Below are 72,089 nucleotides of genomic sequence, written 5' to 3'. Positions count from 1 at the left end.
AGACGCCAATGTCTGAGAGCTTCCACCCCACCGTGCTGGGCGAGAGTGTCTACGGTGACTTCCTGGAGGCGTTGGGCCACCTGCACAACAGGACCATCGCCACGCGCAGCCCCGAGGAGATCCGGGGTGGCGGCCTGCTGAAATACTGCCACCTGCTGGTGAGGGGCTTCCGCGCGGCCTCCGAGGCGGAGATGAAGTCACTGCAGCGCTACATGTGCTCGCGCTTCTTCATCGACTTCCCTGACATCAGTGAACAGCGACACAAGCTGGAGGCCTACCTGCAGAGCCACTTTGCCGGTGTGGAGCACCAGCGCTATGCGTACCTGGGCACACTGAGGCGTGTGGTAGACGAGAGCACTGTCTGCCTGATGGGCCACGAGCGACGACAGACACTGCGCTTGATCTCAGCGCTGGCGCTGCGCATGCTGGCTGAGCAGCACGCCATCCCTGCCTGTGCCAATGTCACCTGCTACTACCAGCCTGCACCCTACGTGCATGACGTCAACTTTAGCAATTATTATGTTGCAGTGGTGCGGCCCCTAGTGGCCATGGGCAGGAACTGCTCTCGGATCTGGCTGCCTTGCAACTGAGCCTGTGTGGCTGAGGGTAGCATACAGTGTGACTCCATAAATAAAGGGGATTGACTGTTTCTCTTTTCTCAGATATTTTCCTTTCTCCTCTCAATGTAACCTTACAAAACTTCAACTCTCCTCTTTTGAGCTACTCACATTCACACGTAGATTTTCGCTGATAGTTTGACTTTTTGTATGTAGCAAGATGCCGAGGAAGGAGTTGAAGCACTTTTCTTTTTTTACAGTTTTTTTACAGTGGACCAAAGAAGTTTTGTCTAAAATTGTTTGAGATAAACAGAGCTATACAGTCATGTGACATTCCTGTAAAGTGGCCCTGTAACAGATCTGGGTAATTGTACATCTGCTTACAGGCATGGGGCTATTCATTCTTAAGTGATTCATTAAAAAAAAAAAAAAAAAAACATATTGGTGCTCTTGCTGGTCCCCGGTCCCTGCTCTGCCTGGAATCTGAACCCCTGCGAAGTGTGCTCATGTTTTGTATCCTTGTAGAACCTGTGAAGATCAAGTGCAAGTGGGCTTGGCCATGTGGCCTAGAGCCAGCGGAGACTGAGGCGGAGCAGACGGGCAGGGCTGCGTGGTGTAGAGCCAGCAGACATTGATGGTGGGCAAGCGGGCTAGGCTGTGTGGTGTAAGGCCACAAAAAGTGAGCATGGGCGGGCGGGTGCGTTTGGCTGCGTGATGTAGAGCCCGTGGAAACCAAGCGCGAGCAGGCTTTCCTGCGTGGCATAGAGTCTGTGGAGACGTAGCTTGGGCAGGCTTGGCCGTGTGGCGTAGAACCTACAGAAACCGAGTGTGGACTGGTTTGGCTGTGTGGCGTGAAACAGTAGAGATTGAGGATGGGCAAGCTGGTTTGGCCGTGTGGTGCAAGCCTGCAAAAACGGAGCGCAGGTGGGTGGGTAGGTGTTCTTGGCCGCATGGTGTAGAGCCTGTGGAGACCGAGCATGGGCAGGCTTGGCTGTGTGGTGTAGAGCCTGTGGAGACCGAGCATGGGCAGGCTTGGCCGCGTGGTGTAGCGCCTGTGGAGACCGAGCATGGGCAGGCTTGGCCGCGTGGTGTAGAGCCTGTGGAGACCGAGCATGGGCAGGCTTGGCCGCGTGGTGTAGAGCCTGTGGAGACCGAGCATGGGCAGGCTTGGCCGCGTGGTGTAGAGCCTGTGGACACCGAGCATGGGCAGGCTTGGCCGCGTGGTGTAGAGCCTGTGGAGACCGAGCATGGGCAGGCTTGGCCACCTGGTGTAGAGCCTGTGGAGACCGAGCATGGGCAGGCTTGGCCGCGTGGTGTAGAGCCTGTGGAGACCGAGCATGGGCAGGCTTGGCCGGGTCGTGTGGAGCCTGTGGACACCGAGCATGGGCAGGCTTGGCCGCGTGGTGTAGAGCCTGTGGAGATCGAGCATGGGCAGGCTTGGCTGCGTGGTGTAGAGCCTGTGGAGACCGAGCATGGGCAGGCTTGGCCGCGTGGTGTAGAGCCTGTGGAGATCGAGCATGGGCAGGCTTGGCCGCGTGGTGTAGAGCCTGTGGAGACCGAGCATGGGCAGGCTTGGCCGGGTCGTGTAGAGCCTGTGGAGACCGAGCATGGGCAGGCTTGGCCGCGTGGTGTAGAGCCTGTGGAGATCGAGCATGGGCAGGCTTGGCTGCGTGGTGTAGAGCACACAGAGGCAGATGGCAGGTGAGCGTAGTTACATGCCGTAGAGCACACGGAGACCGAGGGTGTGTGGGCATGGTTGCGTGTCGTAGAACCCACGGAGAATGAGTCTAGGCAGGCAGGCTTGGTCGCCTGGCATAGAGCAAGCAGAGACTGAAGGCAGGCGGGCTTGGCCGTTTTGTACAGAGCCTGCGAAGACTGAGAGTAGGCGGGGGGGCTTGGCCACGTGGCGTAGAGCAAGCAGAGACTGAAGGTGGGTGGGCTTGGCCGCATGTGGGAACGTGACTGGCCCTGGTGCGTCACCTGGTGGCCACTGGAGCCAAAGAAAACTGTTGTTTTTATGAGAGCCTAGCAGAACAGAGGTATCAGGTAACTGATGGGGAACAGGAGCACTGTTTTCGCTGCTGTGTGGTGTATTCAGCATTAAGGCCGGTCGACCTCATGCCTGCTCAGTCTGTGAAATAAACCTGAAAGAGCACAAAACAAAGGTCCTTTCAGCAGCTCTCTGGCTTCATTCTGCCGGCCTGCAGCAACACACAGCCACATGATTTGCTAGACAACGCCTGCCACATGAGCCCGGCCCGCTGTCTCACAGCTCCCCTTTTCTTCCCGGGTGAGACAAGGTGAGCGGTTTATTCCATAGAGCCAGGCTTTCCTCACTCTGCACGGTTTGTCACGGTTTTGTTCCATAGCTGTAGGACCCCGGCGTGAATGCTGGCCGTCGTTTCGGTGTTGGCCCGGCAGCCTCACGGATGTAAGTTCTGGAACGGTCTGCTGTCTTTTAGAGTTTGTCCTTCCATGATGTGGGGAAGAAAATCTTGTTTTCACTGTGTGGGGACAGCGGAGAAGCCTGGGAACTGAGCCTGGGACAGCACACGCCCGTTCTCTGGCCCTGGGCAGTGGTTTGGGTCTCCCTTCAAGAGGGAGGCAGTGACAGAGGAGCGGCAGTGGCCATAATGCGAGAAAGGCGTTGCTGTGTCTGTTTATGGGAACCATGCAGGGAACTCAATCACCTTTTCTTCTCTAGGGAGGATACATGCTCTCAAATCGTCCCAAAATACATGGGTATTTTCTTTCTTAAGGATTTCATTTCTTGCTTTTGTTTGATGTCGCAAGTGTGCCAGACCACCTGGTCTTCTGGATCAGAACCAGGCCATAAGCTGAGACAGTCTGAAAGTTCTCCGGACCTTTAGATAAATGTTCTGGTTTTTTTGGTTTTTTTTTTTAATAAAGTGGCAGCTTTTACCAAAGAACAAAGAAGTGCTTTTGATGTCCCTCTATAGTCCAGACCAAGCCGCGGTCATGACTATGGTGCTCTTTCCATAGCCAATAAGGTCTTTCTAGTGATAGACTACATTCCTTGGCATAATGATGTCACCCATTATGCCATACAGATGTGTCAAGCTATGGACTCCCCCTCGCCCATACCTGCCCTGTGCGCCCAGATGTCTTCAAAACCACTCTGACTATCCTTGACAATCTTCTGTAGCCTCAGAGGCTGAACCAGATGGTTGCATTTCCTTTATGGGTAATTCCGTGTCAAATTAACACACTTTTGGACCTCATCGTCACAGATTTTAAGGAAACCTGGCATGTTGACTTGATCATATGAATAACACATGGAAATTGCACGTGTCAATATTAAGGGAGATATAAGATGACAAAGTTTGAACTTATTGGGGGAGCGCTTTGTTTTGAAGGCTGTATCCCCCTTAATATGAGTTGCACAGGAATAGCTCTCATATAATTTTAAAGCTCTATTCCAGCTCTATATTTTGCATAAATACTATAGCGAAACTTTAAAATAGGTTTTTTTTTTTTTACTCAAGCTAGCTTATAATGTCATGAACATCTCCAGAAAATCCCATCTAGTTCCTGTGTAATCCCATCTAGAACATCTCCCATCTAGTTTCAGTTTAGTTTTTTTGTGCATTTACAGCCTTTCTCTGTGCAGTTCAGTTTTCTTGTGGGTTGAGTTTGGCCCCTGAAACCATGTGATGGATAAGCAACTGCAGCAAGGATTATATTGTGAAAAGTGTTACAGTAACATAACAGGAAATAAGTCGAGTCAGGTTTCTGTTAACATTCCGGAAAGAAATCAAATCTGGGTTCATTTGCTCAAATTCCTGTAAGAGCTGCTTCTTTCTGACGTCACTGTGTTCTGCACAGGATAATAGGCACATAACAGCCTTCTCCTCCAGCAAGCTACATTGTCCCTTCTTCCTGCACTCACTCGCACACTGACAGAGAAAGCAGGCCACCCTCTCTGATAGCCTTCTCCTCCAGCAAGCTGCATTGTCCCTTCTTCCTGCACTCACTTGCACACTGACAGAGAAAGCAGGCCACCCTCTCTGACAGTGAAAGCAAGCCGTCCTCTCTGACAGTGAAAGCAGGCCGTCCTCTCTGAGAGAGAAAGCAGGCCACCCACTCTCTTACAGTGAAAGCAGGCCACCCTCTCTGATAGCCTTCTCCTCCAGCAAGTTGTATTGTCCCTCCTTCCTGCACTCACTCTCACACTGACAGAGAAAGCAGGCCGCCCTCTCCCTGACAGTGAAAGCTGGCCGCCCTCTCTCTGACAGTGAAAGCTGGCCGCCCTCTCTCTGACAGTGAAAGCTGGCTGCCCACTCTCAGACAGTGAAAGCAGGGTGCCCTCTCTCTGACAGTGAAAGCTGGCCGCCCTCTCTCTGACAGTGAAAGCAGGCCGCCCTCTCCCTGACAGGGAAAGCAGGCCGCCCTCTCTGACAGTGAAAGTAGGGTGCCCTCTCTCTGACTGTGAAAGCAGGCCACCCTCTCTCTGACAGTGAAAGCTGGCCGCCCTCTCTCTGACAGTGAAAGCAGGGTGCCCTCTCTCTGACTGTGAAAGCAGGCCGCCCTCTCTCTGACAGTGAAAGCTGGCCACCCACTCCCAGGCAGTGAAAGCAGGGTGCCCTCTCTCTGACTGTGAAAGCAGGCTGCCCTCTCTCTGACAGTGAAAGCTGGCCACCCACTCTCAGGCAGTGAAAGCAGGGTGCCCTCTCTCTTACAGTGAAAGCTGGCCGCCCTCTCTCTGACGGTCAAAGCTGGCCACCCTCTCTAACAGTGAAAGGGCGGCCAGCTTTCACTGTCAGAGAGGGCGGCCAGCCTGATGGAAAACACTGCACTGAAGGTGCTGCACCATTAGCTTGCAGATGCATTTCATCCATCCATCCATTTGCTGCTTATGTAGTACAGAGTCACCCTGAGCCATTCATCCCTAGAAAAACTGGGCAGCAAGCACTCTTGGTGTGGGCAGTGGTGGCTTAATGGTTAGGGAAGCACACTTGTAATTGAAAGACTGCTAGTTTGAATCCCTGAACATCAAGGCACCACTGAGGTACCCTAAGCAAGGTACCGCCCCCAAGCACTGCTCCCCGGGCGCTGAATTAACTGTCCCCTGCTATGTCACATATGGGTTAAATGCAGAGGACACATTTCTTTGTGGTGTGTCAACAATGACCACTGATCACCTAATTCTATTCTGCAACACCAATCAATCACATGCTACATAGGCAATTTAGGGATTCCAGTTTATTTTTTGAATTGTGGGAGGTAACTGGAGTACCTGAAGGACTCCTAAGGTTTCTTACTTTTGGGGAGTCTTTCCTTGCTACCGTCGCCTCTGGCTTGCTCACTGAGGACTTTGGGCAGGGATAATGTAAAATGCTTTGAGACAATGTATTGCTGTGAAAATATGCTATATAAAATTAAACCTTTGGCGCCCATGAGCCCATTGTCAGATTACCGGTTGACCTTTCCTGGACCACTTTTGGTAGGTAGTGACCACTGAATTGACTGTTCATTTGCCTAATATATAACGGACAGGTGCCTTTGTAATGGGGAAGTCGATATTACTCACTTCACCTGTCAGCAGTTTTAATGTTATGCCTGAATGGTGTATATACTCTGAGATGTCACGGTGTATATATGGTGTATATATGGTGTATATACTCTGAGATGTCACGGTGTATATATGGTGTATATATGGTGTATATACTCTGAAATGTCACGGTGTATATATGGCGTATATTTGGTGTATATACTCTGAGATGTCACGGTGTATATATGGCGTATATATGGTGTATATACTCTGAGATGTCACTGTGTATATATGGCGTATATACAGTATGGTGTATATTCTCTGAGACGTCACATCTAGGTGTTCTCTTTGGTGTTCACTTTTGTGTGAGGAAGAGGTTGTGAATCTGAAGGTTGTGAATTGCAGTGAGCTCTCAGTTTATTTTTTCATCCCTGCAGTCTATGCTGATTTTGGATCTTATTGCCATCTGAAGTGCCCAGTCCAGGCTGTCTGTCTCCCAGATGTGAGATGGATCAGTCATGGCTAGAATCAACAGGCAAACAGATCAGCCAGTGTCTGCTTTTGGGAGGATAAACAGCTGAGAGGGCTGGGCTGAGCTCACTGCGGAATGCTGGAGAGGTATTGCGGAAGCTAGGCGTCATTGCATAACATTCTAGACCTGAAATGCCTCCCAGAGACACCACAAACCCCAGGTAACACTCTGATTTTTTTTTTTGTTTGACCTTTCTGATTCTTTGCAAACTTAGAAATGAAGTAGTATGATTTCATTTATAGGACCATGTGATCAACAACTAGACAATGTGTGTGCCATCTGACTGACCCTGCCCATTACCATGCATGAACACAGATTAAAGTGGCAGTTTCAGATATGCTGTAGTGCTATTTATCTATCTAGATTGCTGTTGTAAGAGTTACTATTGTAATTATATTATATAATTATTATATAATTACAATTATATAAGGAGATATTGTCCATAAAAATGCCGGTCTAATTTCAGTTCATTATAATTGAACTGAATGGCTTTTTTTCAGTGGTATTTAAAGTGCCAAAAATACATTAGAAAAATTCAATCTTTTACCAGAAATCCTGACCCAGTTATTCAAAATAATCCACAGACTTTATAATGAACATACAGGAACTGTTTTTTTCCTACCACACTTTACACAATGTTGATCTTTTGAAGTTCTCCTCTTTTAAAGGGCATAACTCTTTTGCCTTGTCCATATATGCTGAGGGTGCTTTGTTTGAAGGTGTCAATGAAATGTATTCATTTTAAAACTACTGTTACTTAGTACCTTTCCACACAAAACCCATTTTGTAAGGCTTTTGTGAAACCATCTGAAATATATTCTTCTTTATATTTAAGGTTTGACATTTTGATGACTACTAAACACTAGCTATTCTGACTGAATGGCTGACCGACTGACTGACTGTATACACGTACTGAATTAAAATGACTAGAAACAGACCAGTCTGATTGGATATAAAGTATCCAATATGATGACATTTCAACATGACAGCGATATAGTGACCAATCGTCGACATGTAGCATTCGCAGTGTCCTCGGCAGAGGGTCGTTGATTGACAGGTGTGAGGAAAGACCCACGTGCTTCTACCACAAACGAGGTAGCCCTGGGCCAGAAAAATATGACTCCAGCACCACAGAAAAGCTGGGTTCAGAATGTGGCACCGTAACGTCAGGGAAAGTGGGACGTGCTATGGCATCCAAACCATTCAGTCCATAACCCGATATGGTTTAGTCTACTAACGCTGGTGTTGTAGGTGAAACAACTTGCCATATTATTAGCGCAATAAGGTTACATCGTTTTTTATTCTGAGAAAAACGAAAGATCGATGTGCTGGCTAGTTTTAATAATAAAGTATAAAAATGTCACCGGTTGAAAAAATAAAATATTGTGGCGACTGAGTGGCGAGGAGATCGTGAGGCTTAGAGCAAAGTTCAGTTTTTAGCATTATTGCACGATCCTTAGAAAGACAGCGGAAAATCAATGATTGAGAATAAAGAATAAACTCACTTACATACACAGACGGGGAGCCTATAAGGAGACAAAAGTGGATACAGGCAATAGAGACAGGGCGCAACGAGTGAAAACTCTGAAAACTTTTTTTTGGTTCATCAAAATAAATCCAAAAAACAAAATAGAGATTAACCTTTACTTTACTTTCACTTCCGCCTACGTAACATTTCTGTTCCGTCCTTTTTTGAAATCGGTGGAAACGCAGGCTGGTTCTCAAAAGGTACCAAGCCAGCACCGGCATCAGCTCCGTGTTGGCGGAAATGAGGTAATAGTGACTAAACAGAAATATGTGCTCCTGCAACAGGTTGCATAATAAACATAATAACATACTGATCACACAAAAACCTCAGTATTGTTTGTGGTTTACTTTGGTATTCATGGTAAACCATACTATCTACCGTACTATATACTCAATATACTTGCATACTCACACTCAGGTTGCTATCTACTTTGGAACCCTCCTCACCGGCTTCCTCCACTTCTGTCTCTTTCCTGCTCCTGCACGCATGGAAAGAGCTCGGATTGCTGTGTCATGCCCTCGCAGAAATTTTTCATAATATCAATACAGTCATCTATTTAATATATAACTTTGATAACATTAATATGTGATATGAATGCATATCACATATTAATGTAGAACACTACATTTGAGTAAGGTCTCCTTTACAGTCTTTTTATTATTAATGTACAGTGCCATGGCTTATATGGGTCTCCATTACAGTCTTTTTATCGTTACTGTACAGTACCATGGCTTATTTGGGTCTCCTTTACAGTCTTTTTATTATTAATGTACAGTGCCATGGCTTATATGGGTCTCCATTACAGTCTTTTTATCGTTACTGTACAGTACCATAGCTTATTTGGGTCTCCTTTTCAGTCTTTTTATCGTTACTGTACAGTGCCATGGCTTATTTGGGTCTCCTTTACAGTCTTTTTATCGTTACTGTACAGTACCATGGCTTATTTGGGTCTCCTTTTCAGTCTTTTTATCGTTACTGTACAGTGCCATGGCTTATTTGGGTCTCCTTTACAGTCTTTTTATCGTTACTGTACAGTACCATGGCTTATTTGGGTCTCCTTTACAGTCTTTTTATTATTAATGTACAGTGCCATGGCTTATATGGGTCTCCATTACAGTCTTTTTATCGTTACTGTACAGTACCATGGCTTATTTGGGTCTCCTTTTCAGTCTTTTTATCGTTACTGTACAGTGCCATGGCTTATTTGGGTCTCATTTGCAGTGTTTTTATCGTTACTGTACAGTGCCATGGCTTATTGGGGTCTCCTTTACAGTCTTTTTATCATTACTGTACAGTACCATGTCTTATTTGGGTCTCCTTTACAGTCTTTTTATCATTACTGTACAGTGCCATGGCTTATTTGGGTCTCCTTTACAGTCTTTATATCATTACTGTACAGTGCCATGGCTTATTTGGGTCTCCTTTACAGTCTTTATATCATTACTGTACAGTGCCATGGCTTATTTGGGTCTCCTTTACAGTCTTTATATCATTACTGTACAGTGCCATGGCTTATTTGGGTCTCCTTTACAGTCTTTATATCATTACTGTACAGTGCCATGGCTTATTTGGGTCTCCTTTACAGTCTTTATATCATTACTGTACAGTGCCATGGCTTATTTGGGTCTCCTTTACAGTCTTTATATCATTACTGTACAGTGCCATGGCTTATTTGGGTCTCCTTTACAGTCTTTATATCATTACTGTACAGTGCCATGGCTTATTTGGGTCTCCTTTACAGTCTTTATATCATTACTGTACAGTGCCATGGCTTATTTGGGTCTCCTTTACAGTCTTTTTATTATTAATGTACAGTGCCATGGCTTATTGGGGTCTCCTTTACAGTCTTTTTATCATTACTGTACAGTGCCATGGCTTATTGGGGTCTCCTTTACAGTCTTTTTATCATTACTGTACAGTGCCATGGCTTATTGGGGTCTCCGTTATAGCAGCTGTGGACATTCTCTCTGCCACTAATCTCAGTTGTTATTTTATCAGGTCCATCTAATTTTTTTTGTTGTCAGTTCTGTAAAACTGGTTGAAGATTTTTGTGTCTTGATACATTTCCTGTTGACTTTGGAACATGGCTGTTAATATAGATCTTCCAATTCTTCCCTCTTTCCATTAGTTTAGTATATATGGCAGAGAGACATGAAAACTGGTTATAGTTTATTTTTACTCTTAAGAAATGTATTTAGTTGTAAATTATTTGACCTTTTCCTGGTTGCCTTTTCATGGGAAGAGGAATTGGGGAGGTTCTGTTTACTAACAGACTCACACAGTTACAATTTTGATTTTATCGGAGGCAGGACAGTAAAGTCTTGGAGTGCAGAAGTCCGTGGGGAGTGGTCATTATCTCACACTGTCACAATGCAGGAAGAATAACTTTGGTTACACTGACACATATTGACAGGTAGCTGGGCAACTCCCTCCCTCTGTTACATAACTTACAGGGACAATTTCAAGTAATCAGTAACTGCTCACTAGTTTGTCACCTGTTTGTCCTTTTGTCACAGAATGGCCAAATGCGTATTTCCATCAAGACAAAGAATTGGACGGCGTAATTTTTCTCTTGATAGGTGCTAACTCTCTGCTGTGCTTGGCCCACGCTCACATAGCTGCAGTCCTGCTACAGAAGAAATTTTCCCCAATCCAAAGTCTCAGCTGGTATTTGTGTGGTAAGGGGTAGAAAATTCCAGCAGGCCATACAGGCGAGAATGTGCTCCTTTAGTGCTCCTTAATTTAGGTTCTGCAGAAATATCTGATTCACACATGGCTGTTTGATTTGGGGGTGACCCCGACTTAGCTGTAAATGGCTTTATTTAGCTGCATTTGCTATTGCTCTATATTCTACAATCTACACACTTATAATTACACAGCTCCCTGGGTGAGTCAGGGTTCACGATTTGGATTTGCTTCCCATAATTCTACAAAATTTCCTATGTGGCAGAATTTCCTCAAAAAGTCACTTTCATCCACAAATATTTTTTCCTACCTTTTCATCTTAAAAATAAGTATACAAATAAATAGACATATAAAACACAGTTAATGCATTTTTCTCAGACTGCTGTTCTGCCTGTGGTCTATTCCTAGCCTCGGCAGTCATTGTTTTGATAGAGGCTAAAGATAGCCTCTAACCAAAACTTTTAGAAAAGAAGGTTTTTTTGAGGCAATGGTAACTGCATGTATGTCAGCAGTGGGCAGGGTTCCGCTAATCCGCTAACTGCTAATTAGTGAAGCTAACTTTTTTGTTAGTGTTTGTGCTAACTTTGAAGACTGTTAGCTGGTCAGTTAGCTTCCGCTAAACTTAGTTCTCCTAACTGTAAATTTGCTAACATTTCAATAAAATTTAATGGCCAAAATATTTGTAAACCCTAAAATCATATTTTTTCCAGTCTGTTCTGAGCATGTCTGCAACAGTCTATCTGGCATACTGTTGGCCGACTATGTATAAACACAAGATATGATTGGTCAAGAACTTGTCAGATTTAAGGTAGTCTGAGCTAAATGTAAGTGAATGAAGATGAAGTCCATTTGAACTGGAGTACCCTGAACTAAGCAAAGAACAGGGGCCTGTATCATAAATCTGGATTTTTTTTCTCAGCCGAATAACATGTTGGATTTAAGGTACCATAGTTTAAATGGACGTTATCTTCATTCACTTACATTTCGCCCAGACTACCTTAAATCCGATAAGTTATCCAGCTAAACAAGAAATCCTGCTTTGTGATACAGACCCTGGTTGTATTTTCCAGGTTCTTATTGGCTGAGGTACAGACCGATAAAGAGCTGAGACCCTCGTTCCTAGTTCTGGGTAAAGAGTGCCATGTTTGTAGTCTCCACGTGGCTTCACTGAGTGCAAAATGTCAGCATAGGCCAGTTACGAAATAGGGCTTCTCTGACAAAAACACATGTCTTGCAAATGGAATATCATAGAAAGAAAATTTCAATGCAGTTTTATCCTGGAGACTCTACAGAACCCAATGATACACATCTGGGTAAGTCCTAAATATCCCCCAGTAATCACTCTAGTCCGACAGATGGGACTTCAGTGTTAAAGAGGTTAAAATATTAGCTCTACAGGTATGTTTTTAAGGGTTTCAGAGACAAAAACCAAACCAAAGCTAAATTCATATAATAAAAGTTAGTGGTTAGTGGTTATCATTAGCTTCCACTACATTTTTAAGTGGTTTACCAGTGTAATACGTTTGACCGCTGCACAAAATTAATAGGTAATAAAACATAACACATTCAGCAGGCCAAACAAAGGCTGGCATATTGTGGATAATCCATTATCTCTTCAAAATGAATTTCTGCACCTCACTGCAACTTCCCAAATACAAACAATTAAGAATACTAAAACATATATGACATACCCAGTTCTTGAATCAACATGGTTAACTATTTCAAAATATTTTTATTACATTATACACACAATCACAGCTGTTGTTTCAGCTATGTTACAGAATTGTATATATTAAAAATTCATCATGATTGGTATGTCAGATGAACAGGTATGGCGCCCAACACTATTCTGAAGGTTACAAAATGTATGTTTGCAAGGGAATATCACACAACTCTGAATACAAAACTACACAATGATCAGTAAACACACCAACTGGCAGAAGATTATGTCCCTGGAGCAGGATCCATGCCTGTTTTTGCAGCCAAAGGCTGCAGTGTGAAGGCATTGCTTCGACTTCCCCAATATGGCCATCAAATTGTTTCACTTGCAGTCACGTGATAGCAGGTCTAGTAAACGTATGTCAATGGTGGTCTTCTTAAGTGTTCTGAAGTTAACAGTCCTGTATTTCCTTTCTTTATCTTTCTATATTTTGCTTGAATAAAACAGTTGTACATATTATCATATGATACTTATTTTCATACAGAAGTCATTGTACGTGGTACTGTGTGTTTTTGTTTTTTGTGTAGCCGTTTACTTTGCAGTCTATAATTACAATTTCCTCTGACGTAATAACCAAAGGGTTCCATGTGAGGTTTGTCACAGTCAGCTCTGAAGTGTTGCTGGCCAGATCGAAAGCTTCACACACAGCAATTCACCATTCCTCACGGAGGCCTGAAGGCCTGCAGAAAGCTTTGGAAAATGTGTGAGGTCTCAGCCACGCAGCACAGGCACAGTAACGGTGCTCCTCAGGGTCACTGGCTCCTGACACTGGACCTGGCAGCGTGGTGCACTTCCAGTTGTCAGACAGTAACAGTGTGGCATTCTGACAGCCTGCCCAGAGCACAGTCTCCCAAGACGCCTTTGGATCTCCATCTGGATGCCAATCCCTGACTAGCTGCGTTTATAGGCAATGGAGGAGGTTCACAAAATGACACATTTCTGGGCTACATAGCTGTACACCCACATTCAGATGCCCCAAGAAAGTAGTGTTGGTGTGTCTATACCGCGTGACAGACTTGGCATTCATTTGCTTCACTGACTGTCCATTTTATAAAGCAAACCTTGCTTACCTTGCTGGAGTGACTGCTTTTCTTTGAATGAAGATCATTTCAGGATGTGCACAAAGGAATTTTATTTTATTTATTTTTTATATATTTTTTTAAACTTAAAGGAATTTGGTTTACTTTGGTTGGGGTCTGTGATCGTCTGTCTGCAAATTTTCTTTGGCCACTAATTGGATTTTCCAGAAAACCTGGATAAGGTGATGGAATGTGGGAGAACCCCCCCACCCAGCCGGTCCCTCTCTCCCTCCCTCCCTCGGGTGCTGCCTAGGAATTAGTCTTCCAACCGTTTATGTTGGACAGCATCATATAGGGCCCTACCAGGTAGCACACAAGGCAGGGGTCCACCGTGGATGGGATGTTTGTCCGTCACAGGACACAGATACACACACTGCACTGGAAACCGCAGTACCTGAAGGGAAGCCGCAGAACACAGGGAGAACGTGGACACTCCCCACAGAGGGCAAAGTGTAACATCCCAGCCCTGGAGGTGAACGGCAGCAAGGTCATTTATTATTCAGTTACAATTCAGCTATAGTATATTTCTCATTTATATTGTGTCATCTAAATATATGATTTGGAAGAATTATTTTGGGTTAAATGAAGGTCACAGACTTAGCTATCACTGCAATCCAGTTGATACCATTCTACAGTTTCTGAATTGGTCCTTCTGATAATATGCCTGAGGAAGCTGGTATATCTGTTGTGATATTTATCAGCAAATGTGTGAATCAGAGATTTTTCTTTCAAGTTCCTTTTTTGGAAAAACTAGTTACTGTATGTTTTTGAGCAAGGCGATATTGAAACTACATTATAAAAAAGATAAACTATAATGTTCTTTCAATAAACGTACTATATGATGTTCCAAAAGTTCCGAAGTGTTGACTTACGTGAGTTTGTTGGTAAATTGGGTGTTCAGTAATTCTGCCTGTGGAGATATTGTTATGGTGAAAACAGAGAAGCCTTTCTAGCTTGTGGAATCATTGTATCCCTATAGTTACCCAATAGCAACCCAGCCTAACAGTTTTTAATTTAACTGAAAACAATTCTTTTGTTGTCAATGTTCATTACTTCTCAAGTTTTCATGGTTCCTATCAACAAATCAATACATCTAAAATGGTATGCTGGTCGTGTGCATCACCTTTATCAGGTGAAGGTATAAAGAGAACACAGGTTTTACCTGTAGATCTTTGAAGGAGACTGTGATTCACTTCTGCCTTGATGTGACTCCATCTGGACTAGTAAACATTCAGTGAGTAGATGTAGACAAATACTCAGTCTACAAATACTTTGGTGTCCACATCTGTAACCCTCTCACACAATACACAGGCTCTATACAAGAAGGGCCAAAGTTGTCTCCACCTGCTGAGAAGATGGAGGTCCTTCGGTCTGTGCATGACACTGTTAAGGACATTTTATGACATAGTAGTAGCATCTGCAACATTCTGAGCACTGGTCTGCTCGGGATGTGGGAGCTCAGAGAGGGACAGGAAGAGACTGGTCAGCTGGTCAGGATTGCTGACTCTGTCCTGGGCTGCTCTTTGGACTCCACTGAGGAGGTGGGTGAGAGGAGGATGTTGACCAAACTTACGTCCCCCTCACCCATATGTATGGGTCCCCACAGCATCAGCAACATGCCATTCTAACTTGAAACTTAAGAAATATCAATGTGTGTGAATGATTCTCATTCATTTCTCTCTCAACTTGCATAACGTTTTTTTTTAAACTGTTGATCAACACAACATTCTCGTAGTGTGGCTTAAAATTTACTTCAGCCCCGCCCCCTCACTTAAGTTCCACCCACCTCATTTCAGTAACCACCTCCATCACTCAAAGCCCCACCCACCTCATTTCAGTAACCACCCCATCACTCAAAGCCCCACCCACCTCATTTCAGTAACCACCCCATCACTCAAAGCCTCACCCACCTCATTTCAGTAACCACCCCCCATCACTCAAAGCCCCACCCACCTCATTTCAGTAACCACCCCCCATCACTCAAAGCCCCATCATCTATGCAAATAACATGACACTTTCATGTGTGCATATTTATATATATACACACATTAGTAACAATGTGTGGATATTTATGGCTCCACGTACAAAATTAATGACTTAGAGGCTTTAATTTCTTCAGACAATTATGACATTATAGGAATAACTGAAACATGGATGATGCATGCGAAACATGCGTAGATGCATACATACCTGCATGTGCTTGCTTGTGTGTATAATGTGAGGTTTCATTTGTGGAAGTCAGGCAGCATATGTGGGACAGAAATATGAAATTCTGAAATGCTCTTATAGTAGCTCTTTTACCAACATAGAGGCTCCATCTGGATCTATATGCTAAAAGCTACATAGAAACTTGATTTGCTGCCCTCTTCTGTACTGTTTGAGGTAGTACAAGCAGTCCAGCAATTGCAGATTTTTAGCAATGTAGTGAATATATATATATAATACACCTGTATAATGCAAATGAAGAGTACATATGTATGGTACACATATATAGCACTGATACATAAACTACAAATATTTCTCATATTGCATGTACATATGTCATGCATATATGTGGTACAGGTAGTGCTACTCCTCATTGCTAGTGAATGTATATCACACACATATATTTTGCATATGTATGGTACACAAATATACAGCGCTGTGCAAAATTCTTAGGCAGTTTTAATGAAATGATTTAAACCCATTTAACTTTGCAGTAAGTGTATATTTGCTCAGAAAACAAAACACACACAATTTAACATAAGAACATTTTCAATTAACAGTAACACAATAAAAACTAAGAAGAATTTTGTTGTTCTCCGATAAGCTACCGATGTCTTTTTGGATAGCTCATTGAAAAAGGTCTCTGTGCACAGATCTCAGGGGTGCCTCTCCTATTCCATGTGTTTGTTAAATTTCACCACCCGCTCTTTGTTTGTTTGCAATCAGTGAAATAACTGACTGAGGTATTGATTATCCAAACAAAATGTACCACTGGCTGAGTCCAAAACTACTTTTGGCGAATCAGATGGTTACTGCAAATCCTTTGGTGATTTTGAGAGAGACAGAAATTGATAAAAACACTTTGACAAACATAATTGCACCAACATGAAGATCATTTAAACATCATTTTCTTGGACTGCCTAAGACTTTTGTACTATACTGTATATACTACACATGTTTTATTGTGCACACGTACAGTACTATGCAAAAGTCATAGATCATCAGAGAACATGGTTAAAGCTATTTCTCTGGATTGTAAGTGTGTATTTGCTCAGAAAAAAACACAATTTAACATTAATATATATGAAAAATTAAATGTAGTACATACATATAGTGCCTATACATTAATATGCTTGTGTGTGTATATACTGTATATAATGTATATAATGTGTATATAAACACATATGTTTGTGTGTCTGCACTATATAGTGTATACTACATTTTCATTTGCATAAATATTAAATGACATAGATTAGCTACGTCATTTTCCTTTAAATTGAGTTATACTGACCTACACTGTCCATTGTAATTATCGCACTGTTTCGACAGTATTTAGTTCAGTCAGCCATGTTGGTTCAGGAATGGGTAACAATATATCTTTGTGGCTCCATAATGGGACCTTTTCCACAGTGAAAGCAACAGGATATCACCCTTCATCACGTCACCAAGTGTGGAACCAGAACTGAGAACTGGACTCATCTCTGTCCAATAAACCAGTCAAGTTTGTACAGCCATGATATGAATCATTGGTTTCAAGGGAAACGTCAGGCTGTTCCGCCCCCCACCATTTACTCTGTAATCAGAGAGCTACTGAAGCTACCTCAGCTCAGATGGGCCTGTATTTATCCAAATGAGTCCCAGACTGTGCCCATAATTTGGAAAGAACTTTCCGTACTCATAAATGATGCCACAACCATCAGGGTTGCCTGCATAAAACCACAAAAACCAGCCGAGAACAGCCACTGCTGGCTGAGCCACTGGATTACAGTCTGCATTCCTCACTGACTGCAACAGACGTGGAAAATGTGTTTGACTGTTCAAGTCTGGGTCTTCCCTGAGGATTTTCTGGGCAAACTACTATAGTCTACGAAAAAGAGGAAAGGTTAACATTGGCTGGGGATCATTTTATAGAGAATTGTTCTGCACAGAGTCTTGCTGAAGTTGGAAGGTGAGACAGATTCAGAAAGAAGAGCTAGAAAAAAGAAGGGGAACCGGGAAGAGGGAAGAAGGGAGATATGTATCTCAGAATACTGGATCTTAATAATCTTCTCTGCATTTTGTATGGAGACACTTAGCAGCTAAACCTATGAGGAGGTGACATGTGAAAAAAGATCTTTTGAGTGACAGGTAATGTGATCAGGAGCTTGGGGGGACATATCTGCTGCTCTTGCCCATATGCTCATCGCCAACAGTACAGTCTGTCTTCATCTAACAGTCTGTTCAACCTTATATCTGTTAGGTTATAAAGTTCTACCTTTGGGTCAGCCTGCACTGCCTGCAGTCTGCACATGTCTAGCTTCAAGGTCACCCACTGTGACACACAATGTGTAGATATTTATGGCTCTTTGTAGATGCATGCACACCCGTATATGCTTACCTGAGTGTAGGATGTGGGGTTTAATTTGTGGACGTCAGACAGTGTGTCCTCCTCCAAGGGCAGAATCACTGTAACACACTTACAACACAGTGAGACAGTACAGTGAATAAATACGACAAAGGAAGAATGAAACCTATCGCAACTCTGATTCTCAACTGCATTCTGGGGAGATTTTCAGTTCAGCTGAGCACTTTATCGCTAGATATTATCGTAATTAATCAGCCATAGATTCACTGGCAGCTGTTGCTTATACCAAAAGGAATTCTCACTCCAGCCTAACCCTGTTTTGCTGTATGGCTGTGAGACATGGACCCTGTCCAGTGAGCATAGATGAAGACTGAACTCCTTTGGTACTGTGTCTCTTTGGAGAGTCTTTGGGTACCGCTGGACTGACTTTGTGTCAAATGACTGGTTGCTCAGGGAGTCCTGAAAAAGAAACAATTGTTATTGCTGATGACCCGATTGGCTAGACCTGGCCAAGGGGATACCCACGTAACACCTGGCTATGTCAGATAGATGGGCATGTCTGGAGGGTTGTACTGGACTGTATGCTGGCCTGGGGGTTTGCCAACCAGGATCCTGAGGGGTTTGGTTTTGTGATGGGGACACCGACACGCTGAACCACTGCATGATGCTCCCCAGCCAGACCTGACCTGACCTGATGAGGATAAACTTGCTGTTGGACTCTTGGTGGGTGGGGGCCTGGAGAAAGTCCAGCTATTAGATTGCATTTGGAGCTGGAATGTTAAATAGCTGGAGCTGAATTGTAGCTGCGATGAGTTGGTTAGAACTAGCAGTGCACTGAAAGACGACTGGATTGTCCAGGCATCCTGTTTCACACATCCAGAATTTACCGAGGATTCTTAGGGATCAGGTAAATCCAGGCCATCCACACGGCAGGCGTGATGTGGCTGTGGACTTTGGACATTCATTTCTGTCCATTAAAACTGTCTGCACTAATCCATGTGCTGCGGCTTTTGGTTCTGTGTCACTGTGCCTTTTCAAATGCCCTATTCACCTGGGGCAGGATGACATTAGGTCACTATCTGCCGTAACACCCAGCTGGAAGCTATTCAAGGCCTTATCATCTGGAGAGTGAAGCAGTGAATGTGGAGCCTATGTCTGCACTGCCAATAAATCAAACATGCACAGCAGCACAAGAGTAACAGAAACGCACAGCATCTGCTCATCCTGAAAACAACATGACAGAGCTGAGAAGAGTCATCCCTATATATAGCTGGATATTAATCTTGAAAAATGGGTTCCTTTCTTAAGTTTACAGAATTACCTCTCACTGAATGGCTGAAGAGGAGAAAAGAGCAGGCAGAGGTCAGCAAAAAGCAATGATATTTTTTTGCATCACCTGTACTGAAATAATCCAAAACTGTAGAAACCTTTTGTCTGTGTAATGTGCAGGGTGTTGGGTGACACAGCCTCCCAGTGCAGGACCCCACCTCCTCAGCATTGTACAAGGAGGAGAGAGAACAACACAGACGCTATGTAGACCCATAGGATCACGGTCCATAGTTCTTATATTCAAAGTGTCCCATGCCTGCCTTTGGCCATGTGTAATTTATAGTTGGTTTCAGCTAGGTAGCAATGAAATGGCATATAATTTACTTATGGACTCCAAGTGGTCACAGAAAATACCGAGGGACAAGGCAACTCAGTTCGGTGAATTTTGCTTGGGGGTATATATTATATTGCAGGATTACCTGACCTAATTCTTGACTCTAGTCTAGTGTATAAAGACATACTGCCCCCTGGTAAATAAGCATCGCCAACATCATGTCATAAATACATAGATAGTTATGCTCAGACTCTACATATTCACAAATCTATACAGGAAGAAGGAACAAAGCTAAACTAGAAACGAAAATTCCTGAAGAAATTTTGAGATGGGCCTATTCTGCTGACCGTGTAAGAGCTTGTGCTACTAATAAAGTGGCTGGTCTGTGCAGTGCTAGGTGATTGCTATGATGTTGCTAGTTTGGTGCTATGGTGCTGCTAGGCGGTTGCTGTAGTGCCGCTAGGCATTGCTAGGTGGTTGCAATGTTGTTATTAGGCATTGCAATGGTGTTGGAAACTGGTTGCTAGGCGTTGCTACATGGTTGCTATGGTGTTGCATGGTGGTTGCTAGGTGCTGCAATGTGTTTGCTATGGCATCAGAAGGCCTTGCTATGGTCTAAGTAGGTGGTTGCTAGACATAGTTAAATGGTTGCTATGGTGTTGCTATGCATTTTTTGGTGGTTGCTATGGTGTTGCTAGGTGGTTGCTAGGTGCTGCAAGGTGGTTGCTATGGCGTCAGAAGGCATTGCTATGGTCTCAGTAGCTGGTTGCTAGGCATAGCTAGATGGTTGCTATGGTGTTGCTATGCAATTCTAGGTGGTTGCTAAGGTGTTGCTAGGTGGTTGCTAGGTGCTGTAAGCTGGTTGCTATGATGTCAGAAGGCGTTGCTATGGTCTCAGTAGCTGGTTGCTAGGCATAGCTGGATGGTTGCTATGGTGTTGCTATGCAATTCTAGGTGGTTGCTAAGGTGTTGCTAGGTGGTTGCTATGTTGTCAGAAGGTGTTGCTATGGGCTCAGTCGCTGGTTGCTAGGCATAGCTAGATGGTTGCTAAGGTGTTGCTATGAAATTGTAGGTTGTTGCTAAGGTGTTGCTAGGTGGTTGCTAGGCAGTTGCTAGGTGTTTGGTGACGAGGCCTGAGGTTGAATACCAAGTCTTGTTGCTGTGGCATTAACACTGGCTAATTGGCAAAACTTTGATTGAAATGCATTGAAGTCAATGGGAGAGAACGAGGGATGAAAGACGAGTGCGGGTCAGGATGGTGGTCTTAAGGTGTTGTGTGATGATGCCTGTGGTTTAATACCGAGTCTTATTGCTGTGGTATGAACGCTGGCCGAGTGGGAGTACTTTGACTGAAATGTATTGAAGTCAATGGGAGAGAACGAGGGATGAAAGACGAGTGCGGGTCAAGATGTTGGACTTGCGGTGTTGAGTGATGAGGCCTACGGTATAATACCGAGTCTTGTTGCTGTGGTATGAACACTGGCCCAGTGGGAAAACTTTGACTGAAATGCATTGAAGTCAATGGGAGAGAACGAGGGATGAAAGACGAGTGCGGGTGAAGATGGTGGTCTTAAGGTGTTTGGTGATGAGGACTAAGGTTGAATTCCTAGTCTTGTTGCTGTGGTATGAACACTGGCCGAGTAGGAAATCTTTGACTAAAATGTATTGAAGTCAATGGGAGAGAACGAGGGATGAAAGACGAGTGCGGGTCAAGATGGTGGACTTGGGGTTTTGGGTGATGAGGCCTAAGGTTGAATACCGAGTCTTGTTGCTGTGGTATGAACGCTGGCCGAGTGGGACAACTTTGACTGAAATGCATTGAAGCCAATGGGCCATTCACTCCCATGAAAAAAGATGCGCCTTACTACTATTCACATGGCTAATGCTAGGTAAAAGTTAGCATTTAATGCATTCCTATGGGATTTTTAGTGTGTTTTAACGTGAATAACGTCGCCATGGTAACATATTCTGCGCAGAAAAGTAATAGCACACCTCACACAACCAAGGACTCACTTTTGATATATAGATTGCCTGGCTGCACGTTACGGTACGACCCGCATTAATTGCCGAAAATCTACGGAAGAATAATAATAATAACTAGAAACGAAAATTCCTGAAGAAATTTTGAGATGGGCCTATTCTGCTGACCGTGTAAGAGCCTGTGCTACTAATAAAGTGGCTGGTCTCTGCACTGCTAGGTGATTGCTATGATGTTGCTAGTTTGGTGCTATGGTGCTGCTAGGCGGTTGCTGTAGTGCCGCTAGGCATTGCTAGGTGGTTGCAATGTTGTTATTAGTCATTGCAACGGTGTTGGTAGCTGGTTGCTAGGCGTTGCTACGTGGTTGCTATGGTGTTGCATGGTGGTTGCTAGGTGCTGCAATGTGTTTGCTATGACATCAGAAGGCCTTGCTATGGTCTCAGTAGCTGGGAGCTAGGCATAGCTAAATGGTTGCTATGGTGTTGCTATGCATTTTTTGGTGGTTGCTATGGTGTTGCTAGGTGGTTGCTAGCTGTTGCAAGGTGTTTGCTGTGGTGCCAGAAGGCGTTGCTATGGTCTGAGTAGCTGGTTGCTAGGCATAGCAAAATGGTTGCTATGGTGTTGCTATGCATTTTTTGGTGGTTGCTATGGTGTTGCTAGGTGGTTGCTAGCTGCTGCAAGGTGGTTGTGATGATGTCAGAAGGCGTTGCTATGGTCTCAGTAGCTGGTTGCTAGGCATAGCTAGATGGTTGCTATGGTGTTGCTATGCATTTATTGGTGGTTGCTATGGTGTTGCTAGGTGGTTGCTAGCTGCTGCAAGGTGGTTGCTATGATGTCAGAAGGCGTCGCTATGGTCTTAGTAGCTAGTTGCTAGGCATAGCTAGATGGTTGCTATGGTGTTGCTATGCAGTTATCGGTGGTTGCTATGGTGTTGCTAGGTGGTTGCTATGGTGTTAGAAGGCGTTGCTATGGTCTCAGTAGCTGGTTGCTAGGTGGTTGCTAGGCATAGCTAGGTGGTTGCTATGGTGTTGCTATGTAATTGTAGATGGTTGCTAAGGTGTTGCTAGGTGGTTGCTATGGTGTCGGAAGGCGTTGCTATGGTCTCAGTAGCTGGTTGCTAGATGGTTGCTAGGCATAGCTAGGTGGTTGCTATGGTGTTGCTATGCAATTTTCTGTGGTTGCTATGGTGTTGCTAGGTGGTTGCTATGGTGTCGGAAGGCGTTGCTATGGTCTCAGTAGCTGGTTGCTAGGTGGTTGCTAGGCATAGCTATGTGGTTGCTATGGTGTTGCTATGCAATTTTCGGTGGTTGCTATGGTGTTGCTAGGCATCGCTAGGTGGTTGCTAAGGTGTTGCTAGTTGATGGGTGATGAGTCTTGAGGTTGAATATTAAGTCTTGTTGCTGAGGCATGAACGGTGGCCGAATAGCAAAACTTTGACTGAAATGCATTGAAGTCAATGGGAGAGAACGAGGGATGAAAGACGAGTGCGGGTCAAGATGTTGGACTTGGGGTGTGGGGTGATGAGGCCTAAGGTTAAATACCTAGTCTTGTTGCTGTGGTATGAACACTGGCCGAATAGGAAAACTTTGACTGAAATGCATTGAAGTCAATGGGAGAGAACGAGGGATGAAAGATGAGTGCGGGTCAAGATGGAGGACTTGGGGCGTTGGGTGATGAGGCCTAAGGTTGATTACCTAGTCTTGTTGCTGTGGTATGAACACTGGCCGAATAGGAAAACTTTGACTGAAATGCATTGAAGTCAATGGGAGAGAACGAGGGATGAAAGACGAGTGCGGGTCAAGATGGAGGACTTGGGGCGTTGGGTGATGAGGCCTAAGGTTGATTACCGAGTCTTGTTGCTGTGGTATGAACGCTGGCCGAGTGGGACAACTTTGACTGAAATGCATTGAAGCCAATGGGAGAGAACGAGGGATGAAAGACGAGTGCGGGTCAGGATGTTGGACTTGGGGTGTTGGGTGATGAGGCCTAAGGTTGAATACCAAGTCTTGTTGCTCTGGTATGAACGCTGGCCGAGTGGGACAACTTTGACTGAAATGCATTGAAGTCAATGGGCCATTCACTCCCATGAAAAAAGATGCGCCTTACTACTATTCACATGGCTAATGCTAGGTAAAAGTTAGCATTTAATGCATTCCTATGGGATTTTTAGTGTGTTTTAACGTGAATAACGTCGCCATGGTAACATATTCTGCGCAGAAAAGTAATAGCACACCTCACACAACCAAGGACTCACTTTTGACATATAGATTGCCTGGCTGCACGCTACGGTACGACCCGCATTAATTGCCGAAAATCACGGAAGAATAATAATAATAAATAATAATAATAAAGTTTTTTTTTCGACTTTGAGAGGCAATTGCACGCAATCCGTAAGCAGTACGGAGACAAACGATATGTCAATCCGTGCAGCTAAGTAAGCCCTACGATTTGGCACCAAAGTGAGCTCTGTGTCTTTCACGGGCTCAGCGCAAATTGGCAAAATGTAGTTTACTAGGTGAAGAACAATATGGGCCTTTCATTACATGAATAGGCCCATAACTAGAAACGAAAATTCCTGAAGAAATTTTGAGATGGGCCTATTCTGCTGACCGAGGAAGAGCCTGTGCTACTAATAAAGTGGCTGGTCTGTGCACTGCTAGGTGATTGCTATGATGTTGCTAGTTTGGTGCTATGGTGCTGCTAGGTGGTTGCTGTAGTGCCGCTAGGCATTGCTAGGTGGTTGCAATGTTGTTATTAGGCATTGCAAGGGTGTTGGTAGCTGGTTGCTAGGCGTTGCTACATGGTTGCTATGGTGTTGCTAGGTGGTTGCTTTGGTGTTGCATGGTGGTTGCTAGGTGCTGCAAGGTGTTTGCTATGGCGTCAGAAGGCATTGCTATGGTCTCAGTAGCTGGTTGCTAGGCATAGCTAGATGGTTGCTATGGTGTTGCTATGCAATTCTAGGTGGTTGCTATGGTGTTGCTAGGTGGTTGCTAGGTGCTGCAAGTGGGTTGCTAAGATGTCAGAAGGCGTTGCTAAGGTCTCAGTAGCTGGTTGCTAGGCATAGCTAGGTGGTTGCTATGGTGTTGCTATGCAATTCTAGGTGGTTGCTAAGGTGTTGCTAGGTGGTTGCTAGGTGCTGCAAGTGGGTTGCTATGATGTCAGAAGGCGTTGCTAATGTCTCAGTAGCTGGTTGCTAGGCTTAGCTAGATGGTTGCTATGGTGTTGCTATGCAATTCTAGGTGGTTGCTAAGGTGTTGCTAGGTGGTTGCTAGGTGCTGCAAGTGGGTTGCTATGATGTCAGAAGGCGTTGCTATGGTCTCAGTAGCTGGTTGCTAGGCATAGCTAGATGGTTGCTATGGTGTTGCTATGCAATTCTAGGTGGTTGCTAAGGTGTTGCTAGGTGGTTGCTATGATGTCAGAAGGCGTTGCTAAGGTCTCAGTAGCTGGTTGCTAGGCATAGCTAGATGGTTGCTATGGTGTTGCTATGCAATTGTAGGTGGTTGCTAAGGTGTTGCTAGGTGGTTGCTAGGTGCTGCAAGTGGGTTGCTATGATGTCAGAAGGCGTTGCTAAGGTCTCAGTAGCTGGATGCTAGGCATAGCTAGATGGTTGCTATGGTGTTGCTATGCAATTCTAGGTGGTTGCTAAGGTGTTGCTAGGTGGTTGCTAGGTGCTGCAAGTGGGTTGCTATGATGTCAGAAGCCGTTGCTATGTTCTCAGTAGCTGGTTGCTAGGCATAGCTAGATGGTTGCTATGGTGTTGCTATGCAATTCTAGGTGGTTGCTATGGTGTTGCTAGGTGGTTGCTAGGTGCTGCAAGGTGGTTGCTAGGTTGTGGGATGGCGTTCCTATGGTGTCAGTAGCTGGTAGCTAGGCGTTGCTATGTGGTTGCTATGCAGTTGCTATGTAATTATAGGTGGTTGCTATGGTGTTGCTAGGCATCGCTAGGTGGTTGCTACAGTGCTGCTAGGCGTTTGGTTATGAGGCCTAAGGTTGAATATTAAGTGTTGATGATGTGGCATGAACAGTGGCTGAATAGCACAAGTTTGATTGAAATGCATTGAAGTCAATGGGAGAGAACGAGGGATGAAAGACGAGTGCGGGTCAAGATGATGGACTTGGGGTGTTGGGTGATGAGGCCTAAGGTTGAATACCGAGTCTTGTTGCTGTGGTATGAACGCTGGCCGAGAGGGACAACTTTGACTGAAATGCATTGAAGTCAATGGGAAAGAACGAGGGATGAAAGACGAGTGTGGGTCAAGATGTTGGACTTGTGGTGTTGGGTGATGAGGCCTAAGGTTGAATACCGAATCTTGTTGCTGTGGCATAAACGTTGGCCCAGTGGGAAAACTTTGACTGAAATGCATTGAAGTCAATGGGAGAGAACGAGGGATGAAAGACGAGTGCGGGTGAAGATGGTGGTCTAAAGGTGTTTGGTGATGAGGACTAAGGTTGAATTCCTAGTCTTGTTGCTGTGGTATGAACACTGGCCGAGTAGGAAATCTTTGACTAAAATGTATTGAAGTCAATGGGAGAGAACGAGGGATGAAAGACGAGTGCGGGTCAAGATGGTGGACTTGGGGTGTTGGGTGATGAGGCCTAAGGTTGAATACCGAGTCTTGTTGCTGTGGTATGAACGCTGGCCGAGTGGGACAACTTTGACTGAAATGCATTGAAGCCAATGGGCCATTCACTCCCATGAAAAAAGATGCGCCTTACTACTATTCACATGGCTAATGCTAGGTAAAAGTTAGCATTTAATGCATTCCTATGGGATTTTTAGTGTGTTTTAACGTGAATAACGTCGCCATGGTAACATATTCTGCGCAGAAAAGTAATAGCACACCTCACACAACCAAGGACTCACTTTTGATATATAGATTGCCTGGCTGCATGTTACGGTACGACCCGCATTAATTGCCGAAAATCTACGGAAGAATAATAATAATAATAAATAAAGTTTTTATTTTTCGACTTTGAGAGGCAATTGCACGCAATCCGTAAGAAGTACGGAGACAATCGATATGTCAATCCGTGCAGCTAAGTAAGCCCTACGATTTGGCACGAAAGTGAGCTCCGTGCCTTTCACGGGCTCAGCGCAAATTGGCAAAATGTAGTTTACTAGGTGAAGAACAATATGGGCCTTTCATTACATGAATAGGCCCATAATAAATAAAGTTTTTATTTTTCGACTTTGAGAGGCAATTGCACGCAATCCGTAAGAAGTACGGAGACAATCGATATGTCAATCCGTGCAGCTAAGTAAGCCCTACGATTTGGCACCAAAGTGAGCTCCGTGCCTTTCACGGGCTCAGCGCAAATTGGCAAAATGTAGTTTACTAGGTGAAGAACAATATGGGCCTTTCATTACATGAATAGGCCCATAATTAGCATGACATTAGCCAGGCTCCTGGCTGGGAGACCCAGGGTGACTGTAGAAGCTTCTTCAGCAAACAGGAATAAAGCTGGATGCAGGGGCTCCAGACTGGAACCATTAAGTCACATATTGTGTCCATATATTCAGACATTGTGGCTAAAATGTATAGCTAAGCACAGCAGTGGGACTTGCCATTTTAAAGTTTTTCTTTTTAAACTATCATCTTATATTACGTGAAACACCATGAGGGAGCAAGGACTGGTGTGTAAGGTTGGGAATTGAGAACTGCATCCAAATTAAACACGGTTATAAATATTTAAGAACCGGGAATTCAATAAGACATTGGAATTCTGGTTCCACGTATCGATTCCTACACATGCATTTTTAAGCAGCTATGTAAGACTTAAGCACAACAACTCCACTTACACATTTGAACTTGAATTTTTTTTCATGTTTACAAACTGCAAACACATTTGTTAGTAAAACTACTGTTTAGGCTTTGTCAGTGTAATGGAATTACAGCATACCGTGCCGTGTTTCCTTTCAGCAAAACTGTATCCTGATGGATTTCAAAATAGTGCTGCTTTTTAAAAATACAGTCGAAGTACTGAATACTGAATACAGACGCTCCTCTACTTACGAACGTTCAACTTAGAAACTTTCAGACATACGAACAAAGAGTCCAGCTAATTATGATCATTAAGCGCCCATTTCCTGTCCGCAACATCATTTATTTTTCTGCGCGCCAGTTCCGCCTAGTATGACTTCTGGCTGCTACTCCCGCAGCGCAGCAGCGTAGCGTGCGAACTCCCAGCATCCTAGTTCTTAGTACTTGCGTATACACTTAAAATGATGTTGAATAACATATTTTATCTCGTTTGTAAGTAGAGGAGCGTCTGTATACCTGAATGTAACATCTGGATGGTATCAAAAATGAGATATCATCTACTAATATTAAATATTTTAAACCTGCTAAACCTGAAGGTCAGTTATTATCTGGGCTGAATGTACCACTGAGGTCCCTGAGGTTGGGACCTTCTGTATTTCATCAAAGTCATGAATTGGCTTATAAATTACTTTAGTTCAGCAAAGATTTTATAACCAATGAAAAAAATCCAATCCTTGACTTCCACGTCTGACACAGTTCCTTCCATCCATCCATCCATCCATCCATCCATCCATCCATCCATCCATCTTCCTCCACTCATTCGGAGTCAGATCATGGGGGCAGCATAAGGGCATCAGGGATACCCAGACCTCCCTCTCACCAGCCACCTCCTCCAGCTCCACCGGGGAATACCAAGGTGTTCCCAAGGCCAGCTGAGACATGTAATCTCTTCAGCATGTCCTGGGTCTGCCGCGGGGCCTCCTGTTTGTTGGACATGCTAAACACCTCCCTATGGAGGCGTCCAGGGGGGATCCTAGATAGATGCCTGAACCACCTGAACTGGCTCCTTTCGATGCAGAGGAGCAGCAGCTGTACTTTGAGCTCCTCCTGAATGTCTGAACTCCTCACCCTCTCTAAGGCTGAGCCCAGATACCCTATGGAGGAAACTCATTTCTGCCATTTGTATCCATGATCTCATTCTTTCAGTCACTACTCAGAGCTCCTGACAATAGAACTTCTGGCTCAGCTCTCTCTTTACCCCAATGGAATGGTACAGCTTACGTGTTACTGCCAATGCTGCACCGATCCATCTGTCAATCTCCTGCTCCCTTCTTCCCTCACTCATGAACAAAATTTTGAGATACTTAAACTCCTCTGCTTGAGCAACTCATCCCCCACCAGGAGAGGGCAATCCAAACCTATCGAGAACCATAGCAGACTTGGAGGTGGTGATCCTCATCCCAAAGATGCAATCCTGAAGCCCCCAAACTGGACCCCCTTCACCCCTTGGCTACACCTAGAGATTCTGTCCATAAAAGTTCTGACAAACAGAATCGGTGACAAAGAAAACCCTGCTGGAGTCCAACACCCACTGGGAACGAGTCTGACTTACTGCCACTGCCCCAGTCTACCAATCCAAAGGCACCATCCCCAATGTCCTCGCAATGTTGAAGAGGCATGTCAGCCAAAACAGCTCAACAACATTAGGAGCTTTCAAGAACTTGGGGCGAATCTCATCCAGCCTTGGAGTCCTACCACCAAAGAGTTTTTTGACTCCTTCTGTAACTTTAACCCTAGAGGTGGGTGAGTCCCCCTCTGAGTCTTCCAGCTCTACTTCCTCCAAGGAAGGTGTATCAGTGGGATTCAAGAGATCCTCGAAATATTTTTTCTAGCGCCTGACTATATCCCCAGTTGAGGTCAGCAGTTCTCCCTACCTGCGGCAAACAGCATGGCTAAAGCCCTGCTTCCCCCTCCTGAGTTACTTGACAGTTTGCCAGAATCCTTTTGAGGCTGACTGAGAGTCCTTCTCCATATCCTCACCAAACTCCTCCCACACCCGAGGTTTTGCTTCAGCAACCGCCAAAGCCGCTTTCCACTTGCTCTGCCAGTACTTATCAGCTGCTTCAGGAGTCCCACAAGCCAGCCAAGCTCGGAAGGCCTCTTTCTTCAGCCTGAAAGCTCCCTGTACCGCTGGTGTAAACTACCAGGTACAAGGATTGCCACTGCAACAGGCATCAACAACCTTACAGCCACAGCTGCCTCAGCAGTGGAGTCCTGGAATATGGTCCATTCAGGCTCAATGTCCCCTTACTCCCTCGGGATTCAAGAGAAGTTCCGTCAGAAGTGTAAGTTAAAAATCTCACTATATGTTTGGGTCCACCAGGTCTATCTGACATATTCCCCTGCAATCGGATCCAATTCACCACCATGTGGTGATCAGGTGACAGCTCAGCTCCTCTCTTCACCTGAGTGTCCAAACCATGCAGACACAGATCCAACAATACAACTGCAAAATCAATCATCGAACTGCGACCTAGGGTGCTGTGGTGCCAGCTGCACTTAGGAGCAACCCTTATGCTCAAACATGGAGTTCGTTATGGACAAACTGTGGTTAGCACAGAAGTCAAATAAGTCCAATAAGTCATCACCGCTCGGATTCTGATCAAGCAAGCCATTCCCCCCAATCACATCATTATCCATGTCAGCGTTAAAGTCCCTCAGCAGAACAATGGAGAAGGGGCGACCGTCTCATTCGCCAGGGTGAACTCCAGTGTACTGGCACCAAACTGGGGGGCTAGAAGTAGACCCACCATGATCCAATTCCAATACCACATAGATTTTATTCTTTGGTGATTGCAGTGGGAACTGTGTTTAATGACAAACACCAAGTGTAACTGTAGAGTAATAATACACTGCACTGACTACAGTATGTTGCTTCTTTATTAGATGCAACAATCAAGTATTAATCATCTTCTGCTCCTTTAACACATACACTTCAGGCATTGGTTTGGTGATCAGAGATACCCTTTTGCCCACTATGGGCAATTTATTAAATAAATTTATTTATTAAATAAATTGCTAAATGTTACAATATCAAATAAACACAAATTTCCAAAATATTTGATATTTTAAATATTTAAATATTTTTTTTAGCCTTTTTTATATTTCATGGTGGTGGTGGCAGATGGGGGTGTTAGGTTCAGTATTTCAAGAAGTCAAATATGTAATAAACCTGATTTATTTACCATTCACTGATTGTAAAACTGCATGCTATCAAGTTTAGATAGATTAAACGGAAATGTAAAGTATTACTGACATCAGTGGCAAACTGACATCCAACATTCAGAGCGTAATTGTTAAACTTATTTATTTGATTTTGAAAACCCTGGTCTTCTTTTAACAAAATATGGAAATAACTGCTTCAAATAACCTTTGCTGTAAACGTTGAAGTTGAACTTTTTAAAGAGAACAAATTTTTGTTACTGAAACATTATGAGAATCCATCTTAGGTGTATTATAATCAGAACCAAGAATCGATAAGAACCAGATTCAATGAGCAGAACTGGATTCAGATTTGGAATAAATGAAATCTAAACGATACCCAACCCTATTGGTGTGTGTGTGTGAAGGAGATAGAGATCAGAGTGGAGAGCTAATGCGAGGCTGTCGTCATCATAAACACGGGTTGGGGACGATTCTGCACAGGATGTCATCTGCTAGTGTCTGGTCCATAAGTTACTCTCGCTCTCGCTTGCCCTTTGGTCACAATGACTTTGGTATTTATGTTTTAAAAAGCACCATTTCACTTAATGACTTTTTTCCTTTCACTCTGTGACTTTTTCCTTTAAATCTAAATGAAGTGAAATGTATGTTTATTACCAAAGCATTTATCAGTAATACAGTTAAGATGTGAAAAACATGAATGCATTGTGTTGCATATCGATATAAGTGGTGCACCTAGATTTTGTACCGGTGCCCCTAACATGTTCAGTAAGGAGCATCAGCGCTATTGGTGGAAAAAGTTAGTCTGGAGCCCTGGTTGGATGCCATTGGAACTAAGAAGTGGCCCCCAACTCATGGCGACTCCATGAAGTGTAGCATTGGGTTAGGGTGTGAGCATGGGCCAGGGGGCTGGAGGAAGAGGCAGAGAGCTAAGCCAGCCTGAGAGGCTAAAGGCCTGTGGAGGCAGGGGTAAGGTTAAGCACATGGACGTCAGGCTGGGCTCAGCACATTACTGCAGGCCAGGAACGATCCTGTTTCACAGCTTCCACACTTTTCACTTTGCGTCAGGCCTGGTGAAGGCAAGCAGGATATTAAAACAGTTTGCGTGAAGTGTGGCGGATTTGGCCCCTTTCATAAACCAGGCCCATGTGTGCTGAATGAACAGGAGGCACCTGGGATGGGGGCCGACCGACTGGGCAGCCATGTGAATCCAGACAGAATTAAAAAACGGGACGGTTTGCATACAGAGACAGTCATTGCTTCTTAAAAAAAGCTAACAGCTCAACAGAATTACAATATTTGGTTACAAACTCAATGCAGTGAGTAAATATATATTCCCTATTCTGAAATTTGCTATAGTCATATTTGTACCTGGCATTAATCTGACAAGAGTATAACAGAGGGCATTGCATTCATTTATTTACCAGAATGTTTCTTTTAGGCCAGTACTGCCTCCTATAGGAGGAATTGTGGTTAAGCACTTTGGGAAACAATAAATGATATGACTGCTGTAATATACATGTTTTTACAATATTTTATATTATTTTTAATTCAGTTATTACCAATTGATCATCTAGTCAGCCAGGGCAGTGGAGATTAAATAAGGGTTAATTCAGGACAAGCTGCGCGTTATTCGTTTAGGTGAAGAATCCGACGCCCATCAGCACTACCCTCGCATAAGGCTGGGACGTATATTGAATTTTTACGATATCTCAATATATTTCCAAAACGAGACATAAGATAATACAGTACAATTTATATTGATATATACTGATATATATATTGATAATACAATTCCTTTACTGTGCATTAAAATTGGGGCTCCGTTAAAGATTACCAAAAATATTCCTTCCTAAATGTAAATGTAACGAGATGGGAAACATCACTCAGTATGGGAGAATGTCACTATATGTACGTATGTAATTCAGTGAAAATCCTGCTTAAATGGGTTCAGCGCCATCTACTGATCAGAAACGTCAGCTTGCTGCTGTAAAACTAAGTGCATTCTGGGAAACCACAGCCGATTCAGTCTGTGTCACTGTCTGTAAATACGCTTCATTGACGGTATCATAATACCATAATTCTCTTTTATTTTGGTCACTCTCAGGAATGAATGATTTTCTACTAGCTTGAAGAATACGTTCTGGTATATCAAAAAAACTAAATGCATGTGTACTGAGACTAGGATGTTCCATTCAGGCTGACTAAGCTGACCATTTACTCAATGAGTGTGCCGTGTATGGGTGCTTAACTCACTGCTGGTGAGTTTAAATGAATAAGTTGTCTTTCCCGTGTTACTTAATAATAAGATAAAATGGATGATGTGGGAGTGATTTAATTATACAATAGTTTTAAGATCAAATGGTTAAAAAAAAATAGCCATCATTCTTCATCTATCTGGATCAGTGGCGAAACAACTGTACACTGGCTAATGGGGCAAAAATGTACAATGGGCACTCCCCTTTCCAAATTCACACCTAAGGCCTGCCCACACCCCCCTTTCCAAAGTCACACTAAAGGTCTGCCCCAACACCCCTTTCCAAATTCACACCTAAGGCCTGCCCACACTCCCCTTTCCAAATTCACACCTAAGGCCTGCCCACACCCCCCTTTCCAAAGTCACACCAAAGGCCTGCCCCCACACCCCTTTCCAAATTCATACATAAGGCCTGCCCACACCCCCCTTTCCAAAGTCATACCTAAGGCCTGCCTACCTCAGGTGCAGCAGTTGCAGATGATGAAATTTAAGTAGCTTACCAACATTGTACTTCACCACATAGATTGTATGTCTGGAATATTAAGGACATTCTTTACAAATACAGAACAACAACTGGTTCCAGAACAACATTGTACTAGTTGGGCAACTTCTTAACTTCAGTGGTAAACCTTATAGCTATTCTGACAATTTACAGAAAATTGATATTCCTGTGACAATTAAGGAATATGTAGTTGTTTTTTATGCAATTCCCTCTGGAGCCAGAATGTTATTAAAAGATACAAAGTTTTGCCATCTTCTGTTTTGATTTGATAACAAATCAAAATGTGGGAACAAAGCCTGTCAACCTGACACAAACACTAATGCTGTCCAGGGTTGTGCAAAATTCAGAAGTTATGATTTGTGCCCACAGATTGAGATTTGGGGAATCCATGTCAGCTCCCTGAACCGTCTTTCATGTTCCTCAAACTATTCCTGAACAATTTTTGCAGTGTGGCAGGGCGCTGAATGAGGCCACTGTCATTAGAGAATCCAGTTGTCATCAAGGGGTGTACCTGGTCTGCAACAATGTTTAGGTAGGTGGTACATGTCAAAGAAACATCCATATGAATGGCAGGAGCCAAGGTTTCCCAGCAGAACATTGCCCAGAGGATATTGTCTCTGTCGGTTTACCTTGTTCCTGTAGTGCACCCTGGTGCCATCGCTTCCCCAGGTCAATGACAAACACGTACCCGGCCGTCCACGTGATGTGACAATTTTAGCTCTCCTGTAGGATCAGACAAGACAGGCGACCCAGTCTTCTTGTCAATGTGAAAGTGACGTGAGCATACATAGAGCGTTTTTGGTGGTCTCTCTAAGTTTAGGTTATTCAGTCAAATCAGCTCATTCAATTTCACCTCTATTCATCATACAGTATTTTGGCAGGTGATGGATAAGGTACAATGACTGACAGCTACAGTCCCTCTTTATTTTTTGGTGTATGATCAAAGCATTGATGTTTAAGGCACACATTTAATTTAACTTCGTTATTAGTACAGCTGCGAACAGTGCAACTTGTACCAGAGCTCCGTAATGCCATTTCAGGCAATGCTAATAACACAGGAAGAAATATATTCCTTGAAATACAATATATGTAACACTATACATGTCAGACGTGTTTGAATGGACTGGCACGGTTGGCTAGCCACTCGAAAGCATAGTAAGTTGTTGCGGCTTTTGGCTACTTCCATTGTTTCACTGGAAGTTACACCCATAATCGTTTCCACAGTAGCGCTTCCAGGAAGGTGGATACATGCTCTACTAACACATTGCATTATGGGATTTTTACAACAAATACACGATATGGACAAAAGTATTGGGTCACACTACTTAATCATTGAATTCAAGTGTTTCATTAAGACCCATTGCCACAGGTATATAAAATCAAGCACCGAGCCATGAAGTCAGGTTTACAAATATTTGTGAAAAATGGATTATTCTGATGAGCTCAGTGACTTCAGGGGAAGTGCTGTCATAGGATGCCACCTGTCAGTTCATGAAATTTCTTCCCTGTTTGATATTACACGGCCAATTGTAAGTGTAAGTGTATTATTGCAAAGTAGAAGCATGTAGGAACAACAGAAACTCAGCAATGAAGTGACAGACCACGTAAAGTAACAGAGCGGGGTCACCAAGTGCTGAGGCACATCGTGTGTAAGTCACTAACACTCTGTTGACAAAGTAACAGCACAGTTCCAAACTTCCTCTGGCATAAAGCCCAACACAAAAACTGGGTGCCAGGAGCTTCATGGAATGGGCTTCAGTGGGCGAGCAACAGCATGCAAGCTTCATATCACCAAGCGCAATGCTAAGCATCGGATGGAGTGGTATAAAGTACATCACCACTGGAAACTAGAGTAGTGGAAACGTTCCGTGGCATGACAAATCACGCTTCCCTGTCCGGCAGTCTGACGGACGAGTCTGGGTTTGGCGGATGCTAGAAGAATGTTACCTGCCTGACTGCATTGTGACAAATGTAAAGTTTGGTGGAGGGGGGATTATGGTGTAGGGTTGTTTTTCATGGGTTGGGCTGGGCCCCTTAGTTCCAGTGAAGGGAACTCTTAATGCTTCAGCATACCAAGACATTCTGAACAATTCTATGCTTCCAATGTTATGGGAGCAGTTTGAGGAAGATCCTTTTCTGTTCCAGCATGACTGTGCCCCAGTGCACAAAGCAAGATTCATAAAGACAGGGTTGGGTGGGTTTGCTGTGGAAGAACTTGACTGGCCTGCAGAGAGCCCTGACATCAACCTGATCAAACACCTTTGTGATGAACTATAGAACAGAGAATGTGAGCCAGGCCTTCATGCCCAACATCAGGGCCTGACCTCACAAATCCTCTTCTGGATGAATGGGTAAAAATTCCCACAGATACACTACCAAAATCTTGTGGAAAGCCTTCTCAGAAGAATGGCAGCCGTGACGGCTGCGAAAGGGGGACCAGCTACATGGATTCCTCCGGTTTTCCCCCACAGTCCAAAATATGCTGAGGCTGATTAGCATTATCAGTTTGTCCGTAGGTGTGCATGTGTGAGTGGGCCCCCATCCTGGGCTGTTCCCTGCCTTGCGCTTGTAGCCTCTGGGACAGGCTGGTTACAGAAGATGGATCGATGGGTGGATTTCTAATGTGATGTCCTGAAAGTGCCTGTGGGTGTAATGGCCAGGTGTCTCAATACTTTTGTCCATACAGTGTAACTATGTGTCAATTAAAGACTTAATTATTACTCATGGAATTTATGCTCATCATGTATCATGTCTGTCCATTGGAAAAGTCCTTCTCCGACCATTTTCTAATCACCTTCGTGAAAGAGCCACCCCCCTTGACTTTGGCAGAGAAGGTTATTAGGACACGTCACCTACATGATAGAAATTCCCTACGATTTATTTAATGCAGTAATGGGAACTTCATGTCTAGTACAGATGTCAATGAAGTCACCCATGACTTCAATACAGTGGTTAGATTTTAGATGAAACAGCTCCTTTGAAGAATAAAGTAGCAAAAACCACCAGAAGCTCCACATGGTTTAATGATCACACGCTCTTGCAAACAGGAGTGCTGCAGATTGGAGCACAAATGGAAATCCACGGGCTTAGAAGTGTTCAGGTTGGCTGGTCTGACAGCCTGCAACAATACAAACAAGCCCTTTATAGGGCACATTCAGCCTAATATTCTAACCTTACTGATCGCAATAGAAATAATCCTCACTACCTTATTAAAACAATAGATCATCTAACAAATAAGGCTGAACTTCTGTTACTGAGTAATTTCAGTAGCCAACATTTTATGAACTTCTTTAATGATAAAATTACAAACATTAGACTTCAAGCACGTTTAAATGGCTCACAATTAAGTTAAATGCAAACGGAACGTGAACACACCCTTAATGTTTTTGAATTAATGAATGAACAACAGCTAAAAACTATTATAACTAAAATCAAACCGACCTCTTGTCCACTGCACCCAATCCCCACTAAGCTTCTTAAAGAATCCCTGGGAGTTCTGGCAAGACCTATAACTGCCATAATGAATGTGTCCCTGTTATCTGGTGATGTTCCTGTAACTGTAACAGTAACAGTAATCAGGCCACTACTGAAGAAGCCAAGTTTGGATCCACAGGAGCTCAACAATTACAAACCTATCTCTAACATACAGTTTTTGTCAAAAGTTCTGGAGAAGATGGTTGCTGCTCAACTTCACTCATACTTGAAGAGACACAACATACTGGATTGTTTCCAGTCAGGCTTCCACCAGGGACACAGCATTGAAACTGCCTTAACTGAAGTCGTAAATGACATAATGAAAACCAAGGTTCTGTTGTTTGAAGGCAGTTCATAATCTCCACACTCTTAGTTCCCTGCATTGGCTTCCTGTTAGGTTTAGAGCTGACTTCAAAGTTCTCCTACTTACATATAAGGCACTTAAAGGTCCAGCTCCTGCCTATCTGACAGAATTACTTCAAGTTTACAAGCCGCATCGTCCACTCAGATCACAGAATGCAGGTTTCCTTGTCGTTCCACATGTAAAGTGAGAGTGGGCGGTAAAGCATTCTGCTACAGGGCCCCTATATTGTGGAACGGTTTACAAGTCAATGTTCGGGATGTTGATTCAGTCTCAGTCTTTAAATCTCGACTGAAGACCTATTACTTCAGTTTAGCTTACCCGCAACCTAACAGACTGTAACTATGGCCATCGGTGCTGCTGTACATGCCATTTTTATCTATTATGCTTGTTCATTTATGTGTGAATGCATGTTCTGACCATCCATGCTCTCTGCCTTCCAATGTGTCCGGACATCGGGAATGGGACCAGTTGACCTTGGACCAGCAGAGGTTTTTATTCTCCTTACTTGGGAGTTTTTGGTTCCTCTCCTCCATTGTCATCTGGCTTTCCCCATTTAATTTCTTTCCTTTTTCCCATTCTGTATTACTCTATCTAATGGTGTTGTAATGTATCACAATAGACCCATGCAAAGCGCCTCAGGATGACTGCTGTAAAAGGCGCTATATAAAAATAAATTGAATTGAACTGAATTGAATTGAAAGTACATCCTTACTAATGAAATATGAGAGTCCTTTAAAGGCACCCTGTTTTGTTATTGTTGCTGAAATGGATACCAGCTGTCAGGGATCCTGCAGGGTGAGGCGGGTAATAGTCAGTCCTGTGTTTGTTCTTCCAGGAAATTAACAAAAATTCTATTTCAGGTGCCTTTTCCCTGGAAGGTGAGGACGGGTCTGCATGGAGGATGCTGTAAGAGGAAGAAATGCTGAGCGCCTGTAACGGCTTGGAGTGCAGATAAGGTGTCCTCGTCTGTCACGGCGGTACTGCACAGGAACAGACGGATGCCACTGAGGAGAAACACAGCTGTACCCTTTGTCAGCCATGCCAGTTATGCAGTAAATAGCTTGCTGTGTAACAGTCATGCAGTGTGGCCATCCTTCTAACAGAGGTTCCAAGCGTGGGCACTGGGACCCACATCCCTCAGGGATAAGGAGGACCATATCTTCCCCTTTCTAGGTTCACAATCCAGTAATTCACCAGGCCAAAGGGATGCTGCATGCATTTACCGTTTAAAAGACATGACATTGATGGCCATTGGGAATCCAGTCAGTCTATGAACATAAATATGAAACAAAACTGCAGTTTATGAGGTCTGAATGTTGATAACATTTAAGTGCAAGAAACACACATACCATAATGTGAAATGAAGGTTTATAATCAGAGTCCAAGGAACCCATTGGGAAGTTAACAGCTTAACTACAGGTAATTTCTACATTGAGAATATATACAAAAGATGAGCAACAGTAACAGTAAGGGCACTGCTGTGACACTTTACTGTGAGCTAAAAACAAGATAATCTATACACAAATCTGCTTGTGAGGCCAATACATACCCACCTGCAATATTTTCACACGTAAGAATGGTTTGGTCTCTTTTTTCCTGCGTTGTTTTGCTGTGCACTTGTATTTTAAAATCTGACCCTGACTTATGTTAAAACTCATATTAGTTTCACCTTCTGAAATTAAAACTGGATCCATTCTCTTTGACCACTAAAATATTTCTCCCTCTTTCAATTAAGTGCAGGAAGGAAGAATTTCTTCAGTTTTTAGTAATTATAAATACTCATATCTAGGCTTGTGTTGTGGGTGGTTGGGTTGTGCAGACAAAACCCATTGTTACTGGTCACAGGCAGCTTAGGAGGAAAAAGGCCCTATTAGTCTACAGCACAGCACCTCCTCCAAGAGAAAAAGGGCCCTGTTAGTGTACAGCACAGCACCTCCTCGAGACAGAAAAAAGCCTTGCTTGTATACAGTACAGCACCTCCTCCAAGAGGAAAAAGGCTCTATTGATGAACAGCACAGCGCCTCCTCCAGGAGGAAAAGGGCCCTGTTAGTGTACAGCACAGCGCCTCCTCCAGGAGGAAAAGGGCCCTGTTAGTGTACAGCACAGCGCCTCCTCCAGGAGGAAAAGGGCCCTGTTTGTGTACAGCACAGCGCCTCCTCCAGGAGGAAAAGGGCCCTGTTAGTGTACAGCACAGAGCCTCCTCCAGGAGGAAAAGGGCCCTGTTAGTGTACAGCACAGCACCTCCTCCAGGAGGAAAAGGGCCCTGTTAGTGTACAGCACAGCACCTCCTCCAGGAGGAAAAGGGCCCTGTTAGTGTACAGCACAGAGCCTCCTCCAGGAGGAAAAGGGCCCTGTTAGTGTACAGCACAGCGCCTCCTCCAGGAGGAAAAGGGCCCTGTTAGTGTACAGCACAGCGCCTCCTCCAGGAGGAAAAGGGCCCTGTTAGTGTACAGCACAGAGCCTCCTCCAGGAGGAAAAGGGCCCTGTTAGTGTACAGCACAGCACCTCCTCCAGGAGGAAAAGGGCCCTGTTAGTGTACAGCACAGCACCTCCTCCAGGAGGAAAAGGGCCCTGTTAGTGTACAGCACAGCGCCTCCTCCAGGAGGAAAAGGGCCCTGTTAGTGTACAGCACAGCGCCTCCTATAAGTGACCAAGGCCTTGCTGTCTTGTGGTTTTGATGGTTGTTTTTTCCTTCTACATGTCTTTCAGACTTCGAAATAAGACTCCAGCCTACTGACACATAAGTGCCCCAGAACTGTAATACCTAAATGTCACATCCCATGATCCTCCACTTCAAGTCCATCTCTTATTCACAAAATGATGTTAAGCATTTCTGTTATATTCACCTTTTATTATTCTTAGTAAAGTTTTGGTTGGTGGTGCTGTTAAATGTTCCAGGTCTGATGAAAGAGAAGAGAATTAAACACATCCAGCTGCACCTTCTCCTGGGGTAGGGAGATGCTCCTCACTCTTCAGCCAATCACTGCTGTCCTAGCTGGCATTGGCACATGGCTCACCCACAGTGCCCGGGCACCACCCACCACCAAGCTGTGCTCTGACCTTCCACTTCCACCACTGACATGGTGGCTGGTGACATCGTCAGTGACATCACTGCTACCATTTATGAAAGTAACTCATTGAGTTTTAGTGCTCCACATCTTAAAAAAATTGTCCATTTGGTGTCTTCACACTTCCCAGTAGGAAGAAGCTCTATGGACGATGAAATCTGTGGAATAGGGATGGGGGAAGGAAAACATTGTCAATACCAATTACTGCCTGACAGCACATGGCAATCCGACACAGTAATCATCCAGAGCAGTGTTTCTCAACCCAGTCCTCAGCTAACCCCAGCCAGTCCACGATTTTGCTCCCTCCCAGCCCCCAGCCAAGCAGGAACACCGAATAGCTGGTACAGGTGCGCTGGGAGCTGGGAGGGAGCAAAAACGTGGACTGGCTGGGGTTCGCTGAGGACTGGGTTGAGAAACACTGATCCAGAGGAAGTCACAGTATGTTTCACCCCAAGTGATCACCTTGTGTATTTCCTGCTGTCCTCGTGGACATCCATCTCAAGGCTCTTGAAATCATTGAGCTCCTTTCGGATGGCAGCCTGTGGGACACAAGGAATCAGTCACACACGAGCAGCAGAGTCTGTAGTGAGTCCCGACCTGGTTATTGAGCCCGGTGGCTTTTGTTCCTCTTAGGAACATCCATAACCATGCAGATGCCCTGGTGGCCACCCCCACACTCGCCCGTCTTGTTTGAAAGCTGAAAAGCAAACAAACATGGGTGGAGATGCCCACCTTGTCAGCAGGCGTGAGCCTCGTCCAGGGCTTATCCGCACGCCGGTCATAGTCGTGGGCACTAGTGCACTCAACGTACTCATGGAAGCGCAGAATCTTCCTGGCCTGCAGCTCCGCTACTGTGGGCCTGTGGATGAGCTGGAAGGAGGACGAGCAGGTGAAGCCCATGAGGCAGGCAAATGGGTGAGTGCAGGTTAGGGTTAGTGTCAGTGAGAGTTATGGGTCAGTGTGGGTTAGGCTTAGGGACAATAACGGTAAGGGTCAGTGTGGGTTAGGGTTAGGGTCAGTGAGAGTTATGGGTTAGTATGGGTTAGGCTTAGGGTCAGTGTGGATTAGTGTTAGGGTCAGTGTGGTTAGGCTTAGGGACAATAACGGCAAGGGTCAGTGTGGGTTAAGGTTAGGGTCAGTGAGAGTTATGGGTCAGTGTGGGTTAGGCTTAGGGTCAGTGCGGATTAGTGTTAGGGTCAGTGAGAGTTATGGGTCAGTGTGGGTTAGGCTTAGGGTCAGTGCGGATTAGTGTTAGGGTCAGTGAGGGTTAGGCTTAGGGTCAGTGCGGATTAGTGTTAAGGTCAGTGAGAGTTTTGGGTCAGTGTGGGTTAGGCTTAGGGACAATGAGGGTAAGGGTCAGTGTGGGTTAAGGTTAGGGTCAGTGAGAGTTATGGGTCAGTGTGGGTTAGGCTTAGGGTCAGTGCGGATTAGTGTTAGGGTCAGTGAGAGTTATGGGTCAGTGTGGGTTAGGCTTAGGGTCAGTGCGGATTAGTGTTAGGGTCAGTGAGGGTTAGGCTTAGGGTCAGTGCGGATTAGTGTTAAGGTCAGTGAGAGTTTTGGGTCAGTGTGGGTTAGGCTTAGGGACAATGAGGGTAAGGGTCAGTGTGGGTTAAGGTTAGGGTCAGTGAGAGTTATGGGTTAGTGCCGGTTAGTGTTAGGGTCAGTAGTCAGCATTAGCTGCGTCTCACCTTCCCGGTCAGTCTTCGTTTGATCTCGCTTCTCTCTGCTCGCCGAGTTTCCTCATTTTTAGCTGTAAAACCAAACAGCTGCCAACATTCAGTACATGGTATATCTGAGATGCAGGGCTCCGTAGTCTACAGCCCTGCTTAAGCAATGCAGGAGTCTACTCCACAAGCCAGACAGAAGGAGCAACTCAGAAAGCAAAAGGTCAAAGCAGTCAACTTAGAAGGCAGACTGAAGAATAAAGGGTGAAGTGCAAGAAAGAAAGGAGGAGCAGAAAGACAGAGAGACTGAGAGAGCAGCCGGTAAGGAGAGGAGAGTGAGACTTACTCTGCAGGATGTTCCTCTGCTCCAGCTCCTGTGCGGTAGGTCTCTGGCTCAGCCTCCTGTAACACAGTCAGTAGGGCATCAGCATGGCAATACAAGCATGGTTTTACAGGTAAGCTGTTACAGATATAGCTCAATGGGCACGGCGTCACAGGTACAGTATAGCACTAAGGGCACATTGTTACAGGAATGGAACTACAGGTATAGCACTACGAATACGGTGTTACAGGCACACTTCTACAGGAATAGCGCTATGGATACAGTGTTACAGGCACACTTCTACAGGAATAGCGCTATGGATACAGTGTTACAGGCACACTTCTACAGGAATAGCGCTATGGATACAGTGTTACAGGCACAGTTTTACAGGTATAGCACTACGGATACAGTGTTACAGGCACACTTATGTGCTATGGGCACGGCATTACAGGTATAGTATTACGAGTACAGCCTTATGGGCATAAACTTACAGGGATAGTGTTACGGGTACCGCAGTATGGGCAAGTCGTTATGGCCACGATGTTACAGGCACAGTGCCATGGGCATAGCTCTCTATGCTTGTCTGAGTGCAGCAACACCCCCGTACCGTGTTAGCGCACTGCCAATCTGCATGCGCAAAGCCTCCCACTGCTCCCTGCTGCTCCAGGATACATCGTCGGAGCCCCGCCCCATCTCAGGCTCCGCCTCCATGCCAGCCAACCTCCCACCCAGCTTGAGGGCCATGGTGTCTTTGCGCTTCACCTTGCTGGCCAAGGCACCTGTTGCAGACAAACACACAGATCAGACCCATACGTTTCATCATTCACACTCCACAGGCATCCGTCTCATCATACTGGGAGCCAGTCCTCCTGTCCCTGACTGGTCCTTGTGCTAAATGTCACCAATACTACCAAAGAGGGGCAAAGTCAACCAAGAGCAATAGTTATTCCCTTAAAAACCATGGCCAGTCAGAGGCCTGTATGGGACTTCAGCTACTTCTACCAGTCCCATCCTGCCTGGGACAAAGTTTGAGATTTCCATTGTGAAAGACATTCAAAGTGATGGACGAGTGAGGCAAATTGCACATTACAAACATATGGCTGTCAACAAGTCAACTAGGCATAAGTGCAGCTAGGCTGTGCAGTGAATGTCCAGGTACAGGTGTAAGCAGGATTGGAGCAGGAGCTACACAACAACTTCAACAAAGCAAGAACCTAATAAGACTATTCAGGGAATATAAAGAGACAATTAAAGTGATTGGTTAAAACTGCATGGATCCGTATTCGCGTTTTTTGCCCTCTTTGCTCCTCAGAATACCAGAAGTACCTACTTGATGTGGTATCGTCTTCCTCATCATCTTCCTCATCATCTTCCTCCTCACTCCTGTAGCACACTGGTCCCTCATCTTCGCTGTCGGAGTCTTCAGGGATAGCGGCCACACCAGGGTCCACCACCAGCCCATGGCGACTCCGCGGCCCGAGCCCCCACTCTGACATCTGCTCACTCTCATCAAAGTCATCATCCTCAGGCCTGGGATGCCGAGACAGAGAAACATGGACATTATGCAAGGACTCAGAATCAAATACAGAGAATCAATGGACATTATCCAAGGACTCAGAATCAATGGACATTATCCAAGGACTCAGAATCAATGGACATTATCCAAGGACTCAGAATCAATGGACATTATCCAAGGACTCAGAATCAATGGACATTATCCAAGGACTCAGAATCAATAGACATTATCCAAGGACTAATCAAATACATTTCTCTTTCAGCTCTTGTGTGTCACACTAACTACGAGGTCTGACACAAAAAAAACAAGACAGTGCCTGTAACTTGTTCTATTTCACAAATTCTGAAAATCAACTACGATGTTCTTCAAAACAGTGCCCTTCTGAGTTGACACACAGCCAATGTTCAGAGTAAATCCAAACTGTCATCCTCAGCTACTGCTCAAACTCCCAACCGTCAGTCTTTTCGAATCACATCTCGCACTTTTGTCAATATTGTCACAGTTGTATGTAGACGGTTTGGGCAATCATCGTTTTCATGCTTCCGAAAATCATTTGTGCCATTCAAAAACATGTGCACAAGACCTGCAGTCTTAATTTTAAGCCTCAGTCAATTACTGAAAAGTTTCTGTCGCATATTTCTTCAACTTAACAAGAAACTTATTTACTTTTGCAATCCGACATTTTCGGGACGATGGTAAGAATATTTTTGAATATTTGAAGATGTGTCCACTTGCACCGAGTGAAGCGACTGAGCTGAGCCTTGTGACACTGACAGATCAGACCTCTTTGTTCCCAAGCTATAGGGTTAGTTTTGTTTTTTTGTGTGTGCTGGACCTCGTATATTTGTACGGGACATTATCAACCACATCATATGCGCATGCCTGAGGTTTCTATGTGACTTACAGGCGGATGGGCTCCAAGGTGACGGGCAGAAAGGACACACGACCCCCAGGGCCAGGCTGAATGTCTGGAGTCGCGTCAAACAGCAGAGAGTGGGCCCTTCCAGGCTTGCCTGCATTCAGCTCTGTTGGGCCAGGATGGATCAGTGCTTGCTGAATGCGGATGTGCAGAGGCGGCTGGCTGGGTGGTTCAGTTGTGGGACTGGGTGGGTTCTCTGGGGTAAAGGGACTAGGCATGGACTGAGAGATACTGGCAAAGTCAGTGCTGGGGGCAGTAACATAGACAGGGCTGGGGTTGGGCAGGATACGTGGGACTGGGACAGGCATTGGGACAGGCACTGGGACAGGCTTTGGGACAGGCTTTGGGACAGGCACTCGTGCAGGGCCAGTTTTAGGCAGGGGGGCTTCACTCTGGGCAGGTTGTGGGACAGACACTGGGACAGGGTCAGGAGGCTGACCAGTGGGGGGAAGAGGGTCAGGAGCAGAGCCAGATGATTGGTCTGGGGTGGAGACAGAAATTAGGGCAGGGCCAGTTTTAGAAATAGGGCTTGAGACAGGAGCTGCACTGAGACGAGACCGGGGAGGAGATGGAGGTATATGAGTGGGCAGCACAGAGGAGATGACAGCAGGATTCTGGGACTGAGCATCTCCCTTTGCATCCTCCGCCGACACAGCAGACGCAGGCTGGACCACGAGGGAGCTACGGACTGGAGTCGTCCTCTTGGGGGGCGTGGGTGCCGGGGCCCTGGCGGACGGCTGCAGGATAGTGCTGTCTGGTGGGGCATCTGAGGAGGAATACAAAGGAAAGTGAATTGTCATACACCACCGCGTTACAAAGTAACGAGCACTGGAATGGAGAGGACATCTGAGGAGGAATACAAAAGACTTGAAAATGAGAAAAAAAAAAAAGATCTAAATCAGAAAACAAAAAATCTCAGTTGAAAAAATAATAAATATCAAAATATATAACAAAGTGAAAAATTTAAATAAAACATTTATTCAAAAATGATCCAGAATCAAATCAAAATTATATTTAAACAGAAAGACTTCCACTACACATTTTTAGTTTGAATACATAGCTGTGTTTTTTAATATTTAATGTTGAACTTTCGGTTTCAATTCTTTTTTTTCCAACTTAAAAAAACTATTGGCCCGGATTTAGCACCATAACAACTCAAGACTTTGTCTGTGACAATAAATGGAAGGGACTGTAGGTCATGAAGATGGGAGCTCCTCCATGCGTCCCTCCAGTCTGGGCCAAAGGTAGAACTTCTGGGCCAAGCTCAAAGACCCAAACTACTGACACTAAGGCTGGGCAATATATCGATAAAATGTTATATCATGATTATATCATCATCATCAATAACGTGACTATCATAGCCTAAGCACTTGTTTTCTTCTAGTTGCAATGCACTATTTTTACACAAACTCCATCAAGGTATGAGTCAGTTATTGACGTAATTTATCCATATACCTGTCACATGCTCCATAACATTTAATAAAACTATTTAGCCATCCGGTTCAGAAAAGCTGAAAATCACCCGTCATATTTTACTGTTTCCTACATTAGAATTTTGGAGTATTGTGATAAATAGCAATACCGTGAAAAATCACTGAAATTATGTGTTCAGGGCATATCGCCCAGCCCTAGTCAAACCTGTTCGCTAGAACAAACAGCCAGGCAGTCAGAGAAAAAAACCTAGCACCTAGCAACAAGACGTACGTTTGGCATTTTAGAGTTACGCCCTATATGATTTATTTATTAAAATCAGATTTAAGTTTGCAGGTCATTCAATCTGTTGCCTTTTTTCATGGTTTTGAATGTATTTAAGGGCAATTCTATGGGAATTTTAAGCAAAAATGGATAATCGACATAAAGAAATAATGACTTGAATTATATTGTGATAATTATCAGTATTGTTTGATGTAAAGAAAATATATCAAGATGAAATAATGTGCCATACTGCCCAACCCTAGCCAATACCCACCAACGTGGTGACTGGGACAAGCCCACATAGGTCTCCATCCAAGGGATGATGGCAAAAGCAGCAGGTTAAAGGTGGGGCCATGCTACCAGATGCTCATACAGTCACCACATGGGGGTGGGCACCATCAGACCAGGAACAGTGGTCTGGGGACTTCCTGGGCACACACTCACCTAAGAAGATGGGCATGCTGTTCCGGTGGGAGGGCTTAGGTGGGGGGACGGGTGGCTGCTTGGCTGGCAGGGGTGCCGAGGAAGGCAAGGAGGGAGTAGCTGTATCAAGCGCTCGTGCGGGAGGCAGCATGTGGGAGACGTCCCCAGTCGGGGACGGGAGGATTTCAGAGCAGGAAGGCGTCGTGTCAGAGCAGAGGGGAGGGTTAGGCAGTAGGGCAGGCTTAGTGCCCGTAGGACTCAAGGGCAGGATGGGGGCCACAGTGGAGGTGGGGCTGATGCTGCCCCCAGGGGACTGTGCAGGTGGGTCACTTGACTGTGGGGGGGAAGAATTCATCAGTCTTTTGGGAGGCATGAGGGCTTGTCTGGGCAAAGGCTCCTTCAGTGTGTCCCGAGGCAACTTGGCATCCAGGATTTGGCGGCTGGCATTGAACTCTATAGAACAAGGAGGATCATCTGTGTAAATTCATAGACACACACGGCTTTTGGAATGCACACAAATACTGCTTTGGCTGTTCAAAAACCAAACTAGATGTTTGGCAGGACAAATGCTGATGTCTCATTAAACTCTTACTATTAGAACACATCAACAGATGTGGCATTTCAGCTGGCTTATAACACATGCCATTACATCACTGATGAATCAGGACACTCACCCTGTATATTACTTCCTCAAAGGCTCAGATTAAAGCACGATATTGATCAACAAAACAGACAGATTGTGTGATATTCCATCAGTATTGTAGCACATGAAGTGGGGAGTAAAATCTTTTTGAACCAGGAAAGTTGTGCAAATTTTGACAAAAGAGCAGTAACTCCTTGAGTCATTTATAAACACTCCAGTCTGATTATCTACGTTTCCTGATTTTCCTCAGCTAGACTCTTGGCTCAGGAGCCTCTAGTCTGGATACTGGGGCAGTGCTGTTCTTAGGCAGACCTCCAGCAGGCACCTTGTCTGCTACGGGCATTTACCCCAGACGCACCCATCCACCCATCCATCCATCCATCCATCCATCCATCCACCCATCCAATACAGCAGGGTTTCTGGGATGGCCTCTCAATGAGCCAGCTGACTGAGATATCATCCCAAAAAGCACCAGCTGTGAGGTAAGGTACAAATATTACTTCATATCATGTAAATGTTTATATGAATCAACATACAAACCAGTAAATTACATTGTTTATTTGCATCTTCCATAGGACAGGAAAATAGTAAAGAAAAGGTAATATGTAATATTTATTTACAAAATATTACAAAATATCGGGATGGCTGATAATAGAGTAGTCCAACCCTCCACCCCCCCCCATGTTTACGTGTGTGTGCGTGTGTCTGTGTGTGTGCATCTCTGAGTGTGTGTGTGCGCGTCTGTGTGTGTGTATGTGCACGTCTGTGTGTGTGTGTGTCTGTGTGTGTGCGTGTCTGTGTGATTTTAAACTGGGGGCACATAGTTGCTTTTACTGTTGCAGCCTATCAGAGTGGAGTCTCCCTGATGTCTTACCTGAGCAGCCCCTGGTCAGAGTGTCTGCCTCTGAGAGAGGACGGGCGCGTGGTGCTTCTTCCAGCACAGCCCTTGGCAGGTTGAACCTGCCCTCCATTTCAGAGTGGGGCCGTCCTGTACGTGGCTTCACATCTGTATGCAGCTTTTGGTCCCGTTCTGCAGGGCCAATGCCAGATCTTCCGTCTTTCTGCTCTCTATATTCTTGCTCCACTCTTTGCTCCCTGTCTTCCCTCTGGTCCCTTTGTTCTTTCTCCTCTCTTTTATCCTTAGGTTTTCTTGAATCTCTCAGTTCCTCCTTCTTGTCTCTGGGATCTCTCACTTCTCGTTTGTCTTTTGTGTCTTTCCTTACTTCTTCATCCTCATTCCTGTCCCTAGAATGCATTGATTCCCTATCTTCTCTTCCATCCCTTGGTTCTCTTGCTTCCCTCTCTTCTTTCCTATCCCTCTGATCTCTTGATTCTCTGTCCTCTCGCTTCTCTCTGGGATCCCTTGATTCTCTGTCCTCTCGTTTTTCTCTGGGATCCCTTGATTCTCTGTCCTCTCGCTTTTCTCTGGGATCTCTTGATTCTCTGTCCTCTCGCTTTTCTCTGGGATCTCTTGATTCTCTGTCCTCTCGCTTTTCTCTGGGATCTCTTGATTCTCTGTCCTCTCGCTTTTCTCTGGGATCTCTTGATTCTCTGTCCTCTCGCTTTTCTCTGGGATCTCTTGATTCTCTGTCCTCTCGTTTTTCTCTGGGATCTCTTGATTCTCTGTCCTCTCGCTTTTCTCTGGGATCTCTTGATTCTCTGTCCTCTCGCTTCTCTCTGGGATCCCTTGATTCTCTGTCCTCTCGCTTTTCTCTGGGATCTCTTGATTCTCTGTCCTCTCGCTTCTCTCTGGGATCTCTTGATTCTCTGTCCTCTCGTTTTTCTCTAGGATCCCTTGATTCTCTGTCCTCTCTCCTGTCCCTGATATCTCTTGATTCTCTTTCTTCCTTCCTCTTCCTGGGATCTTTCTCATCTGGCTGGATATGCTGCCGGTCTCTGTCAGATGGAATATGCCCTTTTTGGTCTTCCCCCCGAGGCAACCAGTTGGGCTTGACCTTTACATTTGTCTCAGAGGGTAGTCGTTTCCGTTCTGGTCCTTGTACACTATCCCTAGACGGGGTGTGACCGTTCTTCACATGGGGGTTTTTGGGGCCTTTTTCCGTGCTGCTCTCTAGGTCATAAACAGAAGACATAAGAAAAGGTAAGGTGAGGGTACATAGATCTGGGGGGTGGGGCCCCTTGGCTGCCTTTTTCTGTGACCCACAACGATGTAAGTCTCAGTTCCAAGATCAGCTCCTCTGCCATCCTGTCTGAATCTCTTTTAATTAGGATCTCGTACCATTCTCTGGGACCTCTTTCAGCAGCTTTCTGTCAATCAGTTCCTGCCTTGTCATTCTTACTGACAACTGCCTCTCCAGAACTATGGAACAAAAATACAAGAATAAACAACTTAACCAGAAAATGACAGATCATACTTCCTAGCAAGCTGTATGGTGCTTAGAACTGCACAATTAACTGGGAGTAAAACCACTGTGACAGTGATAGTTTGGAATCTAATGCATATGCATATTCAGCTGAATCTAAATCAATGGACTGAATTAACAACAAAAGATAATTCAAAAGAGCAAAAGAATAAAATGGCTACCTTCTGAAGTTTCTCTGAATTTCTCGCTAGTCTTCTTCTTCTTCCACTTCCAGGGCTTAAAGATCTTGCCAATGGAAAACTTGCCCTTCTGCTTCACAGATGGTGTGCCGTCCTCAGAACTGCCTCCGTCACTCCGCATCGTGTTGCGCCGGGAGCCGATTCCGACTTCGCAGGGGAAAGACGGACAAGGTCAGATTAAGGAACTCAGCAGCCAGGCCAGAACTGAGGGTGAATTCAGCTAATATTTCTGGTTTTTCAATCAAGTGGTTTTTGAAGGAAATAATGAGAAACCATAGGTTGGCAAAAAATTAAGAAATAATCACATACAAACAAAATCGATACAAAAAGACTTACGAATACTACAATCGAGGCACTAATGACTATTTTTCTATGGTTTAATCTATCAACTATTTTACCGATTGGTCAATTAATCTAAACAATTAATTTCCCTCCAGAAAATCTAACCCTGACCATTTAACTTAAGTAACTTAAGTTTATTTGATAAGATACATTTGTCATTTGTCAATTATTTCACAATAAAGGTGTCAGTGCAGGGCTTTAGATAATGGACGCCGGTTTTCAGCAGTACACGGACGTTATTTTCCCCCAAAATTAGTAGTATGCCTTAATAATTAATGAGAAGCGTATTGTGAGGCCCAAAAGTTAGTATTTTGTATAAATTCGGTGTACCTTTATGCTTATTTAATTCAGTTAAGCACACACATGGAGCACCACATGCTGTTGTTTTGGTAAATCATGGAAGCAGTAAATAAAGTTGCGGTGAAGAAAGAATTTAGTGATCAGTTGTTGACACTCCACAGGATACAACAATGAAATGTGTCCTCTGCATTTAAACTATATGTGACAATGTGACATAGCAGGGGGCAGCTAATTCAGCACCCCGGGGAGCAGTGCTTGGGGGCGATACCTTGCTCAGGGTACCTCAGTGGTGCCTTGCTGGTCGGGGATTCGAACCTGCAATCTTTCAATTACAAGTGTGCCTCCCTAACCATCAAGCCACCACTGCCCACAAAGGGACAGCTTAGCAGCTACAACATCTTTTAAAAGAGGAAATATTGTGGTTAAACAAGGTAAAAAGACATTGGTGGGTGGCAGAACTTGTTACTGATTAAAGCCTGACCCAATTTTTTTGGTAAATATAGTTTTAGTTTTTATGTCAGTTAATTTTTAAAATTAGTTTCCGTTTTCATTTCAGTGTTATTTTACTGTAATAACACGTCCCAGCAAGTCCGACGCGCACGAACACACTGGTACCGTCAATCAATATAGAATACTCCCGGATTTTACCTAATCTAAACATTTTCTCAAACACTTATTCAATGCAGATTCTAAGGTCGCAGGCAGACAACTTTATGGCTTTAATAATGAGTGTATTTAGTAACAACAAGGGCGAAAGATATAAAAAATTTCTCCATACTAATAGCAGGTTAATAAACATGAATAGACAACATGGTAGTTTTGCCTACTCTGGCAGTCCACAACCCAGAACAGCACCTGTACGTTTCCTCTTCAGGCGTCGCTGTGCTACACCACGGCAGCCCTACTACAATCTCCATAACTCACAAAAAAATCAGCAGGCAGACAGTCAAATATCGTGTCACTAGGGCTGCACAATATCACACTGCAATATGTGAAATTTCCACAAATACTGTAAATACTGCGATATTTATAAAACAAAAAAAAAGACATAAATAAGTTCTATCTGGTTGTACTTCATTTATCTACCAATAGTGTGTGTCAAATAAATTAGTGATGCTGCTGCGAGTTGTGTCAACAGACACAAAGCAGTGCTGACAAATGTGATGTCATTACTGCGCATGTGTACATCATAAAGCAGTGCTAACAAATGTGATGTCATTACTGTGCATGTGCACATCACAATGACGATGCTGAAACAATATATGGTGCAACCCGATGGGTGACCAAGAGCTTTACAGTAACAGAAGCCCCGTTTTACTGGCATCCAACAAAAATGGAACATTGTGAAAACTGAAACCATGATTCAAGATTGATATCTTGTGCTCCCTCATGAACACTGCGAGCAAACAGAGTCTTAGGTGATGAGTCACAAGCCACGCATTGTACCCTTGCACCGCGGCAGCATAGAAGATGGCTATTGTAACAACATTATTTACCCTGTGATTGTGGTAACTGTCGTTTAAGTTATCCGTAGGTCAAAAAATTACAAAAAATTGGAAAATTCCACAAATAAATCATTCATAAGTTTCAAACTGTGCGTCAACTGACAGGCTGAAATCTGCCAGCCCAGTGGGGCCCAGTACAGCAGGTGAGTACCCCACAATAGGCTAAGATATTTTTTAACGAATAAAATTCTCATTACAGGTTGCGTACAGGTACTATATATTACACTGCAAAATGTGTAACGGTTTGTTTATCGTTTTTCCTTCATCCTTTGAGGGGAGTAAAAAGCTTGATTTTCTTTGCTCTGTCATCCCTTGATAACATGATATTTTTTCTTTGCCATATCACAGGGATCCAGACTAACCTTCTCTACTGGTAATGCCGGCACTCCTAACTGAATATTTTACTAACACCAGCACAAAACTTAGGTGCACCACTTATGAATGAGTTGCGTTGCGTGTCTTTTTACCTCTCTTAACTGTATCGAAATAAATGCCAAAGTTTGTTTCTTTGTCACGAAAGGGTCAAGCGAAAGCAAGAATACTTGTGAACCAGACACAGGTAGATGAAATCCTGTGCAAAATCGTCCCCAAACTGCATTGTTATGATGACAATGATTTTATTGATTTTAAATCTGATTCCCATTCTGCTCATCAAATTTGGATCTTATTGATTCTTAGTTCCAAAATGTTTCAATATCAACACACTGCATTTATTCTCTTTAAAAATGTCAACTTTTACAATATAGGTTACTTGATGCAGTGATGTCATTTCCATATTTTGTTAAATAAAAAAGTGTGTTTGAAGAAAAAATAAATAAGGTTAACAACCACACTCTGAATCTTGGATATCAGTTTGCCACTGATGTCAGTTATAATCAAATAGGTATCAGACTATGGTTTGCCATCATTAATCAACTATGTATGGGTTAATTCTACATTGATTAATGATGCCAGTATGTGTCCGTGTGCCTTGGGCTTGTTGGAATCAGTGTTGTTTTATCATAAACTAAAGCTGAAACAAAAATGGACACATAAGAGATCATCAGGTGGACAGTAAAGTTCAGTTATTAGCAGACTGTTTTACTGTGCGATCCTTAAAAGGACAGCGTTAACGTGCTACTGAGGGGATAAAGTACTTTCCCTTACAATACCTTCAGCTTATCACTTGCAGTTACAAAACATTTACGTAGTTTTACACAACGCATCGACACTAAAATTTTACGTCGACGGATTTTTATAAATCGACATCGTCGATGACGTCGAATATTCGTCCCAGCCTCTACTACTAATCTGCTTATCGGGCTTAATTAATGTTGATGTCTATATACTGCTGAAAAGTCAGCTTCCGTTATCCAATCCTGCAATGACATACAGTTTGTTGTCATCAAAATAAAATTAACAAAACACTCAATTTGATTTTCTGGAGGAATTCACCAATCAGTTGAAAGACCTAGTTATAAAATTTTGTCACATTGTCTCCAAAAATCCTCTCAAAACACTACTAAATGGTCACTGTCCAGAGCCCTGTATCGCCTCTTGAGAATTAGGCTAAAACATCAGGATCTCTTTCATTTTAGTAAGGGAGTACAGTATTATTATTATTATTATTATCGCTGTATTTAATGTTGGTAATCAGTGGCGTCAGAGGGGCATGGATACCATTACAGATTCAGGGGGGCCCAGCTCTTTGTAAGGACCCCAAAATCCCCCCCCCCCCCCCACTGGAGAAAATCAACTGAGCGATTGAAAGTGCCAACCTGGGCAGGGCACCCAAGACAACATTTTTTCAGGCGGCCCGGGAGGTCTAGCTACTCCCCTGTCAGTAACATATTACTGCATGGAATTTATCAATTAAACTATATGTATGTGCATGAAGATCACATTATATATGGGATCCACAGATGAATCGCTATTATATGCAGTAGGTCTTGGAACACATCACCCATGGATATGGGGGAACCACTGCACCGAAGAAAATTTGTGTTTCTCCAAAACTTGAATACGGAGTTCTACTGATTAATCAGCGTTCAAAAAAAAAGGTTTCTGTGGTTGTGAATAAGCAATATTTCTTTTGCTGCATTATTAATAGATGCTATGTAATATACAGTGGTACCCCAGAACTCGAACTTAATCCGTTCAGAACCCAGGATAGAATCCTAAAAAGTTCAAGTTCTGATCGAATTTTCCCCATAAGAAATAATGGAAAACCAATTAATTGGTTCCTGGCCCCAAAAAATTACACCTAAATATGTTTTTTTTAGCATTTAAACACAAAATGAACAGGATAAAACAAGAAGAGCATATACTATACTAAACACATCTAAGCACATTTATCAAAACAGTAATTTGTAAAGTAAGAAAATAAATGTATCCAAACAATGTGTAAAGTAAAAAAAACAAAAAAAAAACAATGTGTCCTGCCCCGATCGTCCGCTCCTTCCGTGTGCCACATCCCCTCGTTAACCCCATGTGGAATCCCCGTGTGATCAGCTGTTTCTGGTTGTTGTCATTAGTCCTCTGAATTTCGTCCGCGTTTCAGTTTGTTTCCCCAGTCCGGTCATTATATTGTCCGTCTGCGTTTTGCCTGCCTTACCTGTAATTAAACCCCGTATTCCCCGATACCCTGACGTCTGCGCCTTTGTCTCCGTTCCGTCCCCGCTCAGCACGACAATATTATTATAATTAAATGTATGAATGGTTTATTATTAATGATATAAAAATAATTAATAAGAAATCTTTATTTTAAAATGTATTTTATTATATAATAATTACTGTTACTGTCTATCGTTGTCTAAATGTATTTTTACTGTCTAAATATATGTATTCAGCTAGTGTAAACATGCACAAAACATCACAGCGAATGCAAGGCTGAGACTGAAGCGTTACCCTTTGTTTCCACTGAGAGACGTGCAGCGTGACTCATTTCCCTGCGCGTATAAGTTATCTTAGGTCGGCGTTCATGATTCAACTTCTGAGATTCAGATTGAGTCCTAGGTCTTTTTTTTTTTTTTTTTTTAATTGGTTGGTTCAACTTTTAAGAAATACAAGTTCTTATGAGTTTGAGAACTGAGGTACCACTGTACTAATATGTTTATGTATATGTGTGTGTATGACTATGCAAATGCATCACATGTACACACATAGACAGAGAGACACACCTCTTCTTGGGGCAGGACCGAGTGTTGTAATGCTGAACCAAACCAGGTGTTAACAAAAAGTCTTTGTTAATGTATTAGTCACCTTTGTTCACCAGACACAGAGCAGGATTGGGAGCATCGCATCACTGCAAGGAATTATGGGTCTGTGTAGGCGTATATCTAGAGGAAACAAAATCTGAAACTATGTAATGTGAACATTAGGCCTGGGTGGCATCTAAAAAATAATACGCAATTATTTTATTGAAAAATATTTGGACAAATAATATCATGCGCGCGCACACACACACACGCAGAAAGCAAAACGTGAAAGCAGGAAATAAAAAATAGGAATATAATGGATAGATGTTTATACTTGCCAATAGGGGGGAGGGGAAGGGCTGTTGGTGCTGATTAGAATCAGAGGAACTACACGACAGTTTTTTAGTCTCGGTGGTGATCAACGGGCCGGATAAAATTATGATCTACAAATGTGTGGCGAGCCGTCTCAAAGCATCTAGAGTAGATAAATATATTTAAGACAAACTTTACAGGGGAAAGTCACCAACATGTCACCCATAAGCTGCTAGATGCCTGCAGGAGCCAATGAAGAGGCCAAGGGAAATTTTGAGAAATCGGATCCATTCTGTAAACTTATTCTTTATTATTATTAATATTATTATTATTTTTACATTTTGTGGTTTGCACTTGTATCTCTAGAGGGGGGGCACCTACTATTGCTGTTACGTGTCAACTTATTTGATATCGTAGCATCTTAATGAATCACTGGCTGACACTTTAGGGTTTTCAGAGCATGTTATCCCAGCCGCTGCTGTTAAAGTCAACAATAAAAGTTGGGACATGAGGGAATGTCAATATCTAGGAAAGTACAAGACAGGGCAAGTCTGTCATTCCAGTGGGGTAAACAGGTTGGCCAAAAACATTCCAGAACATAAGAACATAAGAACATAAGAAATTTAACAAACGAGAGGAGGCCATTCGGCCCATCGAGCTCATTTGGGGAGAACTTAACTAATAGCTCAGAGTTGTTAAAATCTTATCTAGCTCTGATTTAAAGGAACCCAGGGTTTTAGCTTCCGCTACACTAGCAGGAAGACTATTCCATAATCTAACTACACACTGTGTAAAGAAGTGCTTCCTCAAATTTGTTTTAAAATGTTCTCCCGCTAATTTCCACTTATGGCCACGAGTTCTAGTATTTAGACTAATATTGAAATAGTCATTTGGCTGAACAGCATCCAGACCCGTTAGAATCTTATAGACCTGAATCATATCCCCCCTTAGTCTCCTTTGCTCAAGGCTGAACAGATTCAGTTCCGCTAACCTCTCCTCATAAGACATTCCTCTAAGACCAGGAATCATTCTCGTAGCTCTTCGTTGCACCTTTTCTAAGGCAGCAATGTCCTTCTTGAGGTATGGTGACCAAACCTGCACACAGTATTCTAGGTGGGGTCTTACCAAGGAATTATATAAGTGTAACATCACCTCCAGGAGCAAAAGGCAGCTGGTCACGAGGGGCACTTCCCAGATGAAAACAGAGCCCATACATATGCTGACATAGCTGGATTTTGGACTGTGCAGACACAAAATACATGGGATCAAGTCCTGCAGTTTTTGTATCCTTTTTGTGGGAGGACTGCATAATATAAAACGTCGTACTGACTGTGCTGAAATTCTGCAAACCCTAATACTCCTTATTACACTTCTCTCTGAAGGGGCCAATGTCAGGCTATGCGTTCCAGTATTGCTTGTCATTGGTCTGCAACAAATAAACTACTTTTAAGTAGTTTTATTCAATTTTATTAAATTTTTAATATACCTTGGCACTACAATTCTAAACTAGATAAGTAACTTCCTCGCAAGAGTACAACATTAATTCCTTAGAGCATTTAAACATCAGCAGGCGACTTTCTTGTGGACCACACCAGCTACATCCATCCATCCATTTTCCAAACCGCTCATCCTTCTGGGTCACGGGGGGTCCAGAGCCTATACACCAGCTACGATGGTTTGTTATTAGGCCTGAATTATTTTTAGGCGTGTACTAAATGGATACACACGGAAACCGTCAAATGAGACAGCCCTCCTGACTGATGCACATAACAGGGAGAATGCTTAGAGCCACGGGCATGTGTGTGTGAAGGTGGTACCAAAGGCTGTGTGTGGTAACGTACACACGGATGGCAGCCAGGGCGGCGCTGTGGGGAGCAGAGGGGTTGGGGTATTACACATGGCACCGCTAAGGCTATGAAGGCTATGAGCCGACCTCACACTAGGAAGCATCACAACTGCTGCTAACCAGGATGTCACATCCTGTGATTGATTTGACACAGACAAATATTCTGCCTGACAACTCTTACAAATGTGCAACCTCACCGCCGAGTTTTTCAGACACAAGCAAAAGTGAAATAACAGTATTAAGAAAGTGCCACACAAGTCCAGTGCATTTTGGTTAAGGTAAGGATTTAGAGAATACTTATTCTAGCTGGTGTCTGTGCAGTTCATTTCATTTGGATTGATTATTGCCTTTAATCTGGCAATATTTGCCAGGTATGCTGTGAGGTTAGTTATTTGTTCAAACTACATTACTGCAGAACAGTCAACACCCCAGCCTATGATCCATATTGTACTGGATAAGCAAACAAAGCCAGGCTGCTCTGCCCTCACTCTGTGTTGGACGTACAGGGGAGGACGGTATTAAACAGGGGCACGGGGCAGGGAAGCAGAACTTCCAGGCACACAATTCACTTCCAGCTGTCAACAAAACAGGTTTTTGTACTTAGCCCATGCTTGTCTGAAGAACCTTCTCTTCGCATACCTAAGTACACACCCACGGCAGCACGCACACACACACATATACACACACACACACACACACACACACACACACACACACACGTACATTTGTGGGGACTATTCCATTCATTTCTATGGGCATAGTCCTAATCCCAACAATGTCAACCTTAACCCCTACCCAGTCCTAATCTTAGCCATAAGTAACCAAACAAAATACAAGGCTTTCGGCATTTTTCATTTTTTGATTGCAGTCACATATTTTTATTAAATTCACCTGGGGGAACCAGAAAAATGTCCCTACAAACTAAAAAGTAATAGGTTTGACCACATTGTGAAGACATTTAGTCCCATTAATAGAAACCCACAGGCACTCACCACTGCTCTCTGCCTGGTCTTCAGGCTCCCCAGCCATGCCGCCCTGCCCAGAGTCCTCCTCCCACACGCTTGCGTAGCTGTACCTTCCAGTAGCCTCTGTAGTAGCAAGCGGCCCCACGCTAGCACGCTTATCGCCGCTAGCAGTGACACATTCCGAGTGAGACCCGCCGTCCCCGTCACCGGCAGCAGGTCCTCCAGCGGCATTCCTGTCCATATCAGAGGCTACGCTCCCAGGGCCAGCGCCTCTGTCCCTGCCGGCCCAAGAGTTTCCTATGCTAGCGCTCCGGCTGCTCTCGGTACCAACGCCGCTAACGGTAGCAGCTCTGCCCGGTCGAGCGGTTTCTTGGAGGGTATTAGCCTGTCCCATGCTAGCAGGCCCGCCGCCGACCGGCTGCCCCAGGGGACACCGAGCGGGTTGCAGGCACAGGAGTAAAACGAAGCCACCCGCCCTTCGCCTCGAGCGCTACTGTAACCTAAGACCTGACTGCTGAGTGCCAACACCCATGGCTCTCTTTCCCCCGCCCTCACCTGACACTCGCTTCAATCCTCTCTCGCTCACACACACATACCTGCACACACACGCACACACCGGACTACAGACCCACAACACCATGTACCAATATGCCAAGTTACAGCATTTCTGTCTACAGCTGCCCTGAGAACAAAGCTGAGAAGGAAGGGATTGAGTATTGTAAGTAAAGCAAGTGAGGGCAGAAGAGGTCTATTCAGGATCACTCAGTGAGGCCCCGCCCACTGACAAAAGTGCATAATTGGTCCAGCGCCACGTAGGTGTGGCCTAATGAACACTAAGTCCCCGTCCTCTGTTTGTGTGGGTGTTTCAATCTGCCTGACTAGGAAGTAGTGACATTAAAAAAAAAAAAAAAACAGAAAAACAATGCATTCTCCTGTCAACCAGTTTTTCAACTGTGTGAGGTAACAGATCCGAGTTGCAAACACATGCAACTGCTTATATTTTTCTTGTGAAACGGAGAAACAGAAAAAACAACAGCGAGAATAAAAAAAAAAAAAAAGCCATATAAAGTGAGAAGGCAGCCAGCTGTCTCTCTCACAGCATTATTATTCAGAGTCACCATGGCGCTGGCGCCAGGTGGATGTGTGGTCTGGGCTCACAACCATCAGGGAGAGCTTCACTGCTCCTTTCCCCACACAGGTGGCACTATGGTGTGTTGTTTACCATTTACATCACATCTTTCGGCTGAGGCAGAGCCACAGTCTCCTCTGCTACACATGGGAAGCCCAAGACCTACCCACAATCCACTGGGCCAACGGGGGACAGTCAAAGGAATATGAATGACTGTGTGTTCATTAATAGCAATGCAAATAGAGCTGACAGACTGGAAGGAAGACAGACTACATCCCCAGTAGAATGTTTAGCAATCCAATTCCCTGGAGGTGAAAAAGAGTCTCAGAGGGCAAAAGTCTTAGCAGAGATCAGAATTTCTGGAATGTAGAGCTGAGCAACAGTCAGTTGGCAGAAGTGAAATGGGAAGGCCTGTTTTCTCTAATAGATAGAAATCTACTGATATGAAGACAAGGCAAATGCAATGGAACTGGCCAACGAATAAGGGCCTTGTTATTAGGGCCTTTTTCTGCCACACCAGGTACCGAACTTTTGGTACTTCGAGAAAGTACTGAAAATACAGTACTCCTGGATGGTCATTAATTTTGGGCTTTTAATGATTTATTTGAACCGTTCTTTTCCCAGGGTGGAATGATTACACAACATACATCTTCAATTATTATTTTTTTTTTTTTTATGTTTAATTGGTTGCACGAGTTTGAATTTATTTTGGATTGATATGACATTCATGTAAATTTCTGACCACAACTGTATTACAGGGCTGGATGATGTACAATATTAATACCAACATCACATATTTTCTTATATGTTTAAAAATCAAAGTCTCCCTCCGCGGTTTTTGCACGAGTGCTGCATGTGCTCTCCTTGTTGTTGCGGTTTAAATCACAGAAATTTATGAACTTCTTTTTTGTTTTATAAATACCCCAATATTCATTACAACAAAATCACATCGCCATATTTATAACAAAAATCACATCAACAAAATACTTAAATGGCTTGTCATGCCATCTAGATGTAAATGTTTTTACAACCAAATTGCATTTTTTTTTTTTTTTTTACTTCATTTATCATAATTTTTTTGCAACTGTTTTCAAGGCAACGTTTATATTGTGTTTCAGTGGCAGGCTATTCGCATAACCAATCGACATTAAAGCCTTCCAAGTCCCACCCCAAAGTACCAAAGAAGTACCCCAGCTGGTTTGGCACTTTCAGTGCTGGTACCAGAAGTCAATGGAAAAGCGAAAGTACCAAAAGTACTGTACTTGTTGCGATGGAAAAGCGCAGTAAGTGGACGCAACACAGCAGCTCTGATTACCCCAGTCTGACCACAGCCCGCTCCAGACTAGTCTGTGAGCCACAGCTAAGCTGTGCATCACCTACCAACAAGGTGCCAGACGCGTCTCAGGGAGGAAGCCTGGGGGTGGACGCCTTACGTAGGGAGAAGTACTGATCGACACAACAGGACAGTGAGCATCGCCAGGCCGACATTTACAGGGACATCCACATTTTCCCATATCCCTCTTACTACATTTCTGTGGTGCAACGGAGTGTCACTAATCCAAACGTGATAACATGAACGTGAGTCGCTGCAGTGACTAGCTCCAGCAGGAATGTCTTCGGCGTAAAGTGTGACGGGTGATAAATCTAGATTTTTGGCACTATGGGGCAAATAACTTCCGGAAATGGAAAGACTCCACAACATGACACAGAAAAATCCACACAACTCATTGAACTGTGAGTTACAGGATGTCAATTTCTTAATGTCCACCAGATCCAGATCCACCAGATCATTCAGATGTGAAACCTGTTAAATTATGGACTCATTCAGCAGGTGTTCTCACTTCTACACAACTACTCCCTCAGTTTTGAATAATGGAGGCAGTGAATATCAGCCTGTGACAGCGGGAAACACTACAGTGGATCAGCTGCAGTCTGTGTAAGCTCTCAGACTCCATGAAATCACTCATTTCTTACGTGGCCGTTCTCACTGGGAGTGACCTTTACACATCAGACAGACAAGGGCAAAACGCTGCAGTATCAGCACTCGTACTGTCAAACATTTCCCAGCCAGGGCTGACTAAGCCAAAGCTGGTTCAATTACACTACCAAGTGTTACAGCGGGGGGGGGGGGGGGGGGCATGGTACAGGTGTAAAGAAGGTGACAATCCACTTATGGCTCCGAGACAAAAGGGAAGACAACCGACCAACAAAAACCCAAAGGGCAGAGAACGGGCAAGGGAACAGAACTTCCAACACACAGTAATATGAACAGTGAATGACTAGAGAACAAAGCAGGACCAGGCACTTAACTACACACAAAGCTAAGAAGACATAATGCATAACAGGTGAGAATAATAACCAATTAACCAATCAATGAAAGCACAGGACAACGAGCATCAGATGGAATCAGAAATAATTAGCGAAGGAAATTAGGAAACAGGAAACACAAAAACTAGGAAACAAACCACACACAGGGGATACAAAATGGGGATAAGAAAAGCAGAACCAGAACAGAACAAAAGCAGGGCAAACTTAGGACAAGAAAACCAAGACAGAAAATAAACATGGGGGAACAAAATGCAATAAATACAATTAAAAAGATGAGGCAGGTCCCAAGTAAGACTTGAAACCATGACCAGTAACCTACTGAGTTGTGCGGTGGTCAAGGAGCTGCAGTAAACACACTAGGGCTAAGGAATTCAAAGACGGAGGAAGACAGGATGGCCAGTGACACCTACTGGCCAAACGGGGAAGAGGAGACAAGGAGCCAGGTCAGACAGTACTTTTCCTTGCAAGAAAAGTTAACTCAATAAGAGCAGGTATCACTCAGTCTGCTTTGAATCCACCAGCCAGCGTTGATTGTAAGGCTGTCCTTAAGCAGCTTGATGTACGTACTGGGTGTACGTTGCACAGAAGCTGGCCTCTTGAAGGTGTCCAATGCTATACTTTCAGTGGTAGGCTGCAGTAATTGTGTACTCTTATTGCTATTAGACCAAAGTGTGGCTTTTGACACAGCATAAGGCATCAAGGGCACTGCTCTTAACTGGTTAATTTCATAATTGGCAGACAGAACATTTAATGCAAATATTGGCAGTTGCTGTTCCAGCCCTGCAGCCATTTCCTGTGGGGTTCCACAGGATTCCGTCTTGGAACCCGTGCTCTTCTCTATACAGATTTTCCCTTTAGGGAACATTATTTGAAAATATAACATCTCATTTCACTGATATGCAGATGATACACAGTTCTATGTTCCCTTAAAGTCTAATGACTTGGGCACCTTAAAAAGTTTACTCAACTGTCTGGAAGATATTAAAATGTGGATGGCAGAAAACTTTCTTCAAATAAAAGAAAGCAAATCAGAGTTGATCATTTTTGGTCCCTCAACCATGTTTTAGGTCTCACCAATTCCATTGGCCACATGTCAGGAACTTAGGAGTGATTTCTGACTCAGACCACAAATTTCACAAACAAGTTAATTCTGTGATAAGATGCTGCTTTTTCCACTTAAAAGCCATTTCCAGAATTAAACACTTAATTCCACTGCATCCATTAGAGAGAATTATCCATGATTTTATTTAATCTCAACTTGATTACTGTAATTCAATCTATCTAGGTATTAAACAGCTCTCATTGTCACACTTACAGCTTGCTCAAAATGTTGCAGCTCGACTTCTTACCAGCACTAAAAAAATGGATCACATCACTCCAATTCTAGTTTCTCTTCACTGGCTGCCTGTTCACTATAGAATTCAGTTTTACTTTGTGATTTAACGCTACAGATTTAGGGGCAGAGTGTGGCTCAGTGGGCTAAGCCTCTGTGTTTGTGATCAGGTTGCAGGTTCAAGCCCAGCCTCGGCACTTCTGTGGGTCCTTGAGCAAGGCCCTTAACCACCAGCTTCCCAGGTGCCCAACAGGTGGCTGTGCTTCGCCGGCCAGTTTGCGCTCACCTACAGAGAGTAAGTTGGGGGAGTTGCAGCCCCAAGACTGTGGAACAATCTATGGGATAGTTGGTTGTTTTATTTTATTTTCTACTTCAGTTCATTTTGTATCAATTTATTCCTGTTGCTCTTTAACTCTGATCTTCTGTATTTGCATGTACTCTGTGCTTTGTAAAACACTTTGGTGTATGTTTGTCATCTTGAAATGTGCTCTATAAATACATTTTCCTTACATACTTACATCATTCTCAACATGGGTGACACCTAGCCACCTGATCATTTACTCCAAGCATTTCATTCCCTTAACACAGGGATGGGCAATCTTATCCGCAAAGGGCCGGTGTGTATGCAGGTTTTCGCTGCATCTCCCTAATTAGAGGACTGATTGGCTGAAGAGTCCTCACATCTGGGTTTGAACAGCTGACCTAAAGGTTACACATACACTTTGCGGGTAAGATTGCCAATCCCTGCCTTAACAAAACCATGCAGTCCTCACTGCTCAGTGACAGTGTCACCTTCCAGCACCAAAGGCCAGATGTTCTCCTACCTTGACTTTCCATCGCAGTGTCAATGTTCTGCAGGTCCTGGAAAACACAAAAAAAATGCAGTTTTTCTTAAAAGAATTATTTTTTTGTTCTTCGTCTTGATTTGTCTTTTCATTTTGTATAATGTATTTCGCGAGACAAACCACATGAAAGACAGTAATATTCTGACACTGGCTGTCAATCTTGTACTACGTCTGATGTCTCCAGGACAAAGTGCAAGCTGCCATCATCAGGAATGACTGCCTTCACAGGCAAAGACATGCACACCTTCACCAACACAAGCACCAAAAAACAGGGATCCATCAGACAGCACTGCCCCTAATTTTTGGTCATCTAGAGATGCCACTTCGCCTCACTGCATGTCTTTAGGCTGAGGTGGGAAACTGGAGTACTGGCAGGAAACCCAGATGCCTGCCCTGCTGCCAGTGATCCTGCATTTACATTTATAAATCTGAACTTTGTTCATCTGACTTCCTCTTCCGGCCCCTGGAGGATGGGCTCCCCCTTTGATTCTGGTTCCTCCCAAGGCTTCTTCCTTCTGGGGAGTTTTTCCTTGCCACTGTTGCCTCTGGCTTGCTCTCTGGGGGCTTTGGGCAGGGATAACGTAAAGCACTTTGAAACAATGTATGTTGTGAAAATGTGCTATACAAATAAAATAGAATTGAACTGAATAAACCTAAGCTGTAATACCTTGTTTGTACTATGAAATTTATTCAACCTCACCATTAGTTGTATCCCACCTTCAGTAAATAGAACGTGGTAAAAGGCACATACATACACAGTGTTTCCCCTACCATTATATTAGGGGGGCGACCTGCCCCCCCAACGGCACCCCCCGCCCCCCCTTGAAGGTCAAGATAATTTTATTTTCTATATAGCGCCAGATCACAACAGAACTCATTTAAGGTTACCTTTCCTATAGAACAGGTCTATACGTTGTCCTTTTATTAAACAAACTAAATAGCCTTATGTTATTTGTCTTATTTACACAACAGCTTGTCATTTTTGTCTGTATGCGGTTGTGGGTTTACGATTCTCCTCTGCTATATTGCGCACGGCAGAGTTCCGCCCCGATGCACACAGACACGTGCACGCACACACAGGTGAGCACACTCCCAACAGCGGATAGAGAGCGCGTCGGAAAATATGTAGTGTCAACCACCTGAAAAGCAGACAAAAATATCTGTGGCTTTTAAACGCTCCCAGGGTGTTGAAGAGGCACACATTATGGATAATTGTAATAAAAAGAAATGTTCCGATGTTTAGCTCAGTTGTTATATTGACTGCACTGTCATTAAAAAAAACATGAACACCATGAATCCTGTCGGTGTCTGTCTGCCCCCCCCCAGAGCTGTAAACCTAGGAGAAACACTGCATATACATGGGCTCATTGAGTATTTCAGCACTTACAAATGCTACATAAACGTCATACTTCCATTAAGCTACACTAATTCAGCTCCTGTGTAGTAGAAAACATTAGCCTTTCCCAAGAAACTAGGCAGATTATCAGATCACCACCAATTCTGCAACCAAGAATAATTTTGCTAGCAAGCCTATACCTTTGTGTTATATCTGTTTTTCCATAATCTAGGTACTGTTGGCAGGACAGCAATGCACTCCCCAGACCTCGCCATCACTCCCATCTAACCCCTACTCCTTCCACACCGCCAACCATTATCTCTAGACCCCTAATACTATTCTTGGACGTATCAAATGTCTCATGCCGTCCAGACACTATACCACAATATATGGTACTCAGAAAATATTTTCAAAGGCAATTGCTATTCTGGCACCTTGGCATGGGGGGGCACATGATAAATTTTGCCAAGTGTGCAAGGGGCGGGTTGTGTGCCAATGATAATTTCACCAAATAAAAATACCACAGTAAATCAAAATTATTACCATAACACCACCCAAGCTTACCCTACAATCTCCAAGAACTTGACTCGTCTCAGTGTAATCAATTTCACATCATTTACGTTGTTTTATAATTTCAGAAGATCAATTTTTGCCCCACAATTTGAGAACCACTGACCTTCACAATATTCATGAGAAGTTTGAAACTGATCCATACTTTCATTTACTGTGTTCACAAGCCTCTGTAGCCTGATTTTCCATCCTCTTCTGCCACCTAGAGCTGCTGTTTCAGTTTAGGGTGATTTGTCTCAGGTGCAGATTTTCATTCATATAATGTTTTTGCAATATGGTAATAAGATCCATAAAAGACCAGATACAGTACATAGAGCAACAATATCAAATAGAGTTATGTTCAGTAGTCAAGAGACAACGTTCCTTTTGCTGCCGCTAAGTGGTGCTGCATCGATTTTGGTGGTATTTCTCTCAAAATATGACCAGGACAAGATCTTCACTCTTCCAATGTTTCTGCAAAGTTTGAAAAAGATCCATTAAATACTTTTGGAGTTACTGTGTTCATAATACCTGGTGTCTTTTGCATCTGCCCTTTGCTTCTTTTCCTGCGACATATATGGTTGTCTTAAAGCCTTTTTTATTTAAACAAACTTTTGGTTATATTTTTTAAATTGAACTCATATTATACATGTTATTGTTTATCCATCCATACATTTTCTGAAACCATTTGCCTATCCTGAAGACAGGATGGGGAGCCACACTCACATGCCATTCACTCACACATGCACACCTACAGGCAATTTGGTAACTTGAACTAGCCTCAACATGTTTTTGGACTGTGGTGAAAACCAGAGTACCCAGAGGAAACCCCACAATGACATGGGGAGAACATGCAAACTGCACACACATGGAACCCTGGCAGAGATTTGAATCCTGGTACCAGAGTGCTAACCACTGCACCACCGTTCCACCCCTTTGTATTGTATGTACTGTAATTTTTTGACTGTTTTTGACTTGTACAGAAATTAGTGCCCTTTGTCTATGAAAAGTGCTTTATAAATAAAGTTTTACTTACTTACCTTACTTACTACTGCTTAATTTTTGGGACAATTTGTCTCAGAATGAAATCAGGTTTTTGCAAAGTTAGTAATCAGATCCATAAAATACTTGTTGACTGACATTCACAAAGTCACATGTTGTCTGCTTTTACTCTATGCTTCCACTAAGCGGCATTACTTCAATTCTAATTTCTCACACATAGAATGTGTCTGCAAAGTTTGACAAAGATCAGTGAAATACTTTGTACTTCGTTACACTTACTATACTTAGATACTTACAGATAGTTAGTTATCGTGCCAAGGGGTCAAATGTTAAAACTGCAATTTGTTATCAATGGCCACTTTCACACTGAAGTTCCAGATCCTGGACTGTCTTGACTGGGAACTTTTGTTTGTCGCTTTTACGCTGCACAACAGGAACCGAAACCTTTATGCTAAGCATAAAGCATAAGAGATACAAAAAGTTTGTAGGTTACACTTCACACACATTTCGTATGAAACTACACCGCCACCCCAAAATAACGGAGGACGAACAAGTCATTTTGTTACTTTTTTTTTTTTCCAGCTATTGGGGGATCAATCGTGATAAGAACATGCAGCCTTTTATTTATAGTTAATTAATACAACCTGCGACATGTTTATCATTCATTAATAATCTGGCCAGCGGATTGATCTTTCGTTTTCCACAGAATAAAAAAAATGATGTAACGTTTTGCCAGTAAGCTCTGGCAAGTTTCATTGCTGGAACCAGCAAAATTAGACAAAAGTGTTTTTGGTCATCATCTGAATTTTCTGATGCAGAAATATGGAGACGCAAGCAAAAAATGTATTTAATTTATCCATTAAGAGTAACTGAGGTACAAATAATTCCATCTACTGAATTTTTTTGCTCTGCTACTTCTGTCTCTTTACCCCACAACTTCCAAGTTAGTGCCATTGCTTGTGGTCAACCAATCAACTGGGTATTGATGTAAGCATCAACCAATCAGCTAGGTATTCCTGTAAGCGCCCTTCCAGTAGTTCATGTTTGAATAAAAAGTACCTAGTTCTGATACTGCCTCTGAGTTACTGCAATCAGGCCGACTTCCTGCCATGTGAACATGACAAAAGTACATGGTTCCGGTAGAAGGTTCTGGTCCCTGAAAAAAGTTCCTGGAGTGTGAAAGCACACATTATGTGCTTCAATTTTGGTGTAAGCAGAGTCAAAATTTGGCTAGTTCCAGTTTGTTACTCAAAGTGTCAGCAAAGTTTGAAAAATATCCATCAAATACTGAGTTATCAGCCTAACAAAGAAGTATCTGCGATTATGTTAGAATGGTCTCAAAACCATATGCATTCCCCATCCAGGGAATATAACCAATGCAGATACTTGTGTGCTTAGCAATATGTTTCATGCTTCAGTTACATGGCCCACTGCACTACTGCATTTTGAATGTTTCAAGCCATTTACCAAAAGCATTCTAGGTAACGGGCAGTAAAAAGAAACATTAGGAACAAAGACTAAATGCCAATGGACAGTCCAGCTCCCGGGAGAATGTTGCCCTGAAGCACGTCAGAAAAATACATGAGCAGGCTGGGTTTGGATCGGCTTCCTTAGATCACCTGAGTTATGTCGCCCTCCAAAAATCATACATTTCTAAAAACTTATTCCTGAACACAGGAGACACTTTCTTGATTTTTCCTCCTCATTCTCTCTTCCTGTGAAGGAGTGCTGAAAAGGTAAGGACGCTGACTGATGCAGACTTGAGGCACACAGCAGCCAAGGGGAAAAAAAAAATCAAAAAAAATCACTGTACTGGGCTCGGCTGAGTTTTCATGTGGAGCAAAAGACAAGAGACAACAAAATAAACAAATTCCCTTTGTGCATCTGAAACAAGACAGCAGAAGTACAATTTGCAGTTAAACTGCAAAAGCTCTGATTCCATCTTTCCAGATAGGAATGTTCTAAGTGGTAGGATGGATTCTGCCTCATAGAACACAGAACACGAGCACATACATGAGTAGGGGCAGGCATGAGGCTGCGTAGCTAGGGTGAGATGGGTAGTCTAAATGTGTTCCAGCTGCCTTTCAAATTAAAATCGAAATACCTGGAACAGCACAATTCCTACCCCACGTTCCATTGTTTCCTAGCTGTGGTGCTTGGGGCTTCCTTGTGCTGACAAGAACAGAAAGGCTTTTGAAAGGAAACTACCATCTGATTGGGGCATGGCAAACTGCACAAGCCTCAACTTGCAGATCGAAGTGCAGCAGACATGAACAATCAAAATACCACACAGACTGTATTTAACCTGTAATGCTACAGCCATAATGGTACGGGAGGTTTGCAGCCTGTAGCTACAATGACACGGGCTCGCGGTCAGTGTTTATGCTGAACATATGCCGGGCACCCTATGAAGTCTGTATTGGCACGTCTTTTGAGTATCGGTTCAAATTTACACACTGAACAAGGTGTACAAGAGATGCAATAAAAGCACCATAATAAAAACTGGATTTTCAGGTTGTGCAGCTGAATAGATGCTAACCTTTTCTGGGCATTCATTAAATTTATGCTAAATTATGCTTTCCAACACATAACAGTGTAGGTCAAATTCCCTTTGGTTTCTGAGACTTTAAGTACAAATTTCTGTAAACTCCCATCTAAAATGGCATTTCCACTCTAATCTGCTGGACACTGCCTGTTAACCAAATCAGTTCTTCTGTATTCAGGTGTTCCACCCAAATCAATCCTGACAGAACACCGTGGTATTTCAGACAATATAGATTAAAGCAAGGGCAAAAACACAAGTTTGAGAATCTTCAGCTGGGTGAGCATAATTATTTCAAATTGTATTCCAGTTACAGAACCTGCTAGAATGTGTGCAGGATCTCCGTGGCCCCAGGTAAATTCCATTCACATAACCTCTTACGTATCCCAAACACCATAATGCGGGTGACGCCAACAGCCAAACACTCCCGAAGATTTGTGTCTGCAGTGTGTCGCAGCCTTCTTTTGGAGACAACCTCTTCAGCCCCGGCACTGTTTCAGACTGATTCACAGTCTTACAAACTACACACTAAACTGCACCATTTTTACGACATCGTTAACGCGAACACAACTGTGGACACCAACATAACTTCTCTCACACTGCAGTTTCCTGTTATGACCTTTCTAAAGGCAGCCCTGGTAGAAACGTTTGTAGGTCTGTATCAGTGGTTGTGCTGCGGAGCAGTCGGATTACCCAAAAACATTTATGGGACTGTCCATTATAATGAATCTACAAAGATGTGTGCATAACCTTACGTACCCGCATAGTTTATTATACAGGAGGATGATCAACCGCGCCCGATAGGTGTGTTTACAAAGGGGTGACACTACAGCCGATATGACAGCGCAACACGAGGAAATCGCCCGTTTATTCAATGATTTACATGGCTGAGGAATTGCCTAATGAAGCAAGCTACCTTAGAACGACGTGTACAGTACAGAAATTAAACTACTTAGCCTGTAATATAATACATCTTTGCATATCATCATACATCGCAAGAATTTTCCTCTAATTATCGATGTTCATTTACAGACTAAACAGTAAAAAAAAAAAGGTCATACGTGTGATTAAGATTCAGTTTAACATTACAACAGTACAAAGCCTAAGTGTTTTAAACTTTCAAAATCCCTTTCTTTCGCTGTCGTATTCGTGTGCTACAGCCATTTACAAGCAGCCAACGATAGTCCACCAGATAAATAATTAGCAGGTCATTGTTAGAAAGTAACCAATAAAAGACTTTAAAGAGTAGTACTTTTTACTTATTGATCATTTATATCGACCGCACCCTGAAATGTCAGTAAATAACGTTACTCACCCTATTCGAATACGGACTTACAAACTCCCTCCTACTGCGAATAGTTTCGGTCGATACCACACCTGACCTTCCTTAGTTCGGCATATGGCTCTCCCAACCTGTTCGTTTATATTTACCTTTTCTGAAAGGTGTTCGGTACCTGTAGTTTATGAAAATAGACACACCTATTACGCTTAGTACTTTTGAACGGAATTATGACTACAAAACCCAAGATACCTTGTTCTGTTTCGAACGAACGCATGCGTACAGTATATTCTCAGGTATGCTGTGTAGTCGTTAGCACTGTAAAACAAGAAACATTTTAGGGTGTTATGAGAAGTTTCTTCTTCTTCTTCTTCTTCTTCTTCTTCTTCTTCTTCTTCTTCTTCTTCTTCTTATTATTATTAGTCACACTTTTCAATCTGTACATTGTACCCATTACCTAACCTGTTTCGACTAATGTACCTGTGTTGTAAAGATTTCTGATATTCTTGCCAAGGACATTTTGCATATACGTTAGACCGCTTATGATTAAACGAAGGACGATCTTTTGTAATAATCGTCCTCCGATATATATTAAATAACATTGTGTTACAACAAATTACGTCGTGCACTTTTTTTTGCCGTAAGTTTACACAGATGGGTGTGTACGTACTGTATGCATACAGTACACACACACGTATGTGTATGAGATATGTACTCAGTGGTGTCCCCTGCCTCGGGAGCTGTATTTCCTGGAATCCAGGACTCACCCTGTACTGGGAAAGCAGGTACAAATAATGGAGGGTTTGGTATTGCAAATGGTCAGTCCTGGCAAGTCAGTGCAGCAGTGGGTAGCCCTGTCACCTCACCCCTCCAGCCTGGAGTCCCCACCCCACTCTACACGTGTGGCATCTGCATGTTCTCCTCAGGTTCTGTGGGTTTCTGCTGGGTATTGTGGTTTCAGTTTCAGTCCAAAGACATGCAATTTAGTGAATCAAATTGCCCGTATTGTGTGACTGTGTTTACTTGTGTGTTCCCTGCAATGGACTGACATCCAATCCAGGGTGAAGCCCTGCCTCGTACCATATACTACCTGAGACAGACTTAAGGCAAGTGCTTGGAAGACAGACTGATGGAATTGTACTGCTTAATATTGTTTTATATGC

General features: G+C 43.7%; 2 protein-coding genes and 1 long non-coding RNA gene across 7 annotated transcripts in view; 2 read left to right on the top strand and 1 right to left on the bottom strand.

The window, feature by feature from the left end:
* The window catches only part of LOC111839671 (terminal nucleotidyltransferase 5A-like), an 8,416-nt gene extending 6,558 nt beyond the window's left edge, over positions 1-1,858 (top strand). For both annotated transcript variants that reach the window (XM_023803778.2, XM_023803777.2), the window contains exon 3: positions 1-1,858. This exon is cut by the window's left edge and continues 436 nt beyond it. In XM_023803778.2, the coding sequence (XP_023659546.1) occupies positions 1-590 (590 nt within the window). In that variant the 3' untranslated portion in view covers positions 591-1,858.
* A 15,689-nt stretch (positions 1,859-17,547) lies between these two features.
* On the top strand, positions 17,548-39,172 carry LOC140581838 (uncharacterized). The gene is made up of 2 exons (XR_011984853.1): positions 17,548-17,945; positions 38,185-39,172. It is a non-coding gene; the product is annotated as an uncharacterized lncRNA (long non-coding RNA).
* On the bottom strand, positions 38,676-71,061 carry LOC111839740 (phosphatase and actin regulator 4B-like). 4 transcript variants are annotated; one of them, XM_072705362.1, is made up of 14 exons: positions 70,963-71,061; positions 64,198-64,234; positions 50,120-50,284; positions 49,814-49,894; positions 48,449-49,645; positions 46,953-47,384; positions 44,799-45,579; positions 43,709-43,908; positions 42,986-43,157; positions 42,403-42,458; positions 42,081-42,142; positions 41,125-41,262; positions 40,855-40,931; positions 38,676-40,550 (listed from the first exon to the last, which is right to left on the bottom strand). In XM_072705362.1, the coding sequence occupies exons 2-14, from the start codon at positions 64,208-64,210 to the stop codon at positions 40,535-40,537; spliced, it is 3,390 nt and encodes a 1,129-aa protein (XP_072561463.1). In that variant the 5' UTR covers positions 64,211-64,234; positions 70,963-71,061; the 3' UTR covers positions 38,676-40,534. The 4 variants fall into 4 exon arrangements, with proteins under 4 accessions (XP_072561463.1, XP_072561462.1, XP_072561461.1 ...); XM_072705361.1 differs by having other exon boundaries at positions 50,120-50,288; positions 64,199-64,234; XM_072705360.1 differs by lacking the exons at positions 64,198-64,234; positions 70,963-71,061 and adding an exon at positions 58,611-59,331.
* Positions 71,062-72,089: the final 1,028 nt, after the last annotated feature.

This window comes from Paramormyrops kingsleyae, chromosome 23 (genome assembly GCF_048594095.1).
Source record: "Paramormyrops kingsleyae isolate MSU_618 chromosome 23, PKINGS_0.4, whole genome shotgun sequence".
NCBI classification, from domain to species: domain Eukaryota; kingdom Metazoa; phylum Chordata; class Actinopteri; order Osteoglossiformes; family Mormyridae; genus Paramormyrops; species Paramormyrops kingsleyae.
Note: the sequence above shows the minus strand (reverse complement) of the source record. Positions and strands in the feature narration are given on the sequence as shown.

Excerpts from the sequence above, each read along its gene's own strand:
- LOC111839740 (XM_072705359.1), bottom strand. The coding sequence starts at position 58,977 with ATGGGACAGGCTAATACCCTCCAAGAAACCGCTCGACCGGGCAGAGCT. Across the intron at positions 49,646-49,813 it reads GAAAGAGGTCCCAGAGAATG|AGAGCAGCACGGAAAAAGGC; the intron begins GTACGAGATCCT and ends TTTATGACCTAG. Across the intron at positions 41,263-42,080 it reads AACGAAGACTGACCGGGAAG|CTCATCCACAGGCCCACAGT; the intron begins GTGAGACGCAGC and ends TCCTCCTTCCAG.